The sequence below is a fragment of the Mesocricetus auratus genome, unplaced genomic scaffold, assembly GCF_017639785.1.
Source record: "Mesocricetus auratus isolate SY011 unplaced genomic scaffold, BCM_Maur_2.0 Super-Scaffold_100009, whole genome shotgun sequence".
NCBI classification, from domain to species: domain Eukaryota; kingdom Metazoa; phylum Chordata; class Mammalia; order Rodentia; family Cricetidae; genus Mesocricetus; species Mesocricetus auratus.
Window position 1 is genome coordinate 13,847,577 of NW_024429193.1, and position 53,103 is coordinate 13,900,679.

Sequence of the window (53,103 nt, forward strand, 5' to 3'; positions counted from 1 at the left end):
ATGCTAGGTCAGGCCCTTAGCTAAGAAGTTAGGAAGAGCCTACTACGTCATAGGTGAGAGAACAGTGGGAGGGGCCAAGTCAGTCTGTAAAGGCACAAACACGGAGTGAGGCCTTCTCCCAGGAAACACTGTTGGAGAGAGAGAGAGAGAGAGAGAGAGAGAGAGAGAGAGAGAGAGAGAGAGAGAGAGAGAGAGAGAGAGAGAGAGAGAGAGAGAGAGAGAGAGAGAGAAGCAAGGCTCCATTTTCAGGGCAAAGGTAGAGAGGCAGAATAAATCTGCATCTGGTTTGCACATGCGGATGCTGCAGTCTGTCCAGCATGAACCATGAGGCACAAGCTGATAAATGACTTATCTGTGCAAGTAATAAAATAGTACTCAAGAACTTACCGAAGTTATTAAGAACACATTGGCATGTGGGTGTTTAAAAACCACATCAGATGAACAAGATGCCACACCCTCACCTGAACCCCATGAAAGGAGGGACACCTACCACTGTGAGGGTGATGTAACCATGGACCTATTGTCTGATCACCTGGAGCATGCGTCAAGGAACAGACAGAGAACTCTTGAATGTTCCCTGGGGGCTTCAGCTCAGTAGTTCCCACTGTTTGACATGACACACTTTAATTGCTGTCTGTCCACCCAACCATCCATCCATCCATCCATCCACCATCCATCCACCTACCCATCCATCCATCCACCCACCCACCCACTCACCCACCCACCCACCCACCCACCCACCCACCCATCCATCCATCCACTCATCCACCCACCCACCCACCCACCCATCCATCTGTTTGTACACCTATACCTGGCCTATGACTCACCTCAAAGGTCCTATATGTCAGTGCCTCAGTGTGTACATGCTCTTCAGTGGGGTTTGTCAGCATCTTATCCAAGCATTTTCAGTGACTCTTCTGTCTCTATAGCAATGTTTCAATTCTGCCTTGAATGAGACTGTTTTGTTTTCTGTGTGGCCTCTTTAAATCCTTGGTAGTTATTCTGAAATACATACCTACATTACTATGTGAAGTTCACTCTAGTAATTAAGATGAGAATTTCCAGGACTCGTGATTGTTGACAGCCATAGTCTGGAGAAAACGCAGGACACCTCTGTGAACTGTATCCAGTGGAACTGGTGTAGCCTGTCAATCTAACTCTATTGATTAACTTTTGACGTTTCCGAAAGACACAGATGTACCTATCTATGGTTTTGTTATCACACTCAGAGTAACTGTCCTACTTCATGTATTTTAGGCAATTGTGATTAGTCACACACACACACACACACACACACACACACTGCAACCTCTTTATTTAGTATTTGAACAAAACATGAGGAGAGTGAATCTGAGCAGTTCAGAAAGTGGCTCATCATAGAGAACACTAGATTCATCTTAGTGAACCTTCAGGTTTTCTTGCTTCCATGTGTCTGCTAGACCCTCAGTCACTTGCTCACCTTCGTCATCGTCAACTACTTATAGACCCAAGTGTACCCACCACCTCAGGTCAATCTGACACCTTTTACAATTGCTGACTCCTTACATCAGGAAGGCTCTTAAAAGTCCATAGTTCTCACCATACAACTGCTGGAGGCTCTGGATAGCAGACGGGCAGTCCAGGGGAGTAGACCACATGTTGGAGATGAGCAGGAGCCAAATGCTTACTCTTACTCTGATAAGTGGTGCTTTCTAAGCATTGTTTCTTAATCCATCCTCTTATAGGACATTCCCTCAAGGCAGGGCAGGGACAACTGCAGACTGGCTTGCATGGTCTCCTACTGTATGGCTACTGCCATACAAATTTAGTAGCCTTTGCTATAGTCAAGTCTTTTCTGTCCTGCCAGCCAGCTCCCAAATAATGACATGGAGACTTCTTATTAATTATGAAAGTCTGGCCTTAGCTTAGGCTTGTCCCACTAGCTCTTACAACTTAAATTAACCTGCTTTTATTAATCTAGGTTTTACCATGTGACTTTTCACCTTTCTTTCATCTTGCATCTTGTGTTTCTTCTCCTGTGTCTCCTCGCATCCCCTCTGTATTTCAATTATCTCCTCCTCTTCCTCCCTCTCCCTGGAAATCCCACCTATACCTCCTGTTTAGCTATTAGCCATTCGGCTTTGATTACACAGTCACAGCAATACCTTCAGTGTACAAATATCCTGCAACATTCTGCTTTCATTGTTTCCCACATTCCTCTATGACTCCGTTGTTTTTTCTTTTATATTGGATTAACTCTCAGATGGACCCTAAACTTACATTTGGTCCTGTTTTCTAGGGAAAACAGGCATGTGCATGTGTGTGTGCCTGTGCATGTATGTGTGCATACATGTATGCAGAAGTCAGAGAATAAACTTGCAGGAGACTTTTTGTTCTTTCATCATGAGAGGTCCAAGAATCACACTCAGGTTGTCAGGCTTGACAGGAAGCTGCTTTCTTTATTCACAGCCTATCTCTGGCCTGGAATCTAAACGTTGTATTTATTTGCATGCATGATAAATGTATTTACCTTTTCCTAGGAACGTATACTTTGACCATCTTGACAATCACCTTAATTCTTCATTTTCAGTCATTTAATATTATGTTAGCAGTAAATACTAACTTAACTCTTATGAGCCAAAAGTCGAATATAATGGACAGACAAGGCAAAATCGGTGCTTTTGTCTGTCTAAAGACCAAATTAAGTTTGGGTAAAAGTTATTTCCAAGTAATTTGAAGTCAGGAACATGGTGGGCCAGCTTGGAATTTCATCTGAAGATTGGTGAGCTTGAAATAATCAGTGTGTTAGTTGATCCTTCATAATTTATGTTTCAGGGTGACATTTAATTTCTGCAAAATAAGTTCATGTTGTTAGTTTAAGCTTTACTAAGGGGTAGGAGATGTATGCTAGAGAAGCAACGGGGTACAGAGGGAGCTAGAGAAGGATTGTCTTGCAAAATAAGATGAAAGTTTTACCTTTTCTCTCTAGTGTAAAACACTTTGTGTCATCTGAACTACTCACTGATGCTTTTGGTGTATATGGAGTGTACAAGCAGGATGTCAAGAGATGCTGAACTCACTCCAGTATTGCTGAGGGTAAACATGAAGTCTACCAGGAGAGGGAATGGGAGCAATGCCTTACAGGAAACAAAAGCTCACTTAAATGCATGAAAGTCAAGCTGGGAAGGTGGGGTTCAGGGTGGTGGTAGGTGGATCAGTGTCCCTAACTAGACAAATATTTGTAAGTAAACATAGGTTCTAATGGCCAACCTGCTTTTCTGGCATGCATGTTTCTGGGAACCGGATGTAGGCTCCCCCACCCTTGCTCAAGCATCTGGCACAGCCAAAGGCAAGTCCAACATTCCTTTTAAATAGAAACACTCAGAAGTACACAGTTTGGTCTTAAACAATAGTTACTCTTATATTGTAGACAGATGTGATAAGGAACCATTTAAGGTCAAGAGGTTAAAGACCTATAATAAATCACCTCTGATAAGGAGAAAACCCTGTCTCTACTTGGTGCATATATATATAGTAGTAAAGACACTTCTACAACCAACCCTTTCCAGAGGGAAATCTACACCATGGGATCGTTGAAGAGTCCTGTCTTCATCTTGGTCCTCCACCTACTGGAAGGGGTTCTGAGCAATTCCCTCATCCAGCTGAACAACAATGGCTACGAAGGAATCGTCATCGCCATCGACCACGATGTGCCAGAAGATGAAGCCCTCATTCAACAGATAAAGGTGTGTCCTAAGAGGCAGTTTTCTATCCTTTGGCAACTCCTAGCTATTAGCAATTAAATCATCAATGAGCATATTGTGGTAAAAAGAACATGACTTGTCTTCCTCCAGTTGCTTGACTTGGCAAGATATTTTTATGTCTGAATCTCAGATTCTTTATTCATAAGAGGAAACTCTTTACCCACTAGGATTTTTTATGAGAAACAAGGTGAATGCCATGCACATAACTCCAAGTTAGAACTATTGATGGCACTTAACAAATGCCATCTGTGTTTTCTGGCTGAAGGTTGTCACTAAAATTATTTTGTTCTACACAAAGGCCAATTCAGCTGCATTCCGCAGAGAGTAGTAACTGCACAGCAAGGAATTCCTTTGCAGGTTGCCACTACCAGCACATAGGAGGACCCTCTTTCTTTTCTATTTGAACTAACCTGTGATGCTAAATAGGAACCTGAGGTGCAGGTTCTAACTTAACCCTCCCAATGGGCAGAGACACTGCTGTGTATTTTTAGCATGGAAGCAAGGGGTTAGCTCAGAGCTGCACGGGTTGGGGGCAGAGGGTTATAGGTGCACCTTGTTGCCTCTTCTGTAAAGAGAGAAAAGTTACACAGAAGCTCTTTGTCCTGGGAGAGCTGGAAGAGTCATCCAAACTGTTATCAGGTGGAGGGATAAGAGGAATCTACTTTCTAACAGATCACCCTGGAATCCTCTCTGCCCATAGCATACCCATGGTCCATACTGTGGAATGGACGAGTGTCCTGCTCTGTAAAATGGGTTGATTATAAGTAGTTCCCTTACAGAACCTTGAGAGAAGCATATGAAAATGCACAATAGTACCTAAGACACAGCAGGAACTTCAAAAACTGCAGCTGTTGTCACTGCTTCAGTTACCTGTTCGTTTTCTGTTTGTTTTTGTTGCATTTTAGCAGTAATTTTTCCTTATTGTATTTTTAATTTTTTATGTTTGTATTTGTTACTCTCTGGTATTGGTTTGTTTGTTCATTTCATTATTAGGCAATATGTTATCTTTAGCTTCTTCTTTAGCCTTCTAAAAATTAATGTTTCTCTCTGACAATCTCATAATGTATATAGTGCATTCCGAATAGTAGCCACCCGGCACTGTCTCTTCTCTCTCATTCTCTCACAGTCCCTTTTCTAGATTCGTGACTTCTAGTTTTGGTGTAGTGGCACAGTTAGTGTCTGTCTGTGTGACAACTGGATGGGAACTATATTCATGGTCACCAGTGAGCACAGTGACTGACTGTCCTCTCAGTGAAGGTTAGGGCCCCCTGAACTCTTCCCCCAATAGTCACCATTTCACCCTTTCTAAGGTCAGGTTCCTAGAATAAAAGTCCAGAAGACTGCCAGGGATGCCTTATGAAGCAGACTTGGACAAGTGGAGTTTAGGTGAAGAACCATCTCTGTCTGCCAGGATTCCCGGCCATAGTACAACTCAAACAGGTGTGGGGACAGAGTGGTACGGCTTCCTAGGAAGCCTTCATGATTAATCTAAAGGCCTCCAGGCCATCTTCAGTGCAAGCATGCTCATGCCCGAGCTTGATCAGTAGTCAGAAACCTCAGCTGAGCTTCTGACTGCCATGGGAAGGATGAAGCAGATGCCTGGAGGAAGAAGAGAGGCAGACATGGAAGAGAGGAATGGCGGGTTTGCTTCTGTCTCTGGCCAGAGTCTTTCAGGGATGTGTTGGAGAGCATTATTCTTAATAACAGTAGCTTGGCGATTCATGAGGTTTTGAGTCTTCAGGGTGCTTGCCCTCACCACCTTGGTGGGTTTCCTCCTGAAAACATTTATTTCTCACCCCAGTTATTACATTGGCTCTCTAAAGTAAGCACTGACTGAATTATGCGAACTAAGTTGGATGCCAGTACATCCTTCTATGCACAGTTAAGTCTGATGATGCCCGAGGGTCCCTGCTGAGGAAGAGCCGGCTCCTACTGTTTGATGTCCTAGGTCTGAAGAGTTCAGGGACCACTCCCCCCATTCCTCACCCCCGCCATGAGTGCAGCTGTCTTTCTGGGCTCCTTCTCAATCCCTGCTCCAGTGACCTTTTTCAAGGGGAGATTCTCTATTGGACCCCTTGTGGGATACAGCCACTAAGTCGGCTCAGCTTCAGCAAGATGGTGTTCAAGGATCTCCTGCCGGTGTGTGAAGTAGGGTTACTACAGTATCACGGCCCTCTACTTCTGGCTTTTGTCAATACTGCCACTGGTCCACGCAGAAGCCTTGGGAGGATGAAATTCAGGGTGAAATCCCCCTCCCCTCTCTCTCTCTCACACACACAGAGACACAAATAACAATGGGGGTATTTGGAGGCATCTCTCTGATGCAAAGAGCCCTTGGCAAAGTATACCAGTTTGTCATTCATCATAATAATTTGCCAGTCTGTCAATCAGTCTTTTATTCATTTACATAACAAATATTTGCAAAGCACTCCATTATGCCAGGTACCAGGACCCAGCTGCCACCCATGTTCTATATTTGTCCTTAAGGAATGCTAGGCCCATCCAGTCAACAATGACCCACACCCTTCTCTCACTCAGAGTTTAAATATGATGTCATGCTCTCAGAATGCAGAACAGATGGTTCATGCCTTTATTAAAACATATAGACAAGAGCATTTACTTCATGCTACTTGTGCTTTCTCCTGGAAGGCATCAAACAGTCACATTTCACAAGTGGAATCATAGTCAAGTGTTCAAACACACCCAGGTTTACACACAATCATCAAGCATTTGGTAATTTTAATATTTTTTTTTAATTTGGGAGAATGGTGGCATGTTAAATTCTCTGGGTGGCTATTAAAATCTGGGCTTTGAGGGATAGAAATGCAAAGCACTAAGCACGCTTTCTAAGTTAGAAAGGGAGTCATTATTGACACTATTTGAAGTGGGGGCTGGTTTGGCTTGGAGGAAAAAAATAAATGCCCCAAGTTTATCTACCAAGAAGGGCAGGAACAAGACTCAGGCCTGCATCTCTAGCTGAGCGAGGCATCCCCTCACCACGATGGACTGTCTTTCTCCCGCGTCCCCTCCAACTGGGCAGCGTCTCCTCAAGGTCTGCTCCAGCCAGGACGTTGCTCCTGCACTGAGCCCTCGTTCCTTTTGCATTTTCCTTCTCCACAAGCATCGACATATTATAACCGTTCCCGTTGAAACGAAGCCCACGCCTGTTCTCCACTCCCCTTTACTTAAATGGACATTCTTAGCCTGCTGTCTGTGGTCACTCACCTCTCAGCTCCTGAGTCCACTTACACGGCGCTGCTGCCTCGGTTCTGCAGACACGGCTCCGCACATTGCACAAGGCAAGGGCCACTCCCCAGTCTTCCTCCCATCATTTCTTCTCTGCGCACTGACTCCCACCCCCTGCCCATCTCAGAGCGCCAGAGTTCTCTTCTTTCCCGTTCATGGTCCTGGCTGACCCAGTGCCTTCTTTCTGCAGCATCGTTTGTAGATTCTCTCTACTACCTTGTCGTAGTGCACCCCAGGGAGCCCCCAGGGGCACGTTCTACATTTCTAGTAAAGCTATGCACATATTAATGACTCCGTTTCGTTAAATCGGACCCTTAAAACTATACTAAAACGGACGCTACAGTAATATTTATCGTTAGATTTAGCTTGACTGCTGTGAAATTCTCAGGTATGCCTTATTCTCTCCACTGTTGTGTGCTGTACGACCTGGAGAATTACACTCAAAGCTCTAGGTTTCTCTCCAAGCTTTATTTATGGTGGAGAGCTCATACGCAATGGGGTACTAGATGACACAGAACAAGCGTTAGTGCTAAGGAAGCGCTCTTCTTCCTTGTGTGCTGTGTAGTTATTTTTCCCCCTTTGGGGGCCGCCACACAGCTCACAAATAAATACACGGAGATTTATTCTTACTTATGAATGCCCAGCCTTAGCTTGGTTTGTTTCTAGCCAGCTTTTCTAACTTACACTACCCTATTTCTCTTTAGCTACATTTTGCCTCTGGGCTTTTTACCTTTCTTTTTTTGTATACATCTTTCTTTCCTTCTTACTTGGTGTCTGGCTGTGTGGCTGGGTGGCTGACCCTTGGCGCCCTCCTCTCCTCCTTTTCTCACTCCTTGCTTTCTTCCCTAGATCTCTCCTCCTGTTTATTTTGTGCCTGTCAGCCTCTCCTATTTCTCTCTCCTGCCTCACTATTGACTGTTTAACTCTTTATTAGACCAATCAGGTGTTTTAGGCAGGCAAAGCAACACAGCTTTACAGAGTTAAACAAATGCAACATAAAAGAATACAGCATGCCAAGCAATGATGGCACACGTCTTTGATCCCAGCACTTGAGAGGCAGAGACAGGTGGATGTCTGTGAATTCGAGGCCAGCCTGGTCTACAGAGTGAGTTCCAGGGTAGCCTCCAAAGCCACAGAGAAACCCTGTCCTAAAAAACCAAACCAACCAAACAAAAAAGAGTGCAACACACATCTGCATCATTAAACAAATCCTGCACAGCATAAGCAAATGAAACATATCTCAAACCAATATTCCACAACAGTGTCACATATATGACATCATTTGTGAAGCAATCACAGCAATGCTTCCCATGCTGTCAGAGGTGAAATCAGAGCTTAGAATTGGGAGGTACCTGATGTCCCCCAAGAGAAGTGGTTGAGGGCCAGGGTTAGCATTTGTCTCTAGGGTCAGTGCTGCACTGTGTTGTGGTTGACACTCAGCAGGAATGGTTGCTGCTGCTAAGGAAGCCATGTCCCTGCCCAGCTAGGCCTTGGAAAGAAAAAATACGGATGCATGTTTAAATGCCATGTACCTTCGTCGGTTTTCAGTAATGTTGTTTTACATACTCTCTCTTCTCCCAGGACATGGTGACTCGGGCCTCCCCATACCTGTTTGAAGCTACAGGGAAAAGATTCTATTTTAAAAATGTTGCCATTTTGATCCCTGAAACCTGGAAGACCAAACCTGATTATGAGAGGCCAAAACTCGAAACCTTCAAAAATGTGAGAGCAAGTTCTTTTGGGTGTTGTGATTTAGTTTTCTGTTTCTGTTTGCTTGTTGGAGGCAAAAGTGGAATGAAATGGAATTGTATTGTCAAAATTCCCCCAACTGTGAATAAGGCCATTATGTTTGCTGAAATGGTGTGATCATCTTTTCTTACATTTCAGGCTGATGTCCTGGTGTCCGCAACCAGCCCCGTGGGTAATGACCAGCCACACACTGAGCATGTGGGAGCATGTGGAGAAAAGGGCATCAGAATCCACTTGACTCCTGACTTCCTAGCGGGAAAGAGGCTTACTGAGTACGGACCACAAGGTATGGACTCGGCCAAAGCATCCCAGCGAACACTTAGCACACCAAGTGTGTATTAACCACTGTACTCGCTTTCCGAGTAAGCCAGAAATGAAGCCAGTGAAGCATGCCTTTTCATTTACAACAAGGAGTCAGAGCCATGGATTTCTGAGCTACCATTTAACATCGGCTTGTGTAGCGGCGTACGTGTGGCATTTTAGCTTTGTAAATTACTGTCATGCCAGGTTATTACAGTAAAATTGTTTGGCATGAAGCCTTGGATGTCTATGGATCCATGGGGCTTCTCCTGTCCTTCCTACAGTTCATAAGACAGCCACCAGATGGTGACAGTGTACACAAGCTCAAATGATTAGAGTTCCTGGTTCAGCAGAATTGAGTCTTTCTTTTTTTTTCTTTTTTTTTTTTTGAAGTTAGTGAGTTTTTTCTCTCCATTTTTATTGCATTTTATATTCCAATCACAGTGCTCCCTCTCACCCCTCCTCCCACTCCCTCACCTCCTCTCAACCTCCCTCACCTCCCCCCCAGCTCACCCCTAGTCCACTCCTCCTCACCGGTAAGGGCTTCCCCGAGGAGTCAACATAGTCTAGCTCATTAAGTTGGGGCCGAGCCTGGTCCCTCTCCCATGCATCTAAGACTGAGACAAGAAGAGATCAAGAGGGTGCAAATTGAAAAGGAAGATGTCAAACTATCACTGTTCTCAGATGGTATGATAGTGTATATAAGTGACCCCAAAAACTCTACCCGGGAACTCCTACAGATGATAAACACCTTCAGTAACGTGACAGGATACAAGATTAACTCAAATAAAAAATCAGTGGCCCTCCTGTATATAAATGATAAAGGGGATGAGAAAGAAATCCGAGAAATATCACCCTTTACAGCAGCTACAAATATAAAATATCTTGGGGTAACACTAACCAAACAAGTCAAAGACCTGTACAAGAACTTTAAGTCCCTAGATGTCTTAGGAACTATAGGAAGCAGACAGAATCATCTTGCTGTCATCTCTCAAATGGCTGTGTGTGTGTGCGTGTGTGTGTGTGTGTGTGTGTGTGTGTGTGTGTGTGTGTGTGTGTGTGTGATATCAGTAATCCCAGGACAGCTGAGGCAGAAGGATACCGAGTATGACTTAGCCTGGGATACACAGGGAGACCCTTAAAAGAAAGGAAAAACTAAAGAAAAAGTTCATTCCTTACAAAAATGCACTCTGTCATGTCAATATGAGCTATATAGAGCAATCTTTGACGGAGATATTCAAAGTACATATATGAACTTCATACCTATAAACAAACGTGGCTTGTTATTGAATAACCGGTGCCCTTGAATAATCAGCATTTGAAAACTAATATCTGAAAAAGACTAGTCATCTGCACAATCAGCCTGCTTTTCTTGACCTAAGCAGAGGAACAGGGCAAGCCGTGGCGCTGCGTGCCTGGTCCCGGTATTTGCACACTGATTAAAGAGTCTGACCTTTGCCCCTTAGTTCTACACTACTCCATTCATTTCCACAACAGAGCAGAAGATCCCCGACCCATGAGCCAATAAGTACGTGTTGAATTGATTTGTCTAACTATGCTTTTCCAGTCCTGAGCTCACACTAGCCGCCGTAGCTGGTATCACACCATTCCTTCAACTAATTTCCTTATACGCCATGACCCCAGTCCTTTGCCCTCAGAATCCTCTGCTACCTTGATGGACAGTCCTTTCCCTTCCAGACCTTGGAAGAAAATTCAGTGCAAACCCCTAGAGCAGAGCAGGGATTGGGTTCCTCGGCATGCCCTTCTCTCCCAGCTCTCCAAACTGAACCCACCCAGAATTGTAATCCAGAAATGCTGGGATGCATATAAGCCACGATGAGTCATCCAACTATAACAGGTACCCATGGGTGCCAAGTAATCTCCAGATACGATGTGCCCAGATACAACAGGAGAGGAACCATATTGTCTGTCATCATGGAGATAGGCATAAGACGCTAAGTGACATAACAGGATATGGTAAACCTGCAAAAGAGGCTTGTCTGCTTCAATCTGAGCATGTTAGGGCGGCAGCTGGGTAGATCGGGGCTTGATGTTTTTCTTAATGCTCTCGAGACAGAATCCCAGAAACGCTGCCAAGGCTGGCCTTGAATTAATGATCCTTCTGCTTCAGCCTCTTGAATAGCTGGGGTTACCAGGCACTTGACCCCAGGCCTAGACAGAAGCTTGGTGTTTGATGGGAGAGCAGTAATCACCACTGCAGCGACCTTGAGAGACGCCAACAAGAGAAAGCATGTGCCAACAGAAGGCGACGGGGCCTAGAGCAGGATACTCAGAAAGTGCTGTGATGGCAGAGCAGAGGCGAGCCGCAGGGAAACAGCTGGCGTTGTCAAGTTCTCCACACTGTGCGGTGGACTCCACTCACATCCTGTATGTCCTCTGCAAGTTCCCACACTCTGTGACGAGCAGCTGCCCGACCAGTGTGGGTAACCTCCCGACCCTCATTCATCACCCCATGAACACACAGCAAGCCAAAATAAATGTGTGTGTGTCCCACATATATGAATACCTGCCATATTAGGTCATGGTAAGGAAAGCGAGCTCCTAATTTTATTATTTAGAAATAAATGATAAAGCCAAGCAAAACAGACATTTAGAAGAGTTTTTCCCCCCAATGTCAGGTTATTTTACCACATTTTTTAGCTTCAGCTGTTTGACTTTTTTTTTTCACAGAGAGGTCGTTTGTCCATGAGTGGGCTCATCTCCGATGGGGAGTTTTTGATGAATACAACAATGAAGAGAAATTCTACTTATCCAAAGGAAGACCCCAAGCAGTAAGGTATGTATATTTTGACTTTGCTTTATCAAAACACAACCAGTTTTTCCTTGAATTACTTTTAAAACACCAGGTTTTCTGTCTTATATCAAGTGGTTCTGTTAGCTGAGTTCCTACCTTGTAAATCGTGGTGGTGGGCAGTCTGCCGGGCACTCTGCTTGTGATCTGTCATAGACCACATCCAGAGACGCTTTGCTGACATGACCACACATTGGTTTGACAATTCAAGTCTCTGCCAGTGGGCACCATTCCAATCCTGTTGTCTGTTTTTCTCACTTCTCCATTCTAAGCTTCCACACCACTCGATGCTGTTTCTTCCCTTAAGAGCAAGGCTGATTTGTGCACACTGATTTTTGAGATCTAGAAATATCTATGGACCCATTCTCCCTTCCATGGCTATGGAACACATTAGCCTGCATAAGTGTCATGCCTTCTTAATAAAACTTTATCAAGTCAGGCATGGTGGCACATGCCTTTAATCTTAGCACTGGGGAGGCAAAGGCAAGTGGATCTCTGTGAGTTTGAGCAAATCTGATCTACATAATGAATTCCAGGACATCCTGGACTATTGCACAGAGAACCCTGACTCCAAAGACAAGCAAACAAAAACTTTATCTAAATATATTAATAATATTCATTGTCCCTTGTCTCCCAAACAAACTTTTGACATATGTGTAGGCCCAGAAGTAATAAAAAAGCATCATAGCTGTCCAGAAGCTACTCTTTTCATATATTATAGAATATCTTTGCCATCCAAGAGACCATAGCACATTTAACAGAAAAATGTTAGAGACAATCTCAGCAAGAAGACAAGGGTGGTCTCAGCTTATCCAGGAAGCTGCATCCAATTCAATCGCACACAAGACCGAGGGAGTACAAAACAAGGCTACTGGAGGGGAAGAGGGAACAAGGGAGCTGACACAAATGAGTGTTCCACCTAGAGCACGCAAGTCAGTGAAGTTCAGACTGCTGAGAAGTCAGCACAGGGGCATGACACAAAGGGAATGTTCCAAGGGCTTTTCCATATCTTAGCAAAAACACATTCGAAAGTGTAGTGGGAAAAAACTCCCAATTTGATGGAAAACACAGTAAGAAGTGTTAAAGGTGCATTTGAAAAAAACTGCAAAATACACCTAAAAGGCTTAAAATAAACCCAAGGCAGTGAGAAGTTCAATTACATGAAGTACATAAATTCAATAAAAGTTGATTTGTGACTTATATAAAATTCTAGTACAATGTATTTGTATACTATTTAAAGATCCTAGTATTCATTCAGTGAGATTTCTGAAAAAGGGATCAAATTAATAGTTTTGGTAATGCAAGTAGAGTAGAAAATGAATTAGGTACAACCCTTTGGACTCACCAATACAGGATAGATAACGGAGTATTTCCTCTAAATTTGTCAAATGCTAATGGACTAGACTCTGTTGATGTACTTATTGTCTGTACATATTGTATATAATTATTGCACTTTCTATATGTAGATTTCATTGTATTAGTTATAATCTTTTTATTTTGTTTGTTCTTTAACAAATAAAGTTTTTTGAAGATCAGAGTGAAGAGGTAGCCACTAGCTAGCCATAGAGGCCAGGCATTGGTGGCTCACACCTTTAATCAGAGCATCCGGGAGTCAGAGGCAGATGGATCTCAATGAGCTCAAGGCCACCTTGGGCTCTACATGAGAGTGAATCAGTCTAAAAGAGAAACAGTTTACACCCTTGATCCCAGCACTTGGGATGATATGGTCTTTAATCCCAGCACTAGGGAGGTGGAGACAGGAGTGACATGGCTGGGCAGAGAGGAATATAAGGCAGGAGGAGACAGGAGCTCATTGCATTCAGTCTGATCAAAATTTCATGGGAAATTTGATGTGTTTACACATGTTTCATTTGGAGTATTAAAAAAATTAGCAGAAAAAGTGAATTTAGTAAGTTAGGGTAGATTCAAATAATGTCAAAAAATAAAAAAAATCATTAAAACCACATTGAGTAAGAATGTGCTACATATCTATATACTAAGATTTGAAATATTCTACCTTGAAAAGTTTTTTATTAGAAAAACAAATCACTGTTATACTGACACACATACAATCTTCCAACAAGTCAGCAGTCATTTATTTTTGATGGTGAAACATGCTTTTCTTCTCTCCTTATGGTTTTTATGAGATTTCAAATATTCTTTTATGTTTTTATTATCCATATGCTCAAATCTGTAATTTAAAAATGAAGCATGGGGAAAAGCACCCCATTTATAATAAACCCCATAAGCATATATAAAAAATTAAATGTCAATGAATGTACAATCGCTGTACAAAAACTGTTTGGAATTAACCATTAGGACAAGTAAATAAATACAGGGAAGAGGTCATCGAGTCCTTTAGTCAGCTAAAAGGACTTCAGGTTCTCTGGAATAAGGAGCCTGGGTTGGAGGAGTCTGAGGACCTTGATCCTAACTCTGGCTGTTCTGGTGCTGTTTTTGAAGCTCCTCAGGTACTCTCTGGCCACAGAAATAACTGGTATAAACTTAGTGCTTTGTTTTATGAGGGTGCATAATTTCTTCTTGGTTCAATGAAAACAATCATACAAAATCATACAAATTTCAGGTGAGTTATGTATGGACGGACCCTTTGAGATGATCACATTGCCTCAGCATTTACCTTTAATGTGTTTTCAGATGCTCAGCAGCTATCACTGGGGAAAATCGAGTTCGTTGGTGCCAGGGAGGCAGCTGTGTGGATAAAGGAAGCTGCAAAAGAGACAAAGTAACAGGGCTGTATAAAGAAGATTGTGTGTTCATACCAGACAAACAACAAAGTGAGAAGGCGTCCATAATGTATGATCAAAGTATTGATTCCGTAAGTGCCTTATTCTTTCCCCCGGTGCTTGTATGACTTTAGTGAGGTTGGTTTGGTTTTGGTTTTACCCAGGTGTTCCAAGGGTGAATCAAGTTTTAGAGATAGTACCAGCTTTAGGGGGGAAATCAGCAGTTGATTCTCTTTGAGATAATATTGGTTACAGAAAACAAGCATACAAAACTGTTGCTGTGTATCACACAGGGCCAAATCTTGAGGAAACAAAATTAATGTGACATTGTCCATACTGTGTGTTCTCCCCGCCAGCCTGGTACCAGAGCCACATCAGTCCCAAATGAACATGCAGGACTCTATATTAATTATAAAGCTATTGGCCATTTGCTATGGTTTCTTAATGGCTAGATCTGACTTAATTATTAACCCGCAATTATTAATATATATTTTTATCAGGTCTTATCTTACCAAGGACACAGCCTCATGCTTCCTCTCTTCCCAGCATCACATGGCGACTCCCTACTCTTGACTATATTTCCCAGAATCCTCCTTGACTCCTAGTTCCACCTACCTTGCATCCCTATTGGCCAACAGTGCTTTAGTTATCAACCAATAGGACAACATATACACAGAAGGACTTCCCCCATAAATTGTCTGTTGAGTTTATAGCCTGAATGTACAGTTGGATGGCAAAGGAGTTTTTTGACATTTGCTCACTACTCTAAGACCACAGAGGACTGAATGGATGGAAATTCTCTAGAAGGATAGAAGATGAGGGAAACATTTGGGGAGTGAATGAAGGGAGGTTTACAAAGCAGGCAATAGAGAAGGAACTCCCTGATAAAGACTCAGGAGCAAAGGGATGAGAGGGAGAACCCTGGTAAGCCTGAAGGCAGACAGGATAGAGCAGAAGGGGATAAAGACTTGGACTACACAGCCATAAGAAAGGTGAGGAGTGAAGGAACAACCTACACCTTGTAACTGCTGTTCGCCGTGGGAAGCTGCAAGGCTTGTAGACCACACAAAGGGTCTTGTAGGGCTACGAAGACACAGCTCATTGGTAAAGTGCCTGATCAAGCCCAGAAAAGTGGAGTTCAGATCCCCAGAGCCTATGTAAAAGCCAAGGGTGCCAGTCCTGAGAGATGCATATAGGTAGATCACTGAAGATCATTGCCTGCCAGTTTCATCAAATATATGTATTTCAGATTCACTGGGAAACCCTGTCTCAAAAGACTAATGGTGGAGACTGACTGAGGAAAGACACCTAACATTGACCTCAGGCCTCCAAATGCACATGCTTGCATGTGCACCCACACACATATCTGTACATACACACAGAACACCACATACAGTATAACTATAAAAGTCTTATGTATTAGAGTTAAGGGAGGAGCTCCAAACACTGTGGGATGAACAAATTGGAGAAACAGCAAGGTCAAAAAGCCAGATTAGTCATTATTACCTTAAAGGAAGGGCCATTCGGACTCAGATGATGAGATTTCATTGAAACAGGTCCAGAAGGGATTATGAACTATAAATAAGAAAAAATGTCTAGAGCTTGGTTGTTTTGTTCAGAGAGGAAAGCAGAACCTTCCTGATTTCTTGAACTAGGTGAAATCAAGTGCTGGCATCAAGTAAGGAAATGTGCAAAGAGACCAAGGGAGCACCAGAGGAGAGTGATGAGGGAGCACCAGAGGAGAGGGATGAGGGAGTTTGAGAAAACAGGTTTCCAGGTAGATTTTAGAGAGGGCTGGAATGACATACGTTTGAGGTTGCAAGCAGCATGTTGGTTAATGGGGTTCAGAAGGTAAAGAATTGGAGTTGGTAGTCTGAAGATGGAGAGATAAGACTGGAAAGTGAGGAATACCGGAGTGTGGTGTGAAGAAGGGAGGAAATTTGAAGAGGAAAGGATGGCACCTTGGAGCAGCACTGAAGGTCCAATGGGGCTGAGGACATGGGTGGAAACAGGACTTCAGACTGACTTTCTGCAGTAGTGCCACTCACCTGTTGTGACTCTGAGTCATGGCTATAAGCTAGCAGAAGAGCCTGGGGTGGGGACACACGGGGTTATTTTATCAGATGTTTTAACAAGTACATTATTGTCATGCATATCATTATATTGGCAATTTCAGGTGGCCGAATTCTGTACAGAAAAAAATCACAACAAGGAAGCCCCAAATGCCCAGAACCAACGATGCAACCTCCGAAGCACGTGGGAAGTCATCCAGGAGTCTGAAGACTTTAAGCAAAGCACTCCCATGACAACTCAGCCACCCACACCCACCTTCTCATTGCTGCAGATGGGACAAAGAATTTTGTGTTTGGTTCTTGATAAGTCTGGGAGTATGACGGTATGCCCACTAAGCCTTTGTTTGGGTGGTGTGGAGCATAGGGTGTGTGTAAGTTACCATACAATCTGCAGATCATAGGTGTGTGTAAGTGTGCCATACAATCTGGTCCACAACGGGACTTGGTAGAGAATCAATACAACAGGGTCAAAACCTAGCCGACAAAGTTCCTGCCTTACAGACATAAGGACACACGGTCAAGGCCCAAAATTCGCTTGTGATTCCAGCGCTGGGTAGGTAGAGACAGGCAAATCCCGTGGCTCTTCGACTAGGGAGCTCCAGATGGTGAGAAACACACACACACACACACACACACACACACACACACACACACACACTCACCTCACATTGCCTCATTCCACAGAGTATCAACTGTCCCCTTTGTCAAATTAAACTAATATCAACTTATGAGAAAATTATAAGTTTTTAATTATCTGACTAACAAACTTCCTATTGTTCATATTTTTCTATCATACATACATCTAGAGTTTCATATAAGCCTTATTTAAGCCTATTACTAATGCAGTGTATTCTAGTGATTGCCCAATATACTATTTGTCTTCAGTTATTTATGCAAAAACTCTAAAACTTTACCCAAAGTGGATGCTAGGTACAACTGGAAAATAGGCCCCATAGAAGGATGCAGCTTAACCACACACTTACTTTGGGCAGTCACTTCCAAATACCCTTTAGCCTGGTCTGTTGTTAGCCTGTTCATTTGAGGGCAAACCTGACTCCCTTTATCTGCTTACCCTTCCAGAACGATAACCGTCTTAACCGAATGAATCAAGCCAGCAAGCTTTTCCTGCTGCAGACTGTGGAGCAGGGATCGTGGGTCGGGATGGTGACGTTTGACAGTGCTGCCTATACACAAAGTGAGCTCAAACAGATAAACAGTGCTGCTGACAGAGACCTGCTGACCAAGAGGTTACCCACAGTGTCTTCAGGAGGGACGTCTATATGCTCTGGGCTTCAAGCCGCATTTACAGTAAGGCATGTTCCACTGTGCTAGTTTGAAACAATTTGGGATCTGTCTTCCTATGAAGTTTTCATTTCCAGTGTTTCCATACGTGGGCTGGTGTCAAACTGAATTATACGGCCAAGGACAAGGCTGTGGTCAAAGGGGACAAAGATACAGGCCACCAGAAGTATCTCTAACCCACTTCTCCATGCTTCTGTCCTTTTCTGCACATCAGCATCCAGATTCTTCTGCACTCGAAATGTGTCTCGTGGGCCTCCTCCCTCCCACTCTACTAGGTTCACATTCTCAGACCCTACAGCAGAATCACCTGATGGTTCAACCCAGTTACCTTGGTCTCTCTGTGGGAAACATGGAAACTCCAACCTACTCCTCAACACACAGTAATTACGAGAACTTAGACAGAGATCCAAACTGCATCATAGATCTTACTCCTAGTAACAAAAGCACTTTGGTGAGACCATGGTTCTGACCACAGCTCTGAGATTCCTAGGCACGAACTCTTTCCCTTGCCCACCGACTCAGCCCATACAGTCCACTCCCTTCTAACGCACCAAGGTTGCTTTGTGTAGTGGCCTCCTGTCAGCACTCAAATGGAGAATGCAGTGGGGAGAAGCCTCCTGGCCTGCACATTCCGTTCTAGCCTTCTGGCCACACAACCTCATTCTGGGTTCTTTGTCCGGAGAATGGGGACTGCAGGACTTGATCTTGTCTGTTGGCCCTGCACGTTGGTCTCCTCCATCATTTCAGTGGTGTGCAGAGTCTGGTCTTCTTAAATAGAGCACATGTGCCTTTATTTAATTTTCTTTCCATCACAATCTTATTTAATATAGACAGATGGCCTGTCCTCTACCCCCTATTAAAAATCTAGGGGCCCAACTATAGGCAGCACTTTGGAGGCAAGAGTGGGGCAGTCAAAAGGTCAAGGTCATCCTTGTCTACATAGGGAGCTTGACACCTGTGTAGGCTGCGTGAGACCCTGTTTCCAAAAGCAAACAACAAAATGTAGGGGGAGGGGGCAGAGTGTTTGCTTTAGTCAGAAGGGATGGTAAAGGTAACTACCTCTGTGATCTGGGAAACAATGTCCAGTCAGAATCTGTGACACCAGCATACAGTTGATATTGTCAGACAGAGCAAAGCTGAAGCTACAGTCTTCTCTGGGTCCACTGCCCCTCATCTGGCTCCTGATGGTTTCTGTAGGCTTCTAGGAACCTCTTGAAGCTTCTTGGTGAAGAGACCAGATGAAGGAAACGCAAAAGCCACATGTCCTTTCCAAGAACTGCCTGTCTCTAGGGTCACCCTGCGTTCAGAGCATCCCTTCTGGGACAGGCTAACAAGGAAAGGTCACTGTTGAGTTCCATGCTGCAGAAATGCTATAGCAATGTCACCGCAAGACAGCTGCTCCTCCAACATTCCCAGACATGCTCTGGTTCCCTCTGCAATCACCCCTCCATATCCCATGAAAATGCAGTTTCCGCACGCACCCCACCCACCCCAAGACTGATTCCTGCTGTTAATCTTGTCCTCAGGTGATTAAGAAGAAATACCCAACTGACGGATCTGAAATTGTGCTGCTGACCGATGGGGAGGACAACACCATCAGTACCTGCTTTGAGCTAGTGAAGAAGAGTGGAGCCATCATCCACACAGTGGCCCTGGGACCAGCTGCTGCTAAAGAGCTTGAGCAGCTGTCCAAAATGACAGGTGAGGGAGGATCTGCAGAGACCCACCATCGCTTCCACCAATGGACCTGCACTCCAGTGACCCGAGGAGTCAGGAACCGTGAGACAGGGAGAGAAGGGGGTAATCTCAGCCAATAGCTATGCTTCTCCCAGGGACCATTAGATCTGGCTCCACCCATTCTCTATGAGGTCTTGGTTCCAGGACTAGGTCAAACCACAGAAAGTATAACTGTGTTACACCCTACTGACAACTCCGGGAGCCCTTCCTGGATACCGTGTAAGTGTTTAACTTTATCTGAGAAAGACAGGAAGGAGAAGGAGGAAAGAGGTAACGACCCTGGTGAATAACGCGGAAGTCCAGTTCAATCATGCAGGGTGGCACAGGCAGTTTCTTCACAGAAGACCAGTGTGATGTGGATCTAAGTCCCATGCACAGACATGATTCAGACACATCACATCTGACCCCGGCTTCTTTAGCAGAAAAGGTGAACATTTTCTTTCATTTAGGAGTAGCATGAGAAATATAAATTATTACAGTTGGAGCCCAAAATATCTGCCCATGTTCTCAGGGCAGGGACCGGAATGAGGCTTGATACACATGATCATAGAAGAAATGTTCTCAAAAGGAGAAGTGGAGGTCAGGCAGGGCAGGAAACAGAGCGAGGGATGGAAGGAGATCTACACTCTAGCCTCACCATTCCTCCCTTGGGAAAAGAGGACTCCTCTTTGCATCACAACATCCATCTGTCAGCAGACATTTATTCACTTGTTGTTAGAGCACAGCAGATGTAAGAATCATTTTCCTGTGTAGGCTGGTCCTGGTGCGGAGCTATCCTCTGGAGAGTAAGGCAGCCATTGGTCACTAGAGCAAGACGAACTTTCACTCACCTTGAAGTCGACACACGGGGACATCATACGTACTATAAAACACTGTCCCTAACTTTGGATGCCAGTTAGTAGTTTAAAAGTGACTACCCAAGACAGCTCCATGAGCAAAGGTGCTTGCTGCCGAGCTCACGACGTGAATTCAGTCCCTGGAACCCGCGCTGTGCAAAGAGAGAGCCAACTGCCCAAGCCCTCTTCTGACCTTCACACACACAGGGACACATGAGCGTACAAATGCAGAAACATAAAAATAGAGTGACTTCCTACCCACGTCCTCATTACGCTAGTCCTCACAGCCACGCGTCTAGGCCTGCTGCATTCTTTCTCTTAGCACACGTCCCAGTTTTCTGTAGTAGCCCCTTTGCTCGCTGCAGTTTCTAGATGCTGTCACACATGTATCTTTCCTGATTTGAGCACAAGCTTAAAACACAGTTTGTTAGAATTGCGTTTAAATGATGGTAAGTCAATCAGAGTAGACTATAGTTTAATAGACTCTTTGATGTGGAAGCACATGACCTCTTAAATGTAAACACTCCTGAGATTCGTGAAGAGTTGAAGCAGCCTCATGAGTGACCTTTCTGAGTCTATTCATTGCTAGAACTGAAAAGTCAGTAGCAACGGGGCATGATGGTATAAACCTGTAATCCCAGTGGTTGAGAGAGAGAGGTAGGAGGATCTGGAGTAAAGGTCATGCTTGGATAAATAGTGAGCTTGAAAATGGTTTGAGCTACAGGAGATTATGTGTCAAACACACACACACACACACCCACACACATATATATCAAAATCAATTTATGAGTTGATGTGCACATACATTTGATATTTATCTGTATTGCCTGTCTTGCTATCTTAGCTATGACTAAAATGTTGTATATACCTGCTTCCTGGAAAATAGTTTCTGATGATGCAATTGTGTTTTAGGAGGTTTGCAGACATACGCATCTGATCAGGCTCAGAACAATGGTCTTGTCGATGCTTTCGCAGCCCTGTCGTCAGGAAATGGAGCTGTCTCTCAGCGCTCCATCCAGGTTAGAATTCGGTTTCTCATATCTACTTATAATCACAGACTAGTCTATAGCATGAGTTCTAATTGGTCTTAATAATAAAAACCCAGAGTCAGATACTGTGCTGTATACTGAAAGATCAGAGAAGTAAAGGAGCCAGTCACTAGAGAGACGTCTTACTTCTACCGAATCCTTAAAGCAAATGGCAATCCTGTCTCTAAGAATCTTCAGACTAAATGCAATGAGCTCCTGTCTCCTCCCATCTTATATTCCTCTCTCTGCCCAGCCATACCACTCCTGTCTCCACCCCCTAGTGCTGGAATTAAAGGCATGAGACTCCCAAGTACTGAGATTAAAGCCGCCACCACCACCTGGCTCTGTTTCTCTTTTAGACTTGATCACTCTCCTATAGGCCAGGGTGTCCTTGAACTCACAGAGATCCACCTGCCTCTGCCTCCTGAGTGCAGGGATTAAAGCTGTGGGCCACCACTGCCTGTAGTCTATGGCTAATTAGTGTGGCTAGCTCTGCAGTCTGATCTTCACGCCAGCTTTAGTTGCTAGATCACAAACAAAATATTACCACACTAGAATACTAGACACGTTGAGTTCTATACTCCTTTGCACATTAATTAAAATTCAGAGTCTTCAGCTTGACAGCAAACATTATTCTCCATATGTAACCTTATTTATATGAGGCAGTTGTCATTTACTTATTTCATAAGAAAAGGAAATGACTTACAGAATGTGCCTAATAATTCCTCATAAGAATTTGCTAACAAGCACTCATCGTAATATGATTGCCTTGTGTTGTCTTCAGAACAGATCATCAGTACATTTTCTAGGACAAGTGTTCAGATATAATTTGCCCTACTTTTCCATTCCCTATGATTTGCCATGATTTTCCCATAGCAGAGAGACAGCACTTTGCACAACAGAAACCCCACATAGTCCATTCAGACTCCTAAACCTTGACCCTGGGTTGGCCATTTACTGACTTTGAGTGAAGAACCTTACCTCTCTGAGCATAAAGCAGAACACTTTTCTAGTTCTAAAATGCCAAGAAACTCAAATTATCTTTCAAATATCTTGAGACTATTTCTGAGAAGGACAAATGGGTTTCAAAGTGCTCTTTGGAGTAATCTCAGAAATTGTACATGGAATTTTCAGCTGGGGAGAAGACACAACCAGCACAGCATGAAGCCAACTTTCACAAAGTTTGCACGAACACGAAGGAATAGTGTCACATCAAAGCCTGGACGACAGAGTCAACGCAGTAGGATATGGGGCCAACTGAAGTGCTGCGTTTCCAGTCTAGGGAGATACAATGGCTCCTATGTTGGTTGTTCTGCAGGAAATTTAAAAATAAACTCAAGGACCTTTTTTTTCAAAGAAAGGAATGTGCCCCAGAAAAGGAATTCAGCAGCTGAGAAACTCCCAGGCATGTCTATGATTATTTTTTTTCTTTTTGGTTTTTCAAGACAGGGTTTCTCTGTATAACTTTGGAGCCTGTCCTAGAACTCACTCTGTAGACTAGACTAGCTTCAAACTCACAGAGATCCCCACCTGTCTCTGCCTCCCGAGTTCTGAGATTAAAGGTGTACACCACCACTACCTGGCTGATTTTTTTTCTTTAAGAAAACTAACAGGGAGGGAAACGGAAGGGTGAGATGTACTCATTATCAGGCTATCATGAGAACAAGAGACCTTTACATCAATATTCACTCATTATCTATTTGTAGGACCAGAAAGCCTGGCTCCATGATACCTCTAATAGGTATCAACTTAGAGATACTGAATTGCTATGGAAGAGACAGTTCTCAATTTCACCTTTTCTATGGAAACATTGTTACTCTTCTCCCACCCCACCCGTTCTACCAAACAGTGATCGCCTGGTTCTGGGGTTTATTTCAGTCACCTTCATAAGGACAGCATGATAATTTTGAGATCTATAACTTTAATTTCTATCATCTGCCCATGAGTAAGAAATGAGTACAGCCAGTCCCTTTGGGGTTAGTGTGGTAAGCGATGGGATGTTTGCACTGGTAAGACAGAATGTGATGGGCATCAAAGGTCGGCCAGGGAGAAAACTGCACTGAAGCTCATAGGGAAAGGGTGACTCATGTGTCCCAACAGACATCAGTGAAGACATGAGGAAAGTGACATTTGCACCAAATTCTAGAAGGTCAGTAAGACTCAGACGAGCAGAGAGGAAGTAACGATGTCTAGGAGAAGCAGAGAGCTCCTTAGAGGGAACTGGTCTTTTTGGTGGAGAAAGAACTATCATGGAAACTTGAAGTTGGGATAGTAATTTAAGACTGAATCCTAAATGACCCTAAATACCCAACAAAGCACTCAAGAATACACCCAGGCCTTTTAATTGGCTCCTGGCGGTCAGCATCTGGCACAAAGATGTGATGTGCATTGTATTATCCAGGAAGTAAAGCTTTGTCTTCTCAACAGCTGGAGAGCAGGGGAGTAAATCTTCAGACAAACCAGTGGATGAATGGCTCAGTGATGGTGGACAGCACAGTGGGGAAGGACACTTTATTTCTTGTCACCTGGACAACACAGGCTCCTCAGATCCTTCTCTGGGATCCCAGTGGAACAAAACAAGGTGCTTTTGTTGTGGATACAGCCACCAAGATGGCCTACTTCCAAGTCCCAGGCACTGCCAAGGTATGGAGTCTGCTTCCTTGCAGACTAGAAATTTTTTTTACAAAAACTATAGATTTTTTTCTCCAAAGAGAGTGAGTATTGGTGTCAGGAGAAAACAATGAAAACACTTTGTTCATTGAAGTCAGCCAGCCAATTAAGTCAAGAGGAAGGAAAGGGAAAATTTTATGTCCCCAAATGAAAGGGAAACAATTCATAGCAGTCAGGATAACAAATGATTCTTGATGCTTTGGGATCAGGAAAATTATTTCCTTTCCCTCAGAAACCCATGCTTTGGAAACTCCAGGTCGTGATCAGTGAGGGCACACTTATGGGCCTCGTCATCCCTACCTAGGTTTGTGCTAACAATGGGAGCCACGTAGTTAGTTCACATACACTCAGGTTTGCCTTAGCTGACAGTGTATAATGGACAACCACATCTTCTGAGACATGATTTGAACACGATTTGGCACATAGGCATTTGTTGTAAGTCTTTGTGACTCACTAGAGATATCTGTGTCTGTTTTGGTCAGGTTGGCCTTTGGAAATACAGCCTGCAAGCGAGCTCACAAACTCTCACTTTGACTGTCACCTCCCGGGCAGCAAGTGCTACACTGCCTCCAATTACAGTGACCCCGATAGTGAATGGGAACACAGGAAACTTCCCCAGCCCTGTAGCAGTGTATGCAACTATTCGCCAAGGAACCACGCCCATTCTCAGGGCCAGTGTCACAGCCTTGATAGAATCCGTGAATGGAAAAACGGTGTCCCTGGAACTACTGGATAATGGAGCAGGTAACCATCCAAGAAACTAGAGATCAGCTCTCCTTCTAAGACACCACCATGGAAAGGCTAATGGGCATGGTCCAGTGAGGACAGTTGGCACTGGTGGCTGGTTAAAGAGCTCTCAGCATCCTCATACATGCATTGAGAAACATGAGGAGAGGTTCAGTCTTAGCCTCTGCAACCTAGAGTGCATTAGCGGTTGAATTCAATAGGGTTGGAGACTGCACAGAACTGTCTGCCTTCCAATCTAAGGGAATAACAGCCATTTTCTGTCAAGTCCATTGCCTCCTCGATATGTATACACATATAAACATATACACCACACACTTTTTGGATATTACTATCCGTCCATTACTAGTGAAGAAATACTGTCACACTTGAGTCAACAGAGATGAATTCCAGCACAGTTCTAGATGATTTATATATCCATGTAGTCTTTGGTTAGGCTTGATCCCCAAGTGAGAAAATCTGCCCATTTTTCTTGCATTTAAGAAATCTACAAGGAAGAAATACAATTCTGCATTTCCTTTTTGGAAGGTGTTTGTTTACTCTGACAGAAGTATCTTTATTAGAATGAATTTTGTAAATGAATTTCCTACTCAAACATCACCTGAGGAGAAATTATGAATTTTTCTTTCCCACTCTTGTACATAAAGCAATCTGATTTGACTTGAGAGATAATTAGTGAGCTGGTAGCTCATGCTATCAGTCATGACAGAGTTGTGTGACATGACCTCTGACTTCAAAAGGACAGGACAGTTCGGGTGAAAAGGTTTACACCTAAGCATATAGACGTGGACACACACAATGTAAAGAAACGTCAGGCCTCATTCTATACATAATCGAGCCTCATGGTCTCCTATAGATAATGCTCAATTTCTCTGTTTGCAAAACGTCAACCCACATGGATTGGAAATGCAGGTGTCCAGTTACCTTCAGGGTATTCATGAATTCCTCCATCTCCTTGTCAAGGTGCTGATGCTACCAAGAATGATGGTGTCTACTCAAGGTTTTTTACAGCTTTTGATACAAATGGCAGATACAGCATAAAAATATGGGCTCTGGGAGGAATTACTGCAGACAGACAGAGGACATCACCTCAGAAGAATACAGCCATGTACATAGATGGCTGGATTGAAAACGGTAAGTGATCTGGAGACTTGACCCAAAGACTTAGGTCTAGAAGAACCATTAAGCCTGTGAGAGAGAATAAGATGACTCTGGGATTCTGAGTCTCACCTCTACCTATACCAAACCCACTCAATTTTGTGTTTGAGGATGGATGAACCTTTGTCTTGAGTACACTCTTATGTCCTGAAGATTCTGCTGCATCAATGAAATCAGTCAATCCAGTAGATACTAGTAACAACCACACCCCCAAGTTACTACATTCAAAAATTCCCTAGCCATCCCCCATTGTCCTGTAAAAGGGAAAAATCCCCCCATTTGATAACCAACAAAAAAGTTTTAAAGAATGTATGAAAAAGTAAATTCTGAGTAATACCATATTCTGGACAGAACACCTTTGCTGAAGATGATTTCCAGAAGCTTAATTGACTGCACAAGTCATAGTACTTTTGAGGCATCGAATTTGATTTATATAAGAGTGTGAAGTGAATTCTGTAATTCCTACTCAAACAAATTCCCAGGTATTGACTGTGACAACTGGGCTGGATTATGGGTGGCATCTATCTGCAATCATAGCACTCCAGAAATGGAGGCAGGAAGATCATGAGTTTGAGACCAACCTGGGCTACATAGTGAGACACTGTCTCAAAATAAAAAGAGAGAGCATTGGGATTCTTTCCAAAGCATCAAGTTTTAGAACTCTTAACATAAACAGCTTCATAGGAAATTGTAATCAAGTAAGAAAGATAAAACACAGGTATGGAGAGTGTGAAAATAGCCTAAATTAGACAATCAAGGAAATTCTCCAAGGCCAAGGAGATTAAGTACAAAATAAATTATATACTATCAATATATTTCAAATTGATGAGCGACTTCTTAAGGCAATGCCATGTTTAAGCAGATATGAAATGTAAACTGACATTATAGAGGGCAGAGAGAGACATGAGAGGTCAGTGGCACGGCTGGGTGAGCAAAGGAGCTTGCTGCCAAGTCTAACTCCTGGAGTTCCATTCCTGGGATCCACACGTGGAAGGGCAGAGCCCACTCCTGTAATTTGTCCTCTGACCTCCACATGTCCCTCTTCTACACAATAACTAAGTAAAATTTTACACTAAAGACAAAAAAATAATAGAATGAATATAATTTAAGGACAAAGGTTAGAAAAAATAATTCCATTTTTTCTCCTATTACAACTAGGAAACACCTGTTAGGTAAAGAAATGTGGGCCTCCCTTTGCTAGTTTTTTATTTTATTTATTTATTCGTTTGTTTGTTTTTGAGACAGGGTTTCTCTGTATTTTTTTTCTTTATGCATCCCAATTTGGTGTCTCATCACTAGACTTTAAAGTGGATTTTGTTGGTGGAAGGAGAAAAGGAAGAAACAGGAGGAAAGAAATACCCAGTAAGAAACAGGAAGGCTGGACTTTCAGTGTTGTTCTCTTCATGTTCTAACTAATTTTTAACACAGGTGAAATAAAATTCAATCCTCCACGCCCTGACACCAATAATGTTCAAGACAAGCAGCTGTGCTTCAGCAGGACATCTTCTGGTGGATCATTCACGGCCTCTAATGTCCCCTCGGCGCCCATCCCTGACCTCTTTCCACCTTGCCAGATCACTGACCTGAAGGCCAGCATCCAAGGACAGAACCTGGTGAATCTGACTTGGACGGCTCCTGGGGATGATTATGACAATGGAACAGGTAAGACCCTAAAGAGGTTACCAACCACCCATAGGCACCGCATAGGTTGGCACTTGTTTTGAAGGCAGGAGAAGACAGAGGCAGAGATGGCTTCTGAAATTAAAAGAAAAAATTTTAAAAGTCCTACTTAATGAATAAGATATTTTATCTCAGAAAAGAAAACCTTGGGATTTTGGTTTGGTTTGGTTTTTGGTTGTTGCTGTTATTTTTGTTTTGTTGTTTTTTTTTTTTAGCTGCTGACAAATGGGGTTTTGTAGTATATCTAGAGAAGGGTTATGAATAGAGAAGGGTTCCAAACATCTATGAAAGAAGTCTCCCGCCCTACCAGACTTTGGCTCTCAAAGTGTCAATACAGAAATTTGGTCTTGGATGGAGGGAGCCTAAGGCTCTCTGTTGCTAGTGTGTGTTTATGAAATGTGTGGGTGACAGCCTGACCTAATGAACCAGAATCTGTGTTTTAAGATCCTCTGAACACAATAATGTTCAAGAAACACTAGCACCAAAACCACCCTTCTTCAGCCAAGCCCTATGCTCAGAGGCTTTAGGTAATCACACCATGACTTCATATTCATCACTTTGTTAAGAGTAACAAGTGCATGCAGTCGGTAACAACCCTTCTAAGTATGGTTTGTTGGAACGGTCTATTCATGGTAACTGCGTGAGATGATGACATAATCCCTAACAGGTTTTTAAGCTCAAGATGAGAATTATAAGTTACATCCTCCCTCACTCCTCTCTCTCTCTCTCTCTCTCTCTCTCTCTCTCTCTGTCTCTCTCTCTCTCTCTCTCTCTCCTCTCTCTCTCTCTTTCTCTCTCTCTCATATTTTAGCTTCCAAGTACATCATCCGAATAAGCACAAGTATTGTTGATCTCAGAGACAAGTTCAATACCTCAGTCCAAGTGAACACCACTAGTCTCATCCCCAAGGAGGCCAACTCTGAGGAAACCTTTGCATTTGAATTGGAAGACAATAGTTTTGGAAATGGCACGGATATCTTCATTGCAGTCCAGGCTGTGGATAAGTCCAACCTGAAATCAGAAATATCTAACATTGCACGGGTGTCTCTGTTCATCCCCACTGAAGAGCCACCTACTTCTGAAGGCACAGCTGGTCCTCCTTGTCCGGATGTCAGTATCAACAGCACCATTCCTGGCATCCACGTGTTAAAAGTAATGTGGAAGTGGCTAGGGGAACTGCAGGTGACACTAGGCTTGCACTGAATTTTTAGGAGATCAATAAATCATTCTTTTCATTGCAGAATTTTCTAAAACGTATTTTAGACTTCCTGTAGGGGGCAATATAGTAATACGGGAAGCTCGAAATCTGGATCTGTGTCTATTAAAAAATTATCTGCCAAAATTCTAAGGTTTAATCATTGCTCCATCTTTGGATGGTAATTTTGAATGCATGGGAGAACCAAATGTTGCTTGTACCAGTAGATTTTAATTTGTCCTAAGGAACTTTACCAGGTAAAAATAACATTCAATTGCAGTTAGATAATCTACTGACTACTAAAATATCAGAAATGTCTGACCAAATTATTTAAATGCAAAAGATCTAGTTTCTTATTTGGGGTCTTGGACTAACATCACCAAGAATGTGTCTTCTTTTCCCTAGATCTGAGTAAAAATGGTACATATTATGGAAGGGTGTAGGGGGAATATTTGCCCAGGCACAAATGTCCTGGGCGCCAACAGACCCTTGGTGGCCTAAACTGGATTAAGTCAGCTACCTGAGCATGCGGCATGGTAACTTCCCCAAACTGAGGCAACCTAGGAGTGCCAAGGGGTCCCCAGCAATAGCTGCCATGCCATGAGACAAGATGAGCTGAACCAGACTCCAGCCACCACTAGAGACCCCGATGCCAGAGCTGCTGCTTCCCTTTCCCCGGGCAGGAGGAGGGTATATAAGGCTTTCCCCCTCCTGAAATGATCTGAGCTTGCTATACCCAGACTGGCTCCCAGAGTCCATGCTTACTCGTCCCCTCCCGCAAAGGACAGTCTCGTGGTACAAACACAACAGAAGGAGGTCACTTCAGGAAGAACTAGCATGTTGATGGGTCCATGGGTATAGAAACACATAATATGTTCCTGCAACTGCAAGTCAGTGATGCTTAAAGACACAGTGGTAGGAAATGAGGAAGGGGAGGTAGATTCAGGCCAAGTGATAGAGAAATAAAAGTATGTTTCATAATTTTTTATAAATATTCTATTAACAGCTGTCTTAATTTTCTATTGCTATGGAAAGACACCATGGCCAAAACAACTTATAGAAAAAAAAAACAGATTTAACTGGGGACTTCCTTACCGTGTCAGAGCGTTAATCTAACATCACGGTGTGGAGTGTGGCCACGGCCAGCAGGCATGGCCCTGGAGTAGTAGCTGAGGGATTCATGTTGTCCTCCAGTTGGTAGCAAAGGCAGGGCAGGGGGTAGGGGTGGGACAGGGCCTGGTAGGGGATCTTGAAACTTCAAATCCCACCTCCAGTGAAACACCTCTTCCAGTAAGACCATGCCTAACCCTTTCCAATACAGTTCTTCCAACAAGGGACCCAACATTCAAACATGTGAGCCTCTGGGGTCATTCCTACTCAAAGGATGGCACCAGCTCACAAACATGAGCTTACTCAGCAGAACTCAGTAAAATCCATGGATGTTTCACACAGCTAATAAAGCAGGCCACTCTACATACATCTCACGTGTATTTGTTTACTTTCAGACCTTCCCTATTACAACTAGAGTTTAAGAACAAGTTAGGATAATTAAATACAGGGGTAATCGTGTAAAACAGAGGGAGGGCATTTATTCAATGTGGGCATTATCAATATGCAAAAATGTCTAGCACCCTCCCCCATTTCATATTCAAAGTGCTAACATGGAATTTAGTTTAAATAGAAGGTAGGAGGCATGCATAAGTAAGAAATCTGGGTCAAGGTGCGGCCCTTTCCATCAGTGACCCAGGACTGAAACTCATGCAAAGTGGCCTGGAGCTCGTCAAAATTGGGTTCCACACCCTCTGCATTTTCCTTTTCTCAATTTTGAAACTCTGGGAATTCCCACTACGCAAACATGCTACATGCAAACGGGTCAGTGTAAGAGAAATTAGAGACAAGCAAGTAAAGGGTAAAAAGAAGTAAGTGAAAGACAAAGAGAGTGACCGAACTTTGCCAAGCGGGCTCTTTTAAAGGCAGCGACTGGGCTAGGCTGGGAACCACGAGGGCCGGAACCACGCCCTGGGATTTCTCAGGCTTGCACATTGCCTACAATACATTGAGGGGCTGTGCAGCACCCCGAGCTGCAGGCAATCCTAGACATGACAAGGGGGAGGTGGGAGTCAGCGTGCCAACTGCATGCCTGCCCCAGACTCACCACCCGCCCGAAACTAGCATAGGGGAAAGAACAGAGAGAGGGAGCATTAGGATTAAGAATTGCAGTCTTTAACTTTGTAAAGACAGCTGCCATTCCACATAGCCACCCTTAGTAAAGATGGCAATTAGGTCATCTGACCTGTCTGCCCTTAGTAAAAATGGTGGTACAGTATCTCTTTTAAATGCAAACAAAATGGCAACTGTCATGTGGTTAGCCTTAGTAAAAATGACACTTAGGTTATATGACCTTTCTTTGTCCTTAGCCTAGATGGCACCTACCCACAATCCATGTCCAATTAGCAAGACACACATACAGGACACTGGCGTTCAGAACCACATTCGGGTGGCCACACCTTTCACGTACGTTTTTTTCACACATATGAAACAGACAAGAAACAAAAACTCTTCCGGAGCGTTGGGATCCCACTGCTCATCCGGCCAGCCTGGGCATTAGCAGCACAGCTGTGTGGGGAAGATCCCCTCCTTGGGCTGCAGCAGGAAGAGAGCAAACAGAAACAGAAATTCAGCTTGGACACTGCCCAGGCTGGCCTTGGGTCATCACCTGCAAGGTCCAGAGGCCGCAGTGAGTCAGTGGGCACAAGCTGCTCTTTGCCATCACGTTGGAACAGGGACCCTGAGGGCTCTGAGCCTGAAACATGCATGGTTGCCCAGAACTGGGGCTTTCAACTGGGGCCAAGAGCTGAGAAACCGTGGTCCCAAGATGAATCCATTCACAGAAGCAGGGCTAGAGGTGGAGGCGGAGGGGCTTACCATTGCCGATCAATCGGTGGGCAGCTCTCCTTTAGATGGAAAAGTGACCCTGTTGAAGGTTTCAGCGCCCTGGAGCACCTCAGACTGTCACCGGACAGGAGGAACTGCCAAGAGAGCCTGCGAGTCTCTCATGGCACCAGTGTTGTGACACGGTGTGAGAGGGACTTTTGTGGGAAGCCCCATGGTGGGCGAGGGACGAGCCACGCCATGCAGACAGAGCTTATGTGGGAAGTTCTGTTGGGGGAAGGGGAAGGAGTAGGGAAGGGAAGGGAGAAAGGAGGGGAGCAGACAGAGAGGGGTCGTACAAAGACAGGCCCGCCTCTCCAGAGGAAGATCAGGAGAGAGAGAGAGAGAGAGAGAGAGAGAGAGAGAGAGAGAGAGAGAGAGAGAGAGAGAGAGAGAGAGAGGCGGAGCTTGTCTCTTAAAGGGACTTTTGCACCTGTGAACAGAGCCAGGGTACTGCTCGCCTTGCAGGCACTCTGCCAGGTCCTGAAGGGAAGGGACCAGATGTGCCTGGACGATAACACCACACACCAGGCAAGGATGCATAGGACATTCACCAAGCTCCTGCATGAAGCTCTAATCTGGACATTACACATATAATCTTTCTTTAATGTTTCTCTTCATGCCTTTGATACGTGCTGTCTCATCCCTTCCTATTCACTGTAACTGTCAACCTTATCTGAGACTGAAACGTGCATTCTTCCCGCCACCCTCGTTCCCGAGCTGAGTCAGTCCCAATGAATACACAGGAGGATGTATTAACTATGAAGCTGTTGGCCATTTGCTATGGTTTCTTGTTGGCTAGCTCTGACTTCATTATTAACCCATAACTGCTAATCTGAGTATTTGCACGTGGTCTTCCCTTACCAGAGAAAGGGTCTGGACCTCTTACTCCTCTCATGCCCTACATGGTGACTGACTGTGCCTCTGTTTCCCAGAATCCTCCTTGACTCCTAGACCTACCTATCTTCCTTCTTTATTTATCAACCAATACGACAAACACATACAAAGAAGACCATGCCCCATCATCTCCTCTTTTCTGTCTCAATAAAAAGAAGGGTTTTAATTCTAACAAAGTAAAATATATAACAAGGCAGTTATTAAGCAAGCACTGTAAACACAATGCTTAGTCCATTAACATTTATCAAGATTTTTAAAGAAAATATCAACTATCCTATCTGTGTGAGCCTAAAGTTTTATATGTAACTTACTTTTTGTCATAACTAAGGAAAACTATAATTATAACTATCTGTCTTCAACTCCATCAAGGACCACAGAAGGATAATATATAAACACTAGAATTGACAGAGACATTGCACTACCTGGACAGTCACCTGGAGTTCCTCTGTAATGTTGGGGCATCCATCTTCAGCCCATAGGCCACAGTGTACCTGGCAAACTTCAAAGCAAAGCAGGAAATTTTAAACTGTCCATCTGCATTAGCAGTTTGTCAGTCGTTTTCTGTTGCCTGTGGAATGTCTGGCAGACTCTTCCATGAAGCAGGAATCCTTTCAGACTGTCCATCTTGTTTTGCAAGTTCAGCAGTCACTTTCCCCTGGGTCCTGCATGTCCAGTTTATATAGCAACAGTCAAACCGTTCCAGCAAGGGCAGTTTCTTGTCCAAATGTCTAATCTTGCCATGTTGAAAGCAAACTCCATAACAAGTTTCTTCGATGCCCATCTTCCTCTCAGATTGGTGTGCCAGGAGTAGATGTGTCTCACTGTCAAGAAAAACCCTAAACCATTTAAATGCCATATATTCTGTAGGTCTTTGAAAGGTTTGAAGAATATCTATCCATCTCAAATACATCTCTGTATATCTAGAAAACCTAACTAACCTAACTATAAGTTCTGACTATTATAGTTGACTATATACAATCTATATTTAATCATACATTACATCTTAAAAGATCAGTATAAACACAATCCTTAAACAAGAGGAGAAATATATATCACAAAATTGATCTTAAATTTTTATCAATAAATGACAATCCACACCAATACAAAATATTCATTTCTATATCATATTCCCCTTTTACCTTTAAAAAAGATTTGTAGTGATCACTAACCATTTATAAGCAAGTCCATTTAAATGAAATAAAAATTTATAAACAATATTTGGGAATTTGGGCATTGTACATTCCAAACTGCTTCCTGCTGGTTGAGGGCGCTGTCTACACCATGGTGATCATGACAAAACACAGAAACCTGTCTAAGTACTTGTTTTTGTAGTCTGCAAGGCTGCATCATCTCAGCTGTTTTAGATGTTGAATCACCTGGGAAACTGCTTCATCAAACCATAGAAGTCTGGAAGGAATTCACATCTTTTCATTTTTTGTGGAAACACAAGCAAAAACTCTTTTCCCAAGTAACCTGTCCTTATATTTAAATTTAGAAGTCAAATAATTTTTAAAACATGTAAGTTGGGCCTGGTGTTGGTGGCTCACGCCTTTAATCCCAGCACTCAGGAGGCAGAGGCATGTGGATCTTTGTGAGTTTGAGGACAGCCTGGTCTACAGAGTGAGCTCCAGGACAACCTCCAAAACAATATGTATATGTTGGATTAAATTCAGCAGCATTTGTAATCAAGTGTATTTTAGCAGTAGTTGTTCCTTCCTTAGCAATTGAACAACTGAAAAACAGCACAATAGCATACAGTATCCAGACTCTGTGTATTTCTTTTATCTTTATGTGACTTTTTTATTGCTTTATATCTTTTAATTTTACTTTTTATTTTCTGAGACAGGGTTTCTCTGTGGAAATCCACCTGCCTCTGTCTCTAGAGTAGTAGGATTGAAGGCGTGTGCCATCATACCCAATTACTCTCTTTTTTTTTAACCACTATCTTGTTTCTTTTTCTCTCCCAAGCCTACGTATATTTTTAAACACACTATAAACTTTTTAGAGGTTTTATTTCAGCTGAGTCTGACTTTACTGTAAATCTTTATGTTTTTTGGCCACGTGTCTTTTATCTGTTAGACAACATTGTTAAATTAACTGCCGTGTTTCCAAGATGGCAGGCATAAGTTACTGCCAGCACTGGCCTCTCAAGTCTCTGCTTAGCAAAACAGAGCCCACCCGAGAAATGCTGCTACAAAGACGCCGTGCTTCTCTCTGTTCTTTTGCTTTTAAAAATCCTTTCTTAAGCTTTTGTTAAGTGGAAATTTGTGCCACACGTTCGTTGAGGGCATTCCCCCCTCAAAAGACAGACACCGAGTGCCAGCATTCTCTTCCCAACCCTCCGGCAATTGCTCTGAGTGACAGAGTATTGATGTGATAGCTTGACAAATACCTTAGACAAAACTATTTAACTTCACCATGCTTCCGCTAGACCACTTCCCTGTGGAATCTTAAATTGCAGCATCCTATTCTAGCCACCCAAACCCCCAACCCCCGAGATGCTCCTTCTGCCCACTACACTGGCGTTGTGACATTATGGTGGCCCTCGCGGTTGCGGATCTTTACTCTCGTCCTCTCTGTGGGGCCCCTGCATGCCTCGGCATCCCGTGTCCTTCCTAACAACGCCTTCACCTCTCATCTACCTATCATCTTATTACATCTGCCCTGATGACACCCAGCTTTGCAATAGGCATGTTGTCTGGGGATTTGTGACAGGACAGTAGAGGCATGGGCAAAGACGCATCAGGTTCGCCGACAAAAGAAGCTCAAAGCCAATTGGCAGAAAGACTTGGATTCTCCTCACCAGGGCTACATGTCACAAAACAGCATGTGTGAGAGGCGCAGCCAACCAGCTCTCCCAGACACGGCAGGTGCTACATGAAAGACCCATAAAGGAACAGAACTCACACAGTACAGGGCTCTGGAGCAACTGTCTCCTCAGCTCACTCGCCCACATCCACCCTCAAGAGTGCTTCTATTTTTGTCACTACCCATGTGTCCCTGGTCCATGACACTGTTCCAGGACCCAAGAATCTGGAAATCCCAGCAGGTACACTCCTGAGTCTAATCCACACCTATTAAAGTTAGTGCAGCCAGCAAGGCAGTACAATCTCAGTTACTTCTTATCTCTTCCTTCTGTATACTTCCTTTTACCTTTTCCCCAGAGCACTTAAACATTTTTACAAGGCAAACTTCCACAGGAGGCCTGACCACAGCCTGGGGGAGCCACATTAAACCTGTCCCTCCTCTCGTCCCTTCAGTGGATTGTGAGCCAGGGTGTGCTTAAACCGCCTCCCCCACCCAGACTACAGGATGTGAGTTGGTCTAATGCAGAGGCAAACAAGCATGCACGTTGATCAGCAGCTGTCTGGGACCGGGGCTTAAACTGGGAGGACTACAGACTCCCAGTGCTCCCAGTGCAGCCTGGGAGGCACAAAGCCAGGATCCTCCAGGGACTAATAAAACCAGTGATGCCCAGTGGTCCCAACTACCACTGAGTCCTCTGAATACCAATGCGGTATCAGACTTCCCAATGCCACCAGCAATCCTTTGCCTGACCCACTCTTCCTCTCTCCTGCTTTTCGTTTTCATTTAACCTTCCCGAGAGGAGAACAACAGACTTGGATGGGGGTCTGGCACAGGCGCTGTGGCAGCCATTGCCCATACCTTCCACCAGAGACGTTCTCCAGGAATTCACCTCTCCCTGAAACTAGATATGGGAAGCAGTTGCCAAACTTGTCACCCATAGGATCCCAATGCCCACTGGTGTCACATGCTGGTCCCAGAAGACATCTCCAAGTTCATGTTTGTTCTACAAAACAAAGCCCCGATGGAGACAGAAATCGGGAGTCTGGGACCCAATCACAATGAGCCCAGAGGTTAAAGCGTAAGACGAAAGCAGCAGTACAGTGAGGAATGATGGGAAACAAACAACAAGAACACTACCCAGAAGCCAAGCGCCTAAGCTGGAGCTTGAGACACAAGGGTGCTATTCAAGCAATGGTTCTTTACCCTCTTGGTACACATGCAAACTTTACCCCCCACTGTCCTACCTCTGCACCTTATGAACTTCTGTTTACACCCTTGACTTGCCCCAATTCTCTCTGTCTACTTACTGTTGACAATACTGTCCTAAGAGTGTGGAGAGAATTTCCCAGGTGACAGGAAATTCCCTTGAGCATGAGATCCAAAGAAAAACACACTAGTTTGCACTTGGAGCCTGAGTGGCCAAAGTTGTTCATAGAAGCAGATCTCCCTCTGAACCCTGAGGTCTAAGAGCTGGATTTGTGACCATCCCAATTTACCTTTCATGGGAAGGCCTATATTTAATCTTGTTAACTCACTGACCCCTGAGGAACAACAGATGATCTGGGAGGTAGCTAATAATCATACAGATGACCAGCGTAGTCCAAGACCCAGAGACCATCTTTCCATTGCCCAGGGCCTTCAAGTTCTACAGCCGGTGGCGGGGATTACAGCAACCCAGCATTAAACCATGAATCCCAGCAGCCTCATGACAGGGATAAGGATTACACTTAGACCCTGTTAACTATGACAAGATCAGAGAGGTCACTCAGAAAAGGAAGGGCCTTGTCTTCCAACAGGCTTGAGGCCTTCCGTTGTCCATTCGACACATTTTGTAAGTACCCACACTGCACCACAAGCCGGCTGCCAAGGGCACAAAGAGTGTGAGGACGAGGAAGCCATTAGAGTTACTATACTCAGCACAGCTTGCCAAATGTCTGCAGAACGATCTGGCTCAGATGTAATTCTTTCAGTGCCACACTGGCATGTGGCAGCTCAGGACAAGATGAGCCACAGTGTGTGCTTCTTGCTTTCTCTTCTTCTCCAGTACATAGTCCCCATATCCCAAGAGGGCTTGCTTAATGGGGGAGATTGGTTTTAGTGTTGAGACAGCATCTCAACACACACACACACACACACACACACACACACACACACACACACAGTGTATATATATATATTTGGCCTTGAATCCATGGAAATCCCCCTGCTTCAGCTCCTTACTAGCATAAACCACCTTGTCTGTCCTAAATAGTTTTTAATACCAGTTTTGCATTGTCTTTTAAATTTTCATCCATTACACACTGTACTTTGATCATATTCACCTGTCATGACCTCCCTCCTGCTCCTTCTAGTGCCTTCCACACCATTGCCAACCCAACCTCATGAACTCTAGTTTCCCATTACTGATATTCCCCTGAGTCCAGGTAGTGCTGCCCATATGCACATTGGTGTGGGTCTATAGCCATGTTCCCAGAGGAAGCAAGCATGTTTGACTTGTATGTATACAATGTGTATTGTGTTGCTCATGCATGCTTGTGTACTTTGGCAAGAAGGATGAAAGTATTTTACAAAAGAAGGACTCTGCTTTTGTTTCCCTTGATGTGTTAGATTTTTGCTGTTATCACAGTACTTGGAGGTTTCAGCACATTGCGCTGGGTGGTGTGTGGCAGAACAAAATTGATCACAGCATGGTGACCAGGAAGTAGAGCAGAGACAGGAAGGACCAAGGCGAAATGTGCCCTTCAAAGATGCCACCAGTCACCTTCTTCTCTAATCAGACCCTATCTCTCACTCCAGCACTCTATTCAAATTTTGAACCTACTGGTTAGATCAGAGTCCCCATGACCTGGTCACCTCTGCAAATAGTTTCACAGTCACACCCAAGGGTGTGCTCCAGTAATCTCTCAGGTATCTCCAAAGCCAGTGAAGTGACAGTCAAGATTAATATCACCCTGTCCAGGCCCATGGTGCCCTGAGGGTCAAGTCTAGGTCCAAGGTCTTACTGCTGGGGCCCGTATTTATGGCTGATGTCTGTGTTGATATCTGTGACCTGAGTTACCACCAAAAGCCTCTCGGATGTCCGTGGTCTGTGCTGCAGCCTGAAGCCATGTTGATGTCTCAGGGCAGGGCTGACAACAGGTGCCATATCAGTTTGGGTGGTCTGCCCTGCCACCTGAGGCCATGGGTCAGGGCTGCTGCCGAGAGCCTCATCTGGGTCTATGGTCCTACTGCAGCTGGGACCTTGTTTGTGGTCTGTACTGTGGCCAGAAACCATGTGGAGGCCCATGATCCATTCTCCTGCTGGCTGTGAAGAGCAAGGAGGCTTTGTTGATATTGATGATTCCAGATGCACAGTTGAGAAGGAGACACGGAAGGCTTCTGTGACAGCCCCTTCCCTACCCCAACCCCCTCACACAGAAAAAGTGACGGCCTAGACAGGCAGCCATTGAGGAGGGCTTCTAAAAAGTGTGAGGGGATGTTGACATCAGCTCTCCACAACTGGCAGGGGCGTGGGAGGGGAAGGAATCAGTTCTATGTTAGGGGCCAGGCCACTGAGAGTTTGACCATGCTCCAGCGATAGTTTATCGGTTTTTGAGGGGGAGGTCACAAGGATGGGGAGGGCAGACATGGAACGACTGGGAAGTGAGGAATGATCAGGGTGCATGACGTGAAATTCCCAGAGAACCGATAAAAATGTTGCGTTGTTCTAAAAAAGACTAAAATCACCCTTTATATGATTATATTCTATCAACGGTCTCTACTTTTGGCCTACTGAAAAGTAAGGACAAGCAAAGTAAGTCTGGTTCATTATGTCTGCCCTTCTACATGTTAGTTTTCATGAAGTAGCTGACCAATTCATAGAAGTAACACAAATACAAAGAAAGGTACAAATCTTTAGTTGTTTCTTAAAGTGTCAGTTCATTCTTTCTGTGTTTCAAGTTCTGGTCTGAAATGGAGGTGTGGCTTCTCTGACTGCTTACATGATCCCTGGTTCTACACACAACATGTTTGTCTTTGAGTCTCTCAATTCCCACACATTTTAAGGCCATGTAAATTCTTTATAAATGAGCATCGTGAGCCTACATGTAAATGACACAACAAGGAACAGCACACATGTACACAGACACACATGTACACACACACATGTACATAAACATGTACACACACATGTACACACACACACACCATGCTATCCCCTCTTCTTAAGCACATTCTCCATGGCTCTATCAGATACAAATTAAGAAGTTAAATTTTGAAGAATTTCAAAATATCTAGAGAAGAGCATTAAGACAGGACAGGACCCTTATGAGTACAGGGCCACATATAACTACACCAGTTTGATGCCCAGGAAGTCAGCCCTAGGATAGCACAGACCGGGACGGCCACCCACAGGAAAAGTGTCCTCCCATGGCTGCTTCCACAAGCAACTGGGATTTAGAACTAAATGCACTGCTTGCAGTCTCCTTTGGGAAGTGACTAAGCCACACTCAGCTTGAAATTAGCTTGACTCTAGAGACCATTCACCTTAAGTCAGTTTACTCTTCCATCTCTCTAAAACAGAAAGGCAATCACAGACTTGGACCAATAATGGAGATGCTCAGATTTTCAGGTGTTCTATTCCTTTCAATCAAATAGCATTTTAGATAATTCACTGACAAGATGATACAGAAATATAGGTACAATTACATTGATGCTATTAATGAATTATGAGCTTGATAAAGAGGGGATCGGCATTTACTTTCTTTAGTAGTAATGATCATTTGAAATATAATAATATTTACTATTGCTTAGATGTAGTAATCAGAATAGCTAGTCTGTGCTGCACACTGACCCAAGGAGTCTGCTACAGGATCTTATGCTCCTGATATTATTGCCCAAGTTTGACAAATCAGAAGGTCAAAGCCAAGAGTGATTCCACAAACTGGCTAAAGTCACAAGCTCATCAGCACTTCAAACTAGGCAGTTCTACTAACTCACACAGCTCTGTCTGTATTTGGATCCATCTCTATGATTGCAAATCTACTTGTAGGCAGGTGGGACTGCTCACTGATCCAGACAAGAGCACTGGAAGCGATTTCCAGAATACTAGTAGAGAACTTTAATATTTTAAAATTTTATCTGATATCAATAAATCACAAGTTAATAGTTGATATTTATTGTAATTTAATTTATGGGCAAGAATTTTTAAATGATGTTATTATAGATACCATTTTTTATCTGATAGCCCAGTTTCCAAAAGTGGGGATCTTACAGATACAGGAAATATTTTATCTTAATGTTTCCATACACATGAAACATTTAATGAAGTTCCACTTGAAGAAACATTTGACATTTACCTGAATATCCTGTATACTTTTTTATAAGTCTACATCTATGGACAACCAGGTACAGAAAAATAAACCAAAACCCCACTGACTCACAAAAAGAAACTGTTGTCTGCATAGCTGTTGACTTTAGCATTATGTGTCCATCAAATCACTAACAATGGTCACAGGTCATTGTCTCACTTCCCTGTTTGCTTTGCGTTCTGTTCTGAAGCTGGGTAACGTGCTGATGAAATTTGCCAGCTAACATAATTGCTAGATAACATAGCTGTCTCAGTAGTTTATCTCCTCCTCTGTTTACATGATCTACATGGAAACACACATACTAAATATGTGTGCCTGGCAGCGAATCAACAGTCCTGACTAATAAGCAGTGAGTAACAAATGTTACCAGGAGTGTCAAAGGGAAAATCCCAATCACCAGAACTGGTTCATTAATATCCTCATTTGAGAATGGGGAAAGCATATGACCCTAATTTCCTGAGTTCTGTGTGCAATGACTGTCAACAGCATCAAAAATCATGTTATCAAATTAAACAATGATTCTTTGTTTTTCCCCACCAACAAAGTATCTTTAAAGGTTCATACTTGTAAGTGCAATGAGGAGTAGGTTCTTATCTGTTATCTCACAGGCTGGAAATCAGCACCCATGTTTCTAGAAGGCAGCGGATAATGTTAAGGTCCATAAAAGTCTTTGGCCCTGAGAACATCAATTTAGATGAGCTATCTATCTTAAGGAAGTAACTAAAATTGTAATAACTTTCATGGCAGCAGTATTTGAAAGATCTCAAATGGACACAACCTTCACAGTTAACAATAATAGTGATTCGTGACTTATGCATATGATGAAATTCTTCATTTAAAATTGGATTTATTAAACATTTTACAGACATAATAAATTATTTAAAATACACATATACTCAATAGATATGTAAATTAGGAAAATTAATACATTTTGTATTTAACTTATGTACTAGTCACAGAAGAAACACTAAGAAGTTTCAATATTTCATCTTTCCTTTCTTCTTCCTTCTCATTCCAAAGACGTCGCTCAGTGGGTTGTTAGTAATACATTATATAGGGTTTAGATATTTAAATGCCTAGATTGTCTTGATGTTCTAAGAAAAAGAAGTGTGTGTGTGTGTGTGTGTGAGCTAATTAAACTTTTTTGAACCTTTCGTGTCTCAAACTAAAACAACAAACACACATAACTTATTTACCAAACAGATGCTTGTACACATAACAAAGAAATCATCTGTCTAATTCAAAACACACAGAAAGTCATTAACATGGTATAAATTCAAACTTTATACTAAACTAAACCACGTATCTAGAAAGTTCTCTGACATTATTATATAAATCAGGCAACTCCTGATTAGTGGCAGACAACAGAGCGACCATATACTTATACAAACAGCAACAGGGAATAGCAGACCAGCTGGGGTTGGTTCTCTTAGATCTGCCTATTGTAATGTGGTCCTTCCTTCTTTCCAAAGTCTTTTATGAAGTGTCCTGTAAATATATATATTCAATGACACAAACAAAAAGAGGAGAATGAGGAGGCAGGACTCAGCTAATGGGGTATACTGACTTTCCCTTGGTGTTGGCAACATCTAGAATAGCATAGAGTTTTCTGGTGGCTTATTAATAATATAATGTTCATATTTCCAATAATTGAACACAGTTGGTCTTAAAGCTTGAAGGGGCGATTGTGCGAGTGTGTATCTGTGTGTCTGTGAGTATCTCTGTGTATGCAATACCTCATTTGTCACAGTGCAGAAGCCTAATTCATAACCCAGAAAAGCCTTTCAGTTGAGACTCCATTTTTCTTTACATAAAAATGAACTCTGTAAAAAGTCTTCCATGCTTAAAACTAATTAACCAAGTTAGCTATGTCTCTATATGTATATGTGTATATGATATATATGTATATGTACCAGAAGAGAAGATTGGCAAATACAGGAAGCCTGTATTAATTTAAGACACATGTTAATGCTTCCCTTTATTCTTTCCAGGAAAAGCTTTGACATGCTGTAGAGGCTTTGATACAGAGGACCCAGTGTCTCACACTTGGCTGACTAGCTGACACAGGTCACTTTGATACTGAAGGACTATTGATACCTCTAAAGGTCCACCATGGGAGTTATCAGCCGATGTCCACCAATCAAAGTGGGACCGTATGGGAAAACATATTGAGTATCACCAGGAGATTGCCTGCCACTGGTACAGACAATTTCTGAGACCCAGTACTAAATCTCTGGCATGTGAATTGAGGAAAGTAAATTTGTCTTAAAAAGTATAAAGAAGGCTAAATGTCTATGCCTTTGCTTATGTAACATATTATCCTAAAGGAAAATACTAAGTTTTTCTCTTTAAAAATTCCTTTGATGGGTATTGTGGCGCTGCCTTTAATCCCAGCACTCTGGAGGCAGAGGCAGAAGAATCTCTGGGTTCAAGGCCAGCCTAATCTCCATAGTGAGTTCCAAGACAGCCAGGAATACACAGCGAGACTCTATCTCAATAAAACCAATAAACCAATAAATAAATAATCCACAAATACATTTTTTAATTCCTCCAAAGGGAAATTCCAAAATTAGTCATATTTTATACCAAGTTCTTAGGATAACCTTGTAAACATTTCTTGAAATTCCTCCACCCATCACTTGACATCAGTGCTGAACTTTCTGTCCTTGGGAGAAACTGAGAGTGACTCTTACTGGCTAACGCATCCTCATCTTCAAAAACTTCACTTTGAATGCAAATCACTTGGGGGTGCTATGTAAAAATACAGATTGGATCCAGTGAATTCAAAGGCCCAGGACTCTCTGTTTCGAGTAGGCACAAATGATGCTGAGGTCCTCACCATGAGAAGTCAGTATTGGTCCCATCCCCCATAGCTTTGATTCCTGACTTCTCCTTCATGGTTGACTCACCAGGGTGGACTTGAGTCAGGCAGACGAGTGTCCCCTCCTGGTGACAGGTGACTCTTTTAGGGTGGTGACTCAAGGAAGGCTGATGACTACTCTTCTTCTGGACACAGGTGATTCATTCATTGAGGGTGTGTGACTCAGAGAGGGCCAGGCAGCTCCCTTCTAGAGGACTTGGTGAACTAAGTTCAGGGAGGAAGACCTGTGTGTCTCTGGCAGCAAAGCTGTGTGTTACAAGCTTCTGAACTGGTTTCTGATGAAAGATGAGACCAAGAGGGCAGTGGATGGGCAGACTTGACTCTATCCATCCCTAGTTTCCATAGTTACTCCAACCTGACCCTTGCCTTTGCAGTGCCCTGTAATGTGTTTCTAACAGCCTTGATGCATATAAATTCAGTTGGTTTTCTGTTACATGCAACCAAAGTTGCCACCTACATATTACTCAGAAAATATAATTAATAATTCAGAAAGCAATATATCTTCCATTTTAACAGCTAAATAACCATTCGTTGGATTTTTATACAGACAGTCTACTTTCTAAGGTTTGGTCTGTGTCTTAATTACTTTCCAAAGCTATGATCAAAATACCCGAGAGGACAACTTAAGAGAGGACTGTTTGTCTGGGTTAATGGTTTTAGAGTGTTTGGTCACTTGTTTCTTGGAACATCGTGACAGTGGGAGCATGCAGAAAAAGAGTCTTCTCCTTGTGGTTGGTAGGAACCACGGAGCCAGGGAGACACTAAGGAATAGGTAGATCTTCAAGGTGCACATCCAGTGACCTAGCTCCTCCAACCAGTCCCCACCTCTTAAAGATCCTGGAACCTCATAAAACTGTGCTACTCTGGACTCCACACATGAGCCTGTGGGGTCATTTCATAGCTAAACTGTAACAGTTTGAGCACTCCATTGTCTAGCATCTGGGATATGTCTGTTTATTAATCTGTGCTAGAGGCTCCTTCTATACGGTCCTCGCCTACTAATGGTTTATAGTTTAGTAGGAGAGGCCAACAAAAAGTCAATATCAGTTAACATGGTATGATGAATTACAGGAAAACAAAGGAGACTCTGGTCAAAAAGGAGAAGGAAATGAGCAAAAACAATGCTCCACTTAGTAATTAGGAATGGCTCGTTCCAAAAGCATGAAGACAGACAGGTCAGAGGTAAAGAGTAGCTAAGCTATAAATCCAGAAAGGTTCTGAGTAAGCTGCCAAGATCTTGGGCTTTAAACTTGGGCAATGCTCACAGACTGTAAAACATACCAACAAGACAGTACCATCATAGCACTCGAACAAGGGTGTTGCCCAATATAACAGGAGGGATAAGAAGAGAGACTCAGTTATGTCAGGACAGACTATGATCTGAGTTAGAGAGCTGCTGTGCAAAGATGTAAGGCAGAGTAAAGATTTTTATGGATGACTGATTTTGTCATTCTCATTCCCAATTGCAAACATAATTTCTTTCTTAGAATTTGTTTGATATATGATTTTCTTCTCCTTTTGATTTTTTTCAACTTCTAGGCATTTCATGTGTATTTATTACTCATTTAATAGTTACCAAATTCTAAGGTGTATCAATCCTCCTATCTGTTCACTTCCAACAGTCATGCGTTATCAGTCTCATCTGTCTCTAGATTTTAAACTACCCATCTACTGAGTACGATCACAGATTTTGTTCTTAGTCATTGCTTGCTCAGACAAGAATTTTTACTTAATTACTCACAGATGTTTATTTACTTCCCATATCTTGTTGATTCTAAAATTTCCTGAAAAATAACTTTCTCAAAGACTACATTAAATGTGCATTTGATGGTGTGAGGCCTGGTGTTTCTGACATTATTTATACTTCATACCCGTATTTAAGTGATCATTAGAGACAAATTTAAAATGTAACTCTCTAGCTTCTTGAGCCTAGGGTTGCTATTGAGAAACCTAGACTGGATGTGTAATTGATCATCATCAGCATGAAAAAGATGGCTGAAACCATGTGTAAACGTGAGATCACTCAGAAAAGTCAGCATTTTACAAAGGGGCAGAGGAAAAAAGACACTGGAAACTAAACTGAAAAGGAATAGCCAGGCAAATGCAATTAGAGTGTTTTCAGAACTGAAAACAACAAAGAAAGGGTCAGTTTCACAAAAGGTGAAATGGTCAACAATATCAGTTATAAAGAAGAGGTCAAATTAGGCAAGCACATCATGGCATGAAACAGCAAAGCCAGGTTCTGGGTTTTCTTTTGGGGGAGGCAGTCCTTTTAGTATGAAAGGAGTATGTATCATTTCCACATGCTGGTGAAGGAGTAGAGAAAGAAGTAGAAATGCATGCTTGTCGTGGTTTTGGTCCACGATTCACAATCGCCATAGCTCTCCTCTGTAACAAGACCGACTGTGGTTGCCAGGATGCAAAGACAAAAAAGAAGGGATCATGGTGCCAATATTCTCTTTTGAGAGTCTGATCCCAATAACCTAACTTCCTCCCGTTAAGCCCACCTCCTAAAAGTTCTACCAACTCTCAACAGACCCATAGGCCGATGATGATCAAGCCTGTAACATTTGGGCTCTGCAAAGATACTTCAATATATAAACTACAATTTTTTATTTGCTGCTTTTTTATGCTACATGATATCATTCTGCAATCATCTATCTCAGTGTCTTTTGCATAGTAATCTATATTCTCACTAAACTCAAGACTGTGTTTACTTTACACCATGACTGTGTCGTATTCATAGTCAATAGAGGCCCAATAAATATGTGTTGAACTATTGGCAACTTCATTTTCTTCGAGTTTCATCCCTAATAACCAACCTACCCAACAACAAGTTCCTAACAAAGGAAAGAACACTGCAAAGGAAGGGCTAATCTAGTTAACATAAACATGTAAGAGAACAGGTAAATATTAAACCTTCATCCGCTCAAATTCTTTGGCGTTTTCAATATGGTAAAATACAGAGAACATAAAACTTACCCTTTAGTCCTTCTTAAGTGCATATTCACAGCATTTAGCACGTTCACACTGTTGTGGGGTCATCAGCCCTTTTCATCATCGGCTCAAGCTGAAGCACCATCTCCATTAAGCGCTAACTCCCTCTTCCTCTTCTCAGCCCCTGACAACCACTGATTTCCTTTCTGCCTCTACATCTGACTACTCAGAGCACTCTCTGTGAGTGGATTACAACACTCGTCCTTGTATGGCTGCATCATTTTGCCTGCATGTCATCTTCAAGGCTCATCCACAGTGCGGCATGTGTGAAGATTTTCTTTATTTTGAAGGCTGGAAATTATTCCACCATAGATAGCCTCTTCCATTTAGCCACGAATGGACACTAGCTGCTACTGTAAATAATTAAGCTATGATCATGTGTGCAAATATCAGTTCATCCTTCTGATTTCATTTATTGTGGTGTATACCCAAAATTTATATTTCTGGTGTTCATTGTGGTGACCCACTACACATTTTCTAGGATGGCTGATTCCTTCTCCTCTACCAGAAATGCACAACACTTTTACTTTTTATGTATCCCAACTTATTTCCTGCTTCTAACTATCATCTATTGATCAGATATGTAGATAGATTGATGGATGGATTGATGGATAGATGATAGCTAGACAGATATATACAGACACATTTAGAGAGAGATAGAGATATAGGTTAGATATCGATATAGATTGTGTATATGAGTGTGTGTGTTCATGTGTGCAGGTACATGTATGTACATATACATGTGAAGGCCTGAGACAAAGTTAACTGTTGTTTCATACCTATGTTTTATGTTTCTTTTGTTTGAGACAGTGTCTCTTATTGACCTGGAACTGACAAAGTAGAGTGGGATGCCCAGACAATGAGTCCCAAAGATCTGTTATCCCAAACACTGGGATAACTGCAGACAGAGTGTTTATTAATTTTTCTGTTGGATTGGCCCAGGGTTAGTAAACTCTGTCCCCTATGCTTGCAAGGAAAGCATTTTGTCATCTGATCTATAGCTACAGTCCTTGATTTTGTTGTCGATACACAGCTATTCTAATAGGTGTGAAGAATTACCTCACTGTGAGGCTCCTAATGTTAGCTTTCAGAAACTCTGAATCCTTTCCAGAATTCATATTTGTTGTGAAAGATGATAGACTGACAGTCAGCCCACAGAGGAAGCTGGCACAACTCATTTCAGTGAGGTTTACTATAATGAAAGAGCCTCAAGAACACGAGTGGGCCTTGGGTGGACAGGAGCGAGCATAGAATGAAAGAGTATAATTTATGGAGACATCTAAACATGATGGAACTTCAGAGGGAAGGAGAAGTGTTGGGGAAGTCTTATGTCAATAAAGCACTGTTGAGCCAATAGGAATCTAGATAGTGGGACTAGGAGTCCAGGAGGACTCTGGGAAGGAGAAACACAAGAGATTCGAGATGTAACCGCCATGGGGTAGGAAGCCCGGAACTATTCTGGGGTAGGAAGCTCGGAACTATTCTCCGGTAAGAGAAATACTTAGATTAACAATTATGGGGTAATTACTTAAGTCAGAGCTAGCCAGTAAGAAACAAGCAAAGGCCAACAGCTTCATAATTAATATAGCCTCCTGTGTGTTTATTTGGGACTGATGCGGCTCTAGAACCAGGCTGGCGGGAAGGCTTCTCTCAAGGAAAAAGGCTTCTCTTTACAGAGAAGCTTCCCTTTGAAGTCTGAGGATGAGCTCCATTAAGAGTGATAATGAGAGAATGGAGAGAAGAGAGAGAGAGAGAGAGAGAGAGAGAGAGAGAGAGAGAGAGAGAGAGAGAGAGAGAGAGAGGACACAGAGATAGACAGAGGTTGCCATGAGAGAGGTGGCAGGTAGAGACCAGAAAAGCCTCTTCGTAGAGCAGCCTTCATCTCCAGACCAGCCAAGCACTCTCCATAGGTAGTCCCAGACCAATCTCCAGAGCAGAGGGAATGCCTGACTTTGTATAGTCTTTTGGGAATACTGAGACGTTCCACATCACATGATTTTGTTCAGCATAGCATGTGTGACAAGGAGCACAGAGGAATCAGCTACCATAAGAAGAGAGCTGTCAAGTCACAGCAAAGTGCTTATCAAGTCTGTCAGAGAACTGAGGGTGCCATGACCTGTTCAGGCTACAGGTTCAGACTTGCTGATGCAGGTGAGTGTTGTAACAATGGCCCTACCATTCTTGAATCCTGAACTGAGGTTTCCTTTAAGCTCTCTGAATGAAGAACACTTTAGACTAAACTACCTATTCGTTCATGCACTGTTGTGGTGCTGCTTAAATACTTGTCACGTCTTGTTTCACAAACAAAACCACACGTTTTTCCTGGTAACCTAACCTAGCCTTTGTCTTCTCTTTAACTGTGCACCTTAGACTCAGTCAAGCTTTATTGTTTACGAATAAGCTCAATGATGACTTTAAATTGTGTTGCTTCAAATCACATGTAAAAAATGGAAGGGGGCGCTAAAAGTGCTTAGAAAGAAGCAATCCAACCAATAATTAGTAAATAGTCGGGCTACTGTTTCACAGTAACAGGAGCAATGCATAAAGCTTCTTCACAGGTGACCAGGATCAACCAGGAGAATGAGAGATATCTGGGCATAATACACAAATACACAAACTGGCGGAAAACGTTGCAAAAAAAAAAATCAATCGCCGGGCGATGGTGGTGCACGCCTTTAATCCCAGCACTCGGGAGGCAGAGGCAGAAGGATCTCTGTGACCGATAGCCTCCGAAACAATACAGAGAAACCCTGTCTCATAAAAATAAAAAAAAAATAGGCCAATCATGAAGGGTTATTTGGGTGTCAAGCCTGCTACACAGAGCCTGCTTCACCTTCCCAGAGCTGTCACGGTAATCGGGAACATACATGCAAGGGAACCTGACAAAGCCAATGAGTGACAATTCTGTCAATACGATAAACACCAGCAACTCTTCAAATTGAATATGATTAGTGGAATCTTGTTGCAATGCAGCTTCTTCCTGGAATCTTGTTAAAATGAAAGCTGTAATCCAATAGATCTGGGCCAATGTCTACAATTCTGCATTTCTAACAAGTTCTCAGGTGACCAGACATTACAGCATAATATGCACTATAGGAAGATCTACCATAGTTGCTGAAATTTGAAATCTTTTGAGGATTTTGGTAAAATTTCTACCAAAAGAACTAGCATTGATGAGGCCACCACATTCCCCTGATCACTGGTGCAGGTATTAGACCCCAGGCACAGCAACCATGCTGTCATTATGAATGAAAAGCCACCAACTTAAGAAATATAGAAGGAACCTGCCCCTTGTGTTATCATTAAGTCACTGTACCAGCCCTTGACTGCTTGTAAATAAAAGAAATCTACATTTGATTAAAGACTGTCAGATTTCAAAATGTCAAAATGGAAGTAGCTCAGAATGAATTAGTATTCTCTGCAGAACACTGATCCATAGCCAGAGCTCTTTGTGAAAGGCAACTTTAGGTTCACACCAAAACTGAAAAGAATTTACAGAATTTCCCAACTCCACTGCTAGCATTTTCCACCCGAATGAAACATTTGGTAGCACTGCTGAGCATCTACACCCATTATTATTACCCAGGGCCCACAGTTTGCACTTGTATTCTCTTTTGGTGCTGGGCATCCAATTGGTTTAACAAATGTATCATGGAAATACAGTATCCTAGAGGAAAGTGTCACTGTCCTAAACAACCTGTGAGCTCTGTGACCCTCCCCACAACCCAAACCCTAGAAGCCATTCATCTTTTCATTTTCTCTAAAACGTTACTTCTTCGAGAACATCAGTTGGGATTATGCAGTGTGTATACGTTTTGTAGCTGACACAGTGCCTTGGATATTGTTTTTTCAGTCTTGGTCTCTTTGGTTTTATGCTTTGAAGTCTGCACTGATATAACTCAGTCTACCAATAAGCTCCTGAAAACCGTGTTTAATTGCATTTACAATACCTTTCATCCCTAGCATTTACTTTTTAAATATTTCTTAGAATTTCCATTTCTTTGAGTATGTTGACCACCTATTCATACCTGTTCCTTTCTCCAGGACCATGTTTAGCACATTTATCGTTGTCCTAATATTCTGAGTGTCTTCAGCAAATGGTGCTGATCAAATTGGAAGACAGCATGTAGAAGAATGAAAATAGATTCATATCTCCCACCTTGTACAAAACTCAACTCCAGATGGATCTAGGACCTCAATATAAAACTAGATATCCTGAATCCGATAGAAAAGAAAGTGAATATTAGTCTTAAACTGGTTACACAGGAAAAAACTTTCTGAACAGGACACTGGTAGCACAATCACTTTGGCCAACAGTTAATATATGGGGCCTGCTGAAGCTGAAAGGCTTCTGCATAGGAAAGGACACCATTATTTGGGCAAAGTCTAAGCCCAAAAGTGAGGCCCAAGCCCCAAAAGATAAATATTCTCTATTTTACTCTTATATGTGATGTTAACACATAGACTTTCAAAATGTGTGCTATGATCTGAATAGCTACAACTTATGAGGGACCAGCAGAGGAAGAGCGAATCTCCCAAGGAAGGGGAAATAGAATCTATTGTCATGTAGAGAAAAGGGGAACCTAGAATAGGAGGATTCAATAGGGAAGAGGATGTAAGAGAAGAGGGAAGGGGTGAATATGGGGAGGGACAACTAAGGCCACGTGACAAACCATATGGAAACCTACTACTATAGGAGCTTTCTAAAACATACACACATGAATGGAACCTAGATAGAATCACAAAACAGTAGGGGAGACAATGCTGCAACTACATCTTAAGCCACCACGTAAGACCTCCAGTACCTCAATATCACCTTAAGTGATTGACCACAGGAGCCCCGGCACTAAGAGGAGAAAGTGGGCACGGGGTGCCACCACTAACTGTGAAGCTGTCTGGAACTGGTATCAACTGACAAAGAGAACACAAGTCCTCGCAATGAAGTGTCTCAGTATATCAACCTCACTCCAGGGCAGGCGTCACGCCCACAAGCAATTGGATGACACAAACTGAACACAATGGTTATTTTTATGGGCACTTTGGTTAATTTTGTTTTGTTTGGCATTTTTGTCTATTGGTCTTTTGCTTCTATGTCTTGATTTTTATTTTTGTGCTTTTGTAAGGATTTCTGGGGTTTCTTGTGCTTTTGTTTTTGTTTGTTTCGAAAGACAGAGAGAGAACATAAAGTTGAGAGAACATAAATTTTGGTTTGACAAGGAGGCTGCATCCTATTATATCTGGTCCTTGTGGTTCATATCTCTTCACGTTGTTTCTTCCAGTGTGCTTTGTGGTTTGGTTTGGTTTTCTTGAAGGCCAGACATGGTGGACTTGGTAAGAGGAACTGAATATATTTAGAATGTGGTGGTAAAGTGTGTCCACAGAAAGAAAGACTCTATGATCCTGCGAAGTCAGTTTCTATTAGTGAGCCAATGCCGCTAGTACCTCAGAATCGTTCTCCGTCTTTCAGAGGAGCAGACAGCTGGAATGAACTAACTTGAGTAATTCCTTCTCCACATGAGAGCCTTGATCTGATGGAGCTGGACTCTTCTCCCCTGTCACACGGGTCCTGATTACCTCCCAGCAGGTTTACTAGTTTCTCCTGAGGGCAGATTTTATTAGGACAACTATTTCAAAAGTAGCTCTGTTTTCCTTCCCTGTTGTGGAAGAATAAGGTGTTTCCCACCAGCATTTTCTGTGAGAACTTGGGCAGGCGTCCCAAAATAACTCACCAAAAGTGGGTCCCCCATGACTGGATCACCCTGAGTCAACACAGCCTCCAAGACCTCACCAGTAATTAGGTCTTCCTGACTTGGCACTGCTCTGTTCCCGATGGCAGAAGACAAGCCGGTACTCATTGAACACTCTGCCAGCATAACTTTATGATCCAGTCTTTCATTCACTTTAATTCTGAGGCAGATTTTATTATCCCTATGCTATTGTCCAGGAAACAGAAGTACAGAGAGGGTAAACAGAACAACCATGCTACAAAGATGGCCGTTAACCCCAGACAGCACGATCTATACTCTCAGGCCAACGAGAAACCACTCTTCTTTAGGGAGTGTTGCCATTGACACCTGCAAAAACCTCTCACCCCCCAAAAATGCATGTTTTAAAGATCACTTCTTCTAAGTGAGTCAGTATAATAAGTGTATGCATTGAGTGCTCTTGTCTAATCCCTAGTGCACTAGTGGACAATGTAATTAAGAAGAGGCACAAAGAGTCACG

The 53,103-nt window shown here is 43.0% G+C and overlaps 1 protein-coding gene across 1 annotated transcript; it reads left to right on the forward strand.

The window, feature by feature from the left end:
- The first annotated feature begins 3,529 nt into the window (after nt 1-3,529).
- Nucleotides 3,530-29,163, forward strand: LOC101822510 (calcium-activated chloride channel regulator 1). Its single transcript, XM_005081911.4, has 14 exons — nt 3,530-3,725; nt 8,571-8,711; nt 8,877-9,024; nt 11,730-11,835; nt 14,506-14,686; nt 16,771-16,989; nt 17,747-17,974; nt 19,495-19,669; nt 21,454-21,560; nt 23,997-24,212; nt 24,722-24,983; nt 25,947-26,117; nt 27,570-27,803; nt 28,633-29,163. The coding sequence occupies exons 1-14, from the start codon at nt 3,564-3,566 to the stop codon at nt 29,022-29,024; spliced, it is 2,742 nt and encodes a 913-aa protein (XP_005081968.1). The 5' UTR covers nt 3,530-3,563; the 3' UTR covers nt 29,025-29,163.
- Nucleotides 29,164-53,103: the final 23,940 nt, after the last annotated feature.

What these genes read in the sequence shown, in the direction of transcription:
- LOC101822510 (XM_005081911.4), top strand. Translation starts at nt 3,564, where the DNA reads ATGGGATCGTTGAAGAGTCCTGTCTTCATCTTGGTCCTCCACCTACTG. An exon ending in TACTGAGTACGGACCACAAG is followed by an intron (nt 9,025 to 11,729) that starts GTATGGACTCGG and finishes TTTTTTTCACAG; the next exon opens with AGAGGTCGTTTGTCCATGAG. An exon ending in GCAGCTGTCCAAAATGACAG is followed by an intron (nt 19,670 to 21,453) that starts GTGAGGGAGGAT and finishes ATTGTGTTTTAG; the next exon opens with GAGGTTTGCAGACATACGCA.